Raw genomic sequence first — 60,948 nt, 5'->3', positions numbered from 1 at the left:
GAGCATTCTAATATCTTCTTATTCCTAAATAAACTAACCGACATTGTACACCTATAAATAGAGGTGTTGCACATCATTTGGCCATCCATCCAAAAACTACATAAAAGCCATCCACAAAAGCTATCTACATTCTCATATACACATAATATCCTACTTCACTATTCACTCTAAATTTCGCCTTTGTGAGTTTGTAATTAATAATTGTGAGAGTTGTAAGTTATCTTAACCCTATTAATTTGGGGTACTTGTACTCTCATAATTTTATATAATGGATTTGGTGCTCGTCGTCCGTGGGTTTTTTATCTAATTTTAGAGGGGTTTTCCCACGTTAAAATTTGTGTGTCCCTTATTGCTTATCTTGCATTATTTTTCTTATTTATTTCTCAATCTTATTACGTTTCCCCTACGCTCTTATACCTAACAAGTGGTGTCCGAGCTAATGGTTCAATATGTCGACTGTCACTAAGTTCGACATCAAGAAATTTGATGGCAAGATAAGCTTTAGTATCTGGAGGATCCAGATGAAGGATGTTCTTTCCCAGAATGGATTAAGAAAGGCTTTAGAAGGAAAATCTAAAAAGCCGACAACGATGAGTGACGAACAATGGAAAGAGATGGATGAGAAAATAGTGTCGGCGATCCAATTATGTCTAGCCAAGGAGGTGTTACGCGACCATCTATGAAGACCACAACCGGGTTATGGTCAAAGTTGGAGTCTCTCTATATGACTAAGAGCCTCGCAAATAAACTCCGTCTCAAAGAAAGGCTATACGCAATTTGTATGGCGGAAGGTACTTCCATTCAATCTCATCTAAATAAATTTAATTCTATTCTTATTGATCTTCAAAATTTGGAAATCAAGATTGATGATGAGGATAAAGCTGTTTTATTAATTGTGTCCTTAGCTCCCTAGCTCTTACAAACACTTTAAAGAAATTATGTTATATGGTAATACTAATACTTTATCTTTTCATTATGTTAAATCTAATTTACTCTCAAAAGAAAATTTGACCTTGAAGTGCATACTAATGATAAAGCTGGAGGTTTAAATGTAAGAGGGAGATCACAAGAAAGAGGAAGCACCCATAAAAAGAAATTTAGATCTAAATCAAGGGACATAAATCAAACATAACCTGTCGTTATTGTGAGAAGTCGGGGCATGAAATTTCTGAGTGTTATAAGTTGAAAAATAAAAAAGAGAAAGAAGAAAAATCTAAACAACCTCAAAAATCCGCCGAAGCTAGTTTCATTGAAACTAACTCTGAAGGTGACTCTACATTATTAGTAACTTCTGAAAAGAAGGGTCTTCATGGATGGATTCTTGATTCTGGTTGCACCTATCATATGTGTCCTCATAGGAACTCGTTTACCACTTATGGTACAGTCTTAATGGGAAATGATACTCCCTACAAGGCTATTGTAATAGGTTCAATCAGAATCAAGACTCGTGATGGCGTTGTCAAGCTTTTGTCTAAAGTTCGTCATATTTCTGAGTTAAAACGCAACTTAATTTCATTGGGTCCTCTTGAGTCTCTTGGTTATAAATTCTTAGCTCTAGGTGGAGATTTAAAGGTTATTAAACGTGCCCTGATTGTCATGAAAGCATGTAGATATGGAAGTCTGTATGTCTTGCAGGGACATACAGTAGCAGGTTCAACAACTGTTTCATCCTCACTTTCTGATTCTGACCTCACTCAGTTGTGACATATGCGCCTTGACCACATGAGTGAGAAATGTATGGACATCCTAAGGAATCGTGGTCTTCTTACACCTGGTACTGGTAAGCTGGAATTTTGTGAGCATTGTGTTTGTGGGAAACAGAAGAAAATAAGTTTCTCTACAGCTACTCATACTACGAAAGCTATTTCTTGATTATATTCATTCTGATTTATGGGGACCTTCAAGGGTCATATCTCATTCTGGCAAACGTTATATGATGACCATTATTGATGACTTTTCTCGTAAGTCTGGACCTATTTCTTAAGACAGAAAAATGATGCTTTCCCTACTTTCAAAAATTAGAAGGCTCTTGTTGAGAACCAGACTGGCAGAAAAGTCAAGAAGCTCAGGACTGATCGAGGCTTGGAGTTCTGTGATGGTGAATTTGAAGAGTTCTGCTCACAAGCCGGCATCGCTAGACACAAAACATTACCCGACAAGCCTCAACAAAATGGTATAGCAGAACGTATGAACATAATTCTTCTCGAGAGAGCTCGATGTATGTTCTCTAATGCTGGATTGTGGCATCGCCGTGACCTGTGGACGGAAGCTGTCTCCACGGCTGCTCAAATTGTCAACTGTTCTCCACACTCTTTTATTGACTTCAAAATTCCAGAGGAAGTATGGTCAGGTACAACCGTTGACTATTCTTCTCTTAAAGTATTTGGTTGTACCGCTTATGCTCATATCAATGATGGGAAATTAGCTCCCAGAGCTGTGAAATGCATTTTCATTGGTTATTCATCTGAATCTAAAGGTTATAGATTATGGTGTCTTCAGTCTAAGAAAGTCATCCTTAGTCGACACGTTACTTTCAATGAAAATGCTATGTTAAAATCCCTGGGTTGGAGTCCTCTATTTATTCTAACACAGGTGACCAAGATGGTGAGAAGGTGGAGTTGGAGACAAGTAGTCACTCTCATATGGTTGATGTTGGCTCTTCCCCAGGCTCACAATCCATTGATGAAGCACATGATAATGATCATGTTCCAGTCGCCAATGATACTAGCCAGAACCAACCACCAGATTACAATGTCGCAAGAGATCGTCCAAGAAGGTAACAAAAGAGATCCACGAGATATCCAGAAGAGGAGTATATATGTGGTTGCCTATTCTCTCATAGTAGGTGAAGAAACTCCAGTTGGGGTCGTGCCATCTACTTATTTTGAAGCCATCTCGGATCCAAATTCATCTAATTGGCTCGTGGCTATGAATGAGAAGATTGAAAGTCTCTACAAGAATGGCACTTGGGATCTTGTATAGCTACCTAAAGGCCGAAGGGCGCTTACATGTAGATGGATTTACAAGCAAAAGGAAGGAATTCCCGAGGTCGAACTTGCAAGATGGAAGGCACGCCTTGTTGTCAAAGGCTGCAATCAAAGAGAAGGTGTTGACTTTCATGAAATGTTCTCTCTTGTTGTACGTCATACCTCTATTAGAGTCCTTCTTGCATTAGTTGCTTTGTTTGACATGGAGTTAGAGCAACTCGTTGTCACAACCGCTTTGAGATATACATGAAGCAACTCGAGGGATTTGTTGTTCCTGGAAAGAAAACCTTGTTTGTCGCTTGAAGAAATCCTTATATGGCCTTCAACAAGCTCCCAGACAGTGGTACAAGAAATTTAACTCTTTCATAATTGTACATGGCTACACACATTGTCAATATGATCACTGTGTATTTCCAGCAGTTTGATGGAGTATATGTCTATTTGTTGTTGTACGTGGATGACATGCTGATAGCATCTTATGATAAGTATCTAATCAACAACTTAAAGTCTCAACTCAGTAAGGAGTTCGAGATGAAGGATGTTGGCGCAGCAAAGAAAGTTCTTGGCATGGAGATACATCGAGATCGACAAGACGGGAAATTATACTTATAACAGAAGAATTATATCAAGAAAATTCTTGATAATTTTGGCATGAATAAATGTAAGTTTGTCTATACTCCTCTTGCTGATCATTTTAAATTGTCATCTACTTCTTGTCCACAATCAGAGGAAGAAAAAAAAAATGTCTAGTATTTCTTATGCTAGTGCAGTTGGTAGTCTCACATATGCCATGGTCTGCACTAGACTTGATCTTGCATATGTCGTTAGTATGGTGAGCCGGTATATGCACAACCCCAAAAAAGATCATTGGAATGCCGTTAAATGGATATTCCGTTACCTAAAAGGTACCATAGATCTGGGGCTGATCTTTGATAGGACCCTAACATCTTTAAGTGATGTTGTTGGGTTCGTTGACTCTAACTATGGTGGTGATCTTGACCGTCGAAAGTCACTTTCAAGCTATATCTTCACTCTATGTTCTAGTGCAATAAGTTGGAAGGCTTCTTTGCAGTCTAAGGCTACTCTCTCTACAACAGAATCAGAATATGTTGCAGCTACTAAAGGTATAAAGGAGGCTACATGGCTGAGAGGCCTTGTTATAGATCTTGAAGTTCCACAAGGTGTTACTAAAATGTTCTCCGATAGCCAAAGTGCTATCTTTCTCACCAAGAATGATGCATATCACTCCAAGACTAAACACATATCAGTCAAATACCACTATGTTAGAGATACAATTGCTGAAGGTGAAATTATTGTAAAAAAAGTTCACACTTCAGATAATCCAGCAGATATGCTTACAAAGTCATTTCCTACCACAAAGTTCGATAATTGCTTAGACTAAGTGGGAATTCATGCTTGATAGGCCCGCTGGGGTTCAGACGAGTGACCTACGTAATTTGTTCCAAGGTGGAGATTGTTGATTTGGGTAGCCCAAATTCCTCTTTGGCCCAAACCGTATACTTCCCACATATCTCTAAAGCTTATTACCTATATGTCACTAAGTCTCACTTGTTCAAGAATTATCTAGTAAAATCATGATATGAAGAAAATTAGGAGGTGATGCTAGCTAGCATGCTACTTGGCTTTTTTGCTAGATGAATTCTATAGCATTCTAATAGCCTCTTTTTCCTAAACTAACCGACATTGTACACCTATAAATAGAGGTGTTGTACATCATTTGGCCATCCATCCAAAAACTACATAAAATCCATCCACAAAAGCTATCTTAATCCTCATATACACAAAATATCCTACTCCATTATTCACTCTAATTTTCTCCTTTGTGAGTTTGTAATTAACAATTATAAGAGTTGTAATTTATCTTTACCCTATTAATTTGGGGTACTTGTACTCTCATAATTTTATATGGTGGATTTTGGTGCTCGTCGTCCGTGGGTTTTTTACCTCATTTTAGAGGGTTTTTCTCACGTTAAAATTTGTGTGTCCCTTATTGCTTTTCTTGCATTATTTTTCTTATTAATTTCTCGATCTTATTACGTTTTCCCTACGCTCTTATACCTAACATGAACATTTTCAAGGACAAAGTGATAGTCTAACCCAAGATGTTTCATCTTCGAATGAACACGGGATTTGCAGTAATGTACGTGGCTTCGACGTTGATTAGACCCAACGCCAAACTCTTAGGAAAGGTTACGTAACCAGGGTACTTCAGCTATGGCGCTTGCTACAGCTCGATATTATTTTGCCTCCATGGAAGCTAGACTGAGCTCTTGTTGTTGTTTTCCGTGTATCTACGAGATTGGATTTTTTTTTTTCAAGATACACAATATAGGCAGAATTTAATATGTAATTGATCTTTATCTCATGCCCAATCGGCAGCTGAATAAGCATCTAATGTAAGAAGAGAGTTTTTGTGCATAATCAACCCCGTATGTAATGTAGCACTTAAATAGCGAAGAAACCTTTTATTTTAGAGCCACACAATGATTCTCTGTTGGACGTTGCATATATTGAGCAAGTTTGTTGACGGAACATGCAATATCAAGTCAAGTAAGACCGCCAAGATATCGAAGGCTTCTAATTAGAGTACAATACGTTGTAGGGTCTTGAAGTTGCTTGCTGTCTAATGTTATATTTAATGGAGGATGAGTTGTAACTGATTTTGCTTCATCCATATTAGTCTTGCATAAGCTTTTGACTTAAAATAAGCCGTAAGGATGATGAAGAACTTCTACTATACAGTAAGAAAATATGATAGTTCACTCAAGTCCATAGAGAGAAAATTAACTCGATATATTTTTAACGACGGAATTCTTCAAGGAAAACCTGGTACATTACTTGTAACAATTATGTCATCAGTGTTGAACTATGTATTGAATATTGCAATAAGGTGTTGTGTGTGTGGTGTGGTGTGATGAGCAAAGAAGTAATACAGTAGCCCACAACAATTGAGGCTCGACACATCCGCGCCCGTGGCTAAAGAAGGTCGAAAAGTGATTAGAAACTGCTAGCCTGCAGGCTGGTGCCTGCACTCATGAGATTAGAGGAGAAGGTCGCAGCTAAACTGCGACTCCCGTCACAATTCCCACACAGCTTTCTTCACAGTGTGTGTCTAGTGTTTGTTTCATTATTCAGTTTAGTAGTTTAGTCAGGAAAGCCAATTTGATAACCCTAACATATAAATACGTGCTATGGTTATTGCAGCTTGAAAAATCAAATTTTGGAATCTGTAGTCTCTCCTAAACCTAATAAAACATTTTCTCCTTTGCATGTGGACGTAACTAACACATTGTTGTTGAACCACGTTAATTTTCTTTGTCAATTGTTCATTAATCTTTGCTTCGATTATTGCATGTATCAGAACAAACTAGTATCAAGAGCTAAGGTTAATAAGGTTTGATATTCTATTGGCTTGCTCAATTGTCATCCTATCATTGTTGATTTGACATTCTGTAGCAGCATGTCCTTGTACCCCGCACATCTGACATGAGACCATCATAGATGAACCAGCTTGGAGTCGATCAAACTTGTGAGATAGTGCCTGCACAGTATTAGTCAAATTGGTTAATGCATCAACATCATATTTACCTCCCTTCTTAGCACGGTTTCGACCACTTGGATGGTAATTGTCGTTCGCCGCATCTTATTCTCAATCAACTCCATTGCTTCCGTTGGATTCTTAGTCATGAGGGAACCGCCTGAAGCAGCATCAATGTAGATACGAAACTCATGTGTCAAACCATTGTAGAAAGTCTGTATCAACATCCATGCAGGAATCCCGTGATGAGGACATTGTCTTTGCAAACGTAGAAATCTTCTCCATGCTTCATACAATGATTCGTCGTCATGTTGCTCAAAGGTTGCTAACTCATTCCTCAGCTTCGCGGTCTTTTCTTACCCCAAAAACTTCACCAAGAATGCTTTGGCAAGTTTCCCCCGTGTATCAAAAGTTCCGACACCTTCATCTCTCAACCACTCCCTTGCCCTATCTCGAAGAGAGAAAGGAAAAAGGTAGTCGAATAGCATCCTCACTCACATTGTTGATTTTCACTGTGTCGCATTTCTCCAAGAAACTAGCAATGTGACTCACAAGGCATTCATTGGGTAACCCTGCAAATAAATTGTTGGAGATGAACTGGATGAATGGAGGCTTAAGTTCAAAATTTGCAGCATTGACAGCTGGTCGAACAATGCTCGATAATGCACCAGTTGCAGTATCTGGTACACCATACTCCCAAAGAGTTTTAGTTGCTTCTTCACCCATTACTTTCTTCTTATTCTTAATTCGTCTCTTTGTACTTCCTTGCTTGCGTGCAGTGGCTTCGATTTCAAGATCTTTTGCATGCAACAAAGAATGAACTAAAAACAAAAGATCAAATAAACAAGAAATGATAGCCGAAGCAGCAAACTAAAAGGAAAAAAAAAACTTAGCAAAAATAAAATCAAAAATAACTAATTTAAATATCATTAGTCCCCGGCAACGGCGCCAAAATTTGAAAGGCGTGTCGCGTACCTAACAAAATAACCTAACTATTCCTCCTCACTAATGTAGTCGGGAAAGTAAGGGTCGAATCCCAAGAGACTAACTGATTCAAAGTAGTTAAATTGACTCTAATTAATACTAAGCAAGTAATCAATATACGTGCACGTGATGATGAACTAATCTAAGTAACTAAAGCAAATGAAATTATCAAGAGTGAATCAAAGACTAAAGACATCTAGGTTTAAGTATCCCCACTAACACGAATTAATGCCACAAATAATCCCTTTTTCCTTAATTAACTAATAAATAACTCATAGGATAGACGCGCCCTAATAGTACTAAGGATTTCTTTCGATCAATCAATAGCTTCCCTAACAATGCAATCATCCTATTTTCATGGAGTCATGCAAATTAAGGACTTTAGACATAGCATCCTAACATCCTAATAAATTCCATCAACTACTTTCGTCATGATTTCCTTTATCTTAAATTAGGGTTCTTGATTCGATTAAGATTCAACTTTCGTTGCAAAAATAATCACACTCAAAATATACTATTTTTAGTCATAAATTGATAATCAAAACCAACCCTAAAATAAATGAATCATAAATTAATCAAAGTTTGGGAATTGGGAATTAAACAAGCATCAATTCATGTTAGGGTTCAACCTAACCCTAAAATAAGAAACTACTCACACATGATGATTGAACAAACAAAATAAAGATTAAAAGAAAGCATGATTAACAATAATAATAGAATAGAGAAGAGAAAATAATACTTGAATTAATTTATGAAATTGCAAACTTGAATGTCGAAAACAAAGACTTGAGGAAAGTATGGAGAAAACGTGATGAAAACGTGAAGAAGCCAAGAGGAAAAACAAAACTCACATTCTGTCTCTCCAAAAATCTCCCCCTTCAATTTCTATCCAAAACCTATTTATATCTATCCAAATACAAGGAGTTTGACTAGGATTTGGACTCCTAAAACACTCTAAAACTAAGATTACGTAATATTAAAATTGGAGACCGCCATGGCCTTGCGGTAAGCTTGAAAGAATCGCCAAAGGGTGGCGGTTTATGCTGTTTTTTTGTTCTCTTGCTATCAAAAGTCTATTTGTAGCTTCTTATGCACGGTAATTAATGGTTACAAAGCCATATCGCAATATATCTTCAAAATCATCGCAAGATAAAGCTATCAATCCATCTGAATGCTCCGCAATCATCCAAGCTTTCGTGCAAATTCCAATCAACTCCAATAAACGTTGTAATCCTACAAAAACAAAACAAATACACCCAAGAAGAGCAATAGCGAAAAGTAAAGAATAATAGCTCTAAGAGATTAATTATATGGGAAAAATATGATGAAAACACACAAATATATCACATAAAAATGAGTATATAAACGTGTTATCAATACCTCTCGTGGATCATTTAGATCAACTGAATATTATCTCACTTTATCTTTGTTAGTATCTTTGCCATGATCATACAAGAATTTTGTGGATTCCTTTATTGTTGGAAAAGATAGTCATCAGTCTCTAGAAGAAGTAAAATCCGCTCTTCATACTAAAGAGGTGGCATCTGGTTCTAGTATAGAAAATTAGGCATTGAGATTAGTTGTTACAAGGGTAAGACACATGGAAAATCCGGTAAAAAGAAATAGAATCATTAAAATTGAAAATTTTAGGGTCCTTAAACTAATTATGTCTGCAATTACTGTAAGGACAAAGGGAATTAAAAATGAATGTCCTAAGAGAAAGTAGCAGCAGGAAAAGAATGAAGGTTATGCTGCGTTGGCAGAAATTGATGGTAACTTCGAGTAAGATTTGGCCCTAATTGTTAATATTTAGTTAGATTATAGAGATGTGTGGGTTCTTGATTATGGGGCATCGAATCATATTATTCTATGCAGGAAATAGTTTTAAACTTATGAGCGGATAGATGGGGGCAGTGTTTCTATGACCAATAGTGCTGCCTACAAAGTAGTTGGAATAGGCGCCATCAGGTTGAGAACTCATGATGGTACACTCTACACCTTAAACAAAGTTTTCCATTTATGATAAAGAATCTGATGTCTTTCAGTCTTCTTGACAGTAAGGGTTTTAGTTTCTAAGGTGAAGATGGAGTTATGAATGTATGCAAGGGTTTAAAGGTGGTTCTGAAAGGTATTAAAAATTGTACCTTGTATCTTCTACAAGGTTCTACTATCAGAGGTTCCGCTGATATTGCATCATCTGAGGTTCATAAGGAGGATATGTACAAGCTCGGGCATATGAGGCTTGGACATAGGGTGAAAGGGGGGATGCAAATTCTATCAAAAAGGGATCTTCTTTGCAGGTACAAGGTGTAGGATCTAGAGTTCTGCGAGCATTGTGTGTTTGGGAAGCTTCATCGTAGCATGTTCCAAAAGTTGTTCATAGGATAAAGGGACACTTGATTATATTCATTCTGATTGTTAGGGTCATTCCCGAGTTGAATTTATTGGAGGTCACATGTATTTTGTGTCTATGATTGATGATTATTCAAGAATAACTTGGGTAATTATGATGAAGCATAAAAGTAAGGCTTTCAAGAATCTCAAGTCAATGGAAGGTTTTGGTTGAAAATCAAGCTAGAAATAAGATCAAAAAGTTGTGAACTGATAATGATCTGAAGTTTTGTTGGTCCGAGATTAATGAGTATTGTAAGAATGAATGGATTGCTCGCCATCATACTATTAAGGATACTGCACAACGTAATAGGGTAGCAGACGCATGAATTAGGAATTGTTGGAGAGCGAGATGCATGTTCTCTAATGTTGTGTTAGCTAGAAGAATTTGGGCAGAAGCTGAATACAACTTGCTATCTGATCAACCGTGGACCTCACACAAGAATTGATTGTAAAACATCTTATGCTCTGATAAGCCTGCATATTATTCTTTGTTAAGAGTTTTAGGTTCTATGGGTTATTATCATGTATATGAGGGTAAGTTAGAACCTACAGTTAAGAGAGGTGTATTTGTGGGTTTTGGGAGTGGAGCGACTTAAGCGCTATGAAATAGTCACCTTGTGAGAGTCCAATTATACTTAGTAGAAGTGTAATTTTTTATGAAAATTTTATGTGTAACCCCGCTGGGAAGTCTGTTATGGTGCCAACTAATAGTGATATTGATAAACAGGTGGAGCTGCAAGTCACTCAAGATGAGAGTGAATCACATCACCAAGATGGAGAAAATCAACATGATGCTACTGCAACCGATTTGGCATAATCTTCTAGTCACCCATCAGCCTTGTCAAAAGCACATTGACCTAGCAAAGCCCTTGATAGAGCTATAAGAGTTGGTGTTGGACCTCTAAGAAGGTATAATTTTGAGAACATGGTTGCTTATGCACCGCATGTTACTGAAGAGGTGGATACTTATGAGTCATCCACCTATAAAGAATTTATTTCAGGCTGTGAGTTTGCTCAATGGCTCGCTGCAATGGGAGATGAAATGGAGTATGTGGATAGAAATCATACTTGGGAGCTAGTCAAAAGTCCTATGGAGAAAAAGATTATCACTTACGAATGGGTCTTTAAGGAGAAAGAAGGAATCCACTTGCTGAGGGGTCAAGTATAAAGTTCGGGTTGTTTCAAGAGGGTTCACGCTGAGGGAAAGGATTGATTATGTTGAACCCTAGTTTTGATGATGACAAAGGAACAAAGATACAAACTAAGTAATGAACTAACATGATAGTTATTGTTATAAGAAAACTCAATCAGGTCTGATTGGTCCTCCTAACTACCTTGAAAGTCAATAGCATATGCTCTCAACATATCCTTCATGGTTTGGTTAGTCCTCTTAGTCTGACCATGAGTCGTAGGGTGAAAGGTTGTACTCATCTTCAATGTTGTCGCAAGATTTAATTGGACCTTTTTTCAAAATTTCGAAAGAAACCTAAAATCACGGTCAGAAATTATATCCTTTGGAACTCCATGTAGTCTCACCACATGCCTAATGTATGTCTTAGCATGTTTCTTCTTTTTCCATGTCTTCTTAATGGGTATAAACATAGCGGATTTGGTCAATCTATTCACAATAACCCAAATAGTGTCATTACCACTCCTATTCTGGGCAAAGCAGTCACTAAGTCCATAGAAATAGAATCCTACTTTCATCCAGGAGCCTCTAAAGATTGAACCTTCTCCATGGGTCTCTTAGGATCTATCTTCACCTTCTGACAGGTTAGGCACTTAGACACATATTCAGCTACCTCTCGCTTCATATTTGGCCACCAATGGATACCCTTAAGGTCTTTGTACAATTGGTCACCCCCAGGGTGCACAGAATATGGCGTGTTATGCCCCTTATCCATAAGACACCTCTTAAGGTTATTGCATTTTTGTGGTACACACCACCTCCCCTCAAACCTTAAACTCCCATCATCATGAATTTTAGAGTCAGCTTCCTTACCTTGCTTCATTTTCTCCTTAATCTTATCTAGATGCTCATTCCCAACTTCACCCTCTTTGATCTCGTCGAAAACTAACAACCTCAAAGATAAAGCACTCAATCTTGCCTCACTTTCCCCACTAAGGTTTCTAGGCTCAGCATTTTCATATCTTGACACAACTCCTCATGGACTATCAAGGCACTCACGCTATGACTCGACTTTCTACTCAAGGCATCGGCAACCACATTTGCCTTCCGGTCATGATACTGGATGTCTAGGTCATAATCCTTAATCAACTCCAGCCATCTTATTTGCCTCATATTCAAATCTTTTTGGGTGAAAATGTACTTCAAGCTCTTATGGTCTGTGAATATCTTAAAAGTTGCTCCATAGAGGTAATGTCTCCAAATTTTCAATGCAAACACTATGGCAGCTAACTCTAGATCATGGGTAGTGTAATTATCCTCATAAGGTTTCAATTGACGCGACGCATACGCAATTACCTTCCCATTCTGCTGTGACACACATCCCAACCCATTCTTCAAAGCATCACTATATACCTTAAATCCCTCATTCCCATCAGGTAGGGTCAGAACAGGTGCAGAGGTTAAACCTTCTTTCAAAATCTGAAAGCCTTCTTCACACTTTTAACTCCACTCAAATTTCGACTCTTTCTTCATCAAGTTGGTCATAGGTCTCGCTATCTTTGAGAAATCTATCACAAATCTCCTATAATAGCCAGCTAGACCTAGGAAATTTCTGATATCTGACACGTTTTTTGGAGTTGGACACTCACTCATAGCTTAAATCTTAGCAGGATCTACTGAGACTCCTTCCTTAGACACATAGTGACCTAAAAACGCTACTTTCTCCAAATGAAACTCACACTTAGAGAACTTGGCATACAATTGGTTCTTCCTAAGCGTCTCCAAAATGATCCTCAAGTGCTCATCATGCTCAGCCTCATTCCTCGAATATATTAGTATGTCATCAATGAAAACCACCACAAACTTATCTAGAAACTCATGAAAGATCCTATTCATTAAGTCCATAAATATAGCTAGCAGGAGCATTGGTTAACCTAAATGGCATTATAGTGAACTCATAGTGACCATAACGCATTCTAAAGGCAGTCTTAGGTACATCCTTATCAGCTACCTTCAATTGGTGATACCCTGAATGCAAATCAATATTTGAGAAAACACTCACTCCATTCAACTGATCACATAGGTCATCTATTCTAGACAAAGGATATTTGTTTTTGATGGTTACATTGTTCAGTTCCCTATAGTCAATACACAACCTTATGCTTCCATCCTTTTTCTTCACAAATAACACAGGATCTCCCCAAGGTGATGCACTAGGCCTAATATAACCTTTATCCAGGAGTTCTTGCAATTGCATTTTTAGTTCACTCATCTCAAGAGGTGCCATTCTATAGGGTGCTATAGATATAGCTGGCCAAGGTAGGGTTCCAGGAACTAAGTCTATGGTGAACTCAACAGCTCTAGTAGGTGGAATACCTAATATCTCAATTGAAAACACGTCCATAAACTCGTTCACAATTGGAACATCCTCAAATTTCATCCCAACTTCCTTATACACATCCTGCACACTACAGAAGAATAATTCACACCCCTTTTTCATCAACTTCCTCACTTGCATTGTAGAGATAACTCCAAATTTCTTAGGCTTCTTAAAACGTATATAGGGGGTCAATTTTCCCAAAGGGTTCCTCGACACTACATTCTGAACCTCACAGTTGATGTTAGTCTTGTAAAGACTTAACCAGTTCATCCCAAGCATCACATCTAGTTACTCATGGCGAAGTATATGGAGTGCGAAGAGCTTACTGAAGGAAGGTGTCATTTGGAGGGTGGGGGATGGGAAAGATATCGACTTATGGGGTGAGCCGTGGGTTGGTGATGAGGAGGGGAGGTTTATCAAAAGTGATGTTGTGGAGGGGTTGAATGTAGTGGGAGACTTGATTAATGATGATAGAAAGGAGTGGAAAGTGGATGTGGTAAAGAGGTTTTAGAACAAGAGAGATCAACATTGCATTCTTTTCATTACATTGAGTTCGAGGAAGATAAATGATGAGTTGACATGGGCTTATTCAAAAGATGGGTTGTATTCAGTGAAAACTGCATATATGTTAAGAAAAGGGGGGAACATGGATGATTTTCTTAGAGTTTGGAGTTTGTTGTGGATCTTGGATGTCTCACCAAAGGTTAGAAATTTTCATTGGCGGGCTTGTACAAAGTCTTTACCGGTAAGGGAGGTGCTTAAGAGCCGTCACTTGGTAGAGGATTATTGTTGTCCATGGTGTGAGGGTGGGGACGAAACTTTCCAACATGCTTTTTTCTTTTGCCCGAAAGTAACTAGGTACTGGGATGATATGAATTGTCAAGAATTGGTAAGGGGTACAATGGGAGAGGAGATGGGTGATACGCTGGTGCATTGGTGTGGCTTAGAGAAACAAATGGTGCAACGTGATTGTTATATCTTGTGGAATATGTGGGCAGAGAGAAACAAGAAGGTATTTGAGAATGAATACACTCCATCATTTATAGTGTGTCAAAGAATTGGAAGGCAAGTGGAGGAGTATAACCAATATTCCTCATGCATTTATGGATGTGCTGCGAAGTCTTCCTACCATCAGCTCTTGTCGATGGCTCGCTCCTCCAAGTGGTTTAATCAAACTCAACACTAATGCATGTGTAGGCGATGATAGCTGGATTGGGTTTGGTGTAACTGCTCGTGACTCTACTGGTCGTGTTTGTTTTATTGCAGTGAGACGCATTAGAGATTATTGGCCACCGGAAGTATTGGAGTGTAAAGCAATCCATATTGCTGTGCGGCTAGCCAAGGGCCATGGTATGGAAGATAAGATTATCGAGTCTGATGCTCAAGTGGTTACTAAAAGATTCACAAAAATACCACTCTTTTTCTCGAATTTGGACTCTATTCTTGGTGATGTTCAGTTTATGTTTGAGACTTTTCATCCTATTATTTTTAATCATGTCAAGAGAAATGGGGATACTATTGCCCATATTTTTTCTAGAGTTGTGTCTTTTGGAGTTGAACAATGTTGGGACAATAACAATAACAAAATAACTTAAAAGTATCACTAAAGAGTAAAGAGGAAGCATGGAAAAAAAAGAAGAGACAACATTTGACGCAGTCGGAAACTATGGAGATTAGCAAACAGTAATCTCGAATTAAGAATGATCAGATTCACAAGCGATGAATCTGTAAAACTCCGGAATCCACCAGAAAGAGTATAAACTCTGTGATATTATTAAAAGTCAAAAACTGACTCCAAACATTGACCTAATAATGTTTAAATACGTTAAACAAAACCCTAAAACAAAAATAAGAAAATAATTAAATTCGGAAATTGTTAGAAAGCTGATTTCGGGTCTTAAATGGACCTGGATGGCCTAAAAAGCCTATACATCACAGCAAAGCGGTGAGTTTGACTCGTTAGGTCGTTCCGCTTCCGAAAAGGTATTACAATAGTCAATCGGACTCCGTCGGCCCATTTTCCGCAAAACAGTTCAGGCTTTTTGTCGCAAATCCTTTTCGAACTTTTCCGCCAATCTGCCTACGTCAGTCTCCTCCACCTCTAAAGAACTTGACCCTGAGTTCGTATTATCATAAAGAGCCTGATCTGCATGGTACTCATAAATGTCAGCTACATTGAATGTGCTGGAAATGTTCATATCATCCGGCAAAGCGATCACATATGCATTGTCATTAATTTTGCGCGTCACCTTGAACGGCCCATACTTGCGTGGCTTCAGTTTATTATAGGTACCAACAGGGAACCTCTCCTTCCGCAAAAAACACCATCACCTCATCACCCACACTAAAAACCTTTACTCGCCTGTGTTTATCAGCAGCAGCTTTATTCTTCTGCCCAGTAGCATACATTTTAGCCTTCACAGACTCCTTCACAGCAACAATCTCCTCTGCCATGTTCCCAGCTGCCACACTAACTCCCGGACCCTTACGAAGCTTAATCAGATCAACCACATGCCTAGGAACAGAATTGTAGACCACATAAAATGGTGATCTTCCTATGGCGGAATGCACATCACTGTTGTAAGCAAACTCTACCTGGGGCAAAGCCAAATCCCACTGCTTTGGTTTATCTCCACAGACACTACGAATCATATCCCCAACGTCTTGTTAGTGACTTCAGTCTGCCCATCTGTTTGTGGATGAGCTGTTGAACTCCTTTTCAGTGTCGTCCCAAACATTCTCCATAGAGTTATCCAAAAATGGCTAAGAAACTTAGTGTCCCTATCCGAAGTGATAGAGGTAGGAACACCATGAAGCCTCACCACCTCCCTAAAGAAAAGCTTAGCCACATTCGAAGCATCAGCTGTCTTCTTACATGCAATGAAATGAGACATCTTCGAAAATCAATCAACCACCACAAAAACAGAATCCACCCCTCGTTGGGTACGAGGCAACCCCAACACAAAATCCATGGCCACATCTTGCCAAATATCACCAGGAACAGGCAAAGGCATATAAAGACCCATATTTTGAGACTGGCCTTTGGAGACTTGACACACATAACAGTGATGAACTATAGTACCCGCATCTCTCCTCAAGTGAGGCCAATAAAACCTCTCTTCTTAACCAGCAATAGTTTTGTCCCGCCCCAAATGTCTTCCAAGACCACCGGATGAAGATCTCTGATCAATTTCTCGTCTAGGGACGAACAAGGAATACACAACTGGTCACCCCTAAAAAGGTACCCATCTCGAATGTGGAAGTTTGCACTAGGCTGCCCCTTGCTACACTTTACCCATAACACCTTAAACTCCGCATCATCCTCATACAACTCCTTTAAACATTCAAAACCCACAATCTCCTGAGCTAGTGTGATGAGTAAGGAAGCTCTCCTACTTAATGCATCTGCCACCTTATTCTGCACACCAGATTTATGTTGTATGATAAAAGGGAATTTCTGCAGAAAACTCACCCAACGAGCATGCATCTTATTGATCACCTTTTGGCTGTGGAGGAACTTAAGTGCTTGGTGATCAGTGAATAGAATGAACTCCCTCTGCACGAGATAGTGCTCCCACTGCCGCAATGCCCTAAACACTGCATAGAACTCCTAGTCATACGTACTCCACTTCTGCCTAGCATCACTCAACTTTTCACTGAAGTAAGCCACAAGCCTCTTCTCTTGAGACATAACTGCTCTAATACCGACCCCACTGGCATCACATTCAACTTGAAACACCTTGTCAAAATCAGGTAGTGCTAGAACCGGGGCACGACAAAGTTTGGCTTTAATCAAAGAAAAACTCTTTTCCTGCTCATCTCCCCACTGAAACTTCCCTTTCTTCAAACATTCTGTGATTGGTGCGGTTATGGTACTGAAATCCCGAATAAATCTCCTGTAGAAAGTTGCTAGGCCATGAAAGCTACGAACTTCTGTCACTGATGTAGGTGTAGGCCGATCCCGGATTGCGCTCACCTTCTCCTCATCCACCTGAATTCCCTTGGCACCAACAACAAAACCCAAGAAGAGTAATTTGCTGGTACAAAACGTGCATTTCTTCAGATTAATGTACAACTTATTCTCCTGCAACACCTGCAGCACCTGAGCTACATGCTCCAGGTGATCTTTCTTGTCCTTGCTGTAAATCAGAATATCATCAATAAACAACAACAAAAGAACCAGTAAAAGGACGAAGAACTTGGTTCATCAAGCGCATGAAAGTACTCGGTGCGTTAGATAAACCAAATTTGGTCTTGAAAGTTGTCTTCCACTCATCTCCAGGTCGAATACGAATCTGATGATATCCACTACGCAGATCTATCTTCGAAAACACCTTAGATCCTGCCAATTCGTCAAGCATATCTTCCAATCGAGGGATAGGGAAGCGATACTTGATAATTATCTTATTGATGGCCCTGCTGTCAACACACATCCGCCATTGATTTCCCTTCTTAGGTACTAAAAGAACAGGAACTGCACATGGACTCATACTCTCCCGAATGAACCCCTTTTGTAACAAATCCTCAATCTGCTCTCTCAAGATCTCATTCTCCTTGGGACTCATACGATAGTGGGGAAGGTTTGGTAGGCTACAACCAGAAATCAGATCAATGTGGTGTTGTATGTCACGCATGGGGGGTAGCTCTTTCGGTAACTCATCAGCAGTCAACTCCTTAAAGCCCTCTTATATCTCCGAAACTTCAGCAGGAATAGGGTTCTCTTCTTTTACAGCCCCTAACAACCCTTTAACTACTATTGGACAGAAAAGTTCAGTTTCTTTCACAGCATCATCAAGTTCCTTATCATTATAAGTCATAACTAAGAAACTGGTTTTCTTTCCCACAGCCTTATCATCAAAATTCAAAACAAGAGCCATTGCAATTTTATGGGAACCCCAAGTAAACATCATCACATTATCCCTTCCCCGATAAGTAATATCATTATCAAACTGCCAAGGCCTACCAAGTAAAATATGACACACATCCATATCAAGAACATCACACATTACCTCGTCTTTATAGTGTTTCCCTATGGAGATGGGAACTCTGCAAGTCATTGTCACGCGAACTTGAGAACCCTTGCTGACCCAACCCAAAGTGTAGGGTTTCTCATGTGGTGTTGTGGACAGCTTCAAATACTCCACTAGCTTCTGGGACACCAGATTCTCCGTACTACCATTATCCACAATCAGGTTACAGACTTTGTTCTGAATAGAACAATGAGCTTTGAACAGGTTCTTACGCTGGCCCTCCTCTTTTGAAGCTAACAGGACCCTTTGTAACACAAAGTTAACTCGATCCTCAGACTCTTCCTCAGCAAACTCCGCACCTGCATACTCATCATTTTCTCCTTCAAACTCCTCTCCATCTTCTCCTCCTTCTAAAACAGCAGCTACTCTCTGAGTTGGACAGTCATTGGATCTATGACCCTTGCCGTTACAACGATAGCAAGTGTCCCCACTAGGCCTGGTATAAGGATTATTTTGCTTTTGGGCAGGGGTTTTTCTTGTGATACACTACTAGAGCCGACTTTTGGTGCAGACCCAGACTCCTCGTTTACGGCACTCTTCTCCTTCTCACTATTAAATTCAAAGCTACTCTGGGCTGAGTACCTTTTGAATGATGAAAAATTTCTAGGGGATTTCTCTATTTGCTCCGCCTTTAACGCCATATTGGATGCCTCAGCCACAGTACACACAGTTTGCAAACCCATCTTCTCTTACAGAGAATTCTTCAATCCACTAATATACCGAGCCACCTTCTGATTTTCGGATTCCCCTAAGTCATTGCGCTCAGAAAATCGCAGGAAGTCCGCTGTATAGTCCGTCACGCTCCTCTTCCCCTGGACGCATTCTATATATATCTTATACAGAATCTGCTCATAATCCTCCGGTAAAAACCGCTCCAACATCAATTATTTCATGCGTCGCCAGGTTTTAACTGGCCCTTCCTTTGCCTCTGCCTCTGCATAACCAACTTAACCCACCAAATAGCAGCAATACTCTTCAATCTAACCGCCACCATCTTAACATGTTTATTTTCAGGAACCTCCATAACTTCGAAAAATCTATCCACATCAATCTGCCAATCCAGAAACTCCTCTACTCCCATATTCCCATAAAACAATGGAATATCTGCTTTTACTCGGTAATCATGCTTAAAAGAATTGTTACCTTCCTCGCTTTGTTCTTCTTCAAAAACCTCCTCTTCCTCAGAACTCGAACTATCTGCCACAACAGTTCGTTTGCCTCTCCCCCGTGGAGTTCGATTTTATTCTGCCCTCCTGTCTCCTCCTCGATTGTTATTAGTCTGCATATTATTCACCTGCGCAGTCAACGCAGTCATCTGCTCGGTCAGTGCAGTAAGAGCCGTGGTAAAAGCCGCGGTTACCCCTTCAAGATCTGCCCTAGTCATTGGTTCCCCCATGGTCTTCAAGCTACGAAAAGAGACAGGAGAATGCCTGCTCTGATACCACTTGACGCAGTCGGAAACTATGGAGATTAGCAAACACTAATCTCGAATTAAGAACGATCAGATTCACAAGCGATGAATCTGTAAAACTTCGGAATCCACCAGAAAGAGTATAAACTCTGTGATATTATTGAAAGTCAAAAACTGCCTCCAAACATTAACCTAATAATGTTTAAATACGTTAAACAAAACCCTAAAACGAAAATAAGGAAATAATTAAATTCGGAAATAATTAAAAAGCTGATTTCGGGCCTTAAACGGACCCGGATGGCCTAAAAAGCCTATACGTCACAGCATAGCGATGCGTTTGACTCGTTGGGCCGTTCCGCTTCCGAAAAGGTATTACAATAGTAAATCGAACTTCGTCGGCCCATTTTCCGCAAAACAGTTCAGGCTTTTTGTCGCAAATCCTTTTCGAACTTTTCCGCCAATTAATCTGCCTACGTCAACATTGTCCGACGACGTATGACGCGAAAGCCCAAAGCTATCCTCTACCGCCATAACTAACTACCTCGTAGTCCGCCGACTACTGCTATGCCTCGAGATATCTGTCCGCTGCCGACTTCCAACAAGTTATCTACTTCAGCTTTTCCTTTTTTTTGGAAAGAAAACTATAAATTTTTAATAATTTACAAGTTAATTGTTAATTGTTGAATGTTGATTCTTGAACTTGAATAGTTAAATTAGTTAAATAACTAATTTAATTCACTTAAAATTTAAAGATTAGATCTTTGTTAATGTTTAGTTGTCAAATTGATACTCCCTCCGTTTTCTAAAGATCTTCCTTGTTATTGTTCCTACAGATACCAAGGAGGATCCTTTTGTGTGGGGTGTGGGGTGGGTAAAGTATGAGAGAGAAAGGGGTTAAGATAAATAAATAAATAAAAAGGGGTTAAAGTAAGAGAGAAAAGAGAGTAAAATTGAATTAATAATGTAATGGTGGATCATATGATAAGGACATAAGAGGGTAAAAAGGGAAATAAATTCCAAATAAGGAATAAAATAAAAGAGGGAAGTTCTTTTGGAAATGCACTTAAACGGAAAGAGGGAAGATCTTTAGGAAACGGATGTAGTAATACAAATTAACAATAATTATAAATGAAAAAACAAATTCGTCTGAATTGATAGATTTGTATGATAAATTGATTATTGGTTATTGGTTATTGATTTCATTTCATATGGAGTACTCCCTCCGTATTTTTTTTTATCTTTCCTACTTTGACTTTGCACGTTTGTCAATGCACTTATTCTGCATTAAATATCTTTCCTTACATATTAGTAAAAATTATATTAATTGAATATTAATAAAGTACTCATTGAAACGAATCAAACAAGACCCCACATGACTATGTTTTTTCTTATATATTGAGAAAAATCTAAAAGATTCTCTCTTATTGTGAATAGTGTCGAGATTCTAAGTGAGAAAGATAAAAAAAGAAATACAAAGGGAGTATTTAGTAGATAGTAGTTATTTTATTTTTGTGTATTGGCTATAGGAAATGACACCTATATCAAGAAATCAAAGGGAAAATAAACCAAATCTTCAACAATTTTTTATTTGATTTCACGGTACCTTCGATTTCAAAATCCTAAATCCGCCACTAACTTCTTTATAAAAAGTATTTTGAAAACTAAAACTTTTACCATAAGGTAGTCAAGTTTACGCTCACACCAACTGTACTAAAAATCTGCCTACAGTTTTCTCTCATATTTGAGATTCATATATAAGCATATATACTACTAGCTAAAATCCAAGCTATATACGCGCGGTGTTACATATTAATGTATACACTGAAATGTATACATTATTGAAATGTTTGAACAATCTCTTTCAATGTAACTATTCAACTAATTGACATCGATTAAACTTTAATCAAATTCTTAATTAGTGTTCAATAAAAAATTTAATTAGAATTCAAATGCAATGACTTGTTAATTATTAATATATGTATGTTTATGAGAGAATCATAGGAGAAAAATATATCTTAGTGGCTTGTTTTTTAGTATATACTTGAGAGATAGAGAAAAAAATTATGAGAGTAGTATAGAAGTATAGATAGGGAAAGCATTCATATTGGAGAAGACACTGATCAGGATATAACTTTTTCAAATAACATGACATGACTTCTATTCTTATTACCAACTAATAATATGAAACCAAGACATAGTGCACCTAACTTTTCCCTTCAAAAATAGAAGAAATAACTACGAGTTACGACCAACGAATACTTTCCCTAATATTCTAATTACAGGTAAGAACCTCTCTAACATTATCGTTTGGTAGTTGGTCATAAATGGTGGTAATTAACGTGCTTCGAGAGCCTGTTGATAATTTAGGTCCCGTAAATACTCACACAACATCTCCTATTCATAGATATGCGCCTGCATTTACACAGTTAGATACAAAATTATCTATTTTTGAATCAGGAATTAAAGTGGTAGATCTTTTAGCTCCTTATCGCCGTGGAGGAAAAATCGGACTATTTGGGGCGCGGGAGTGGGTATAATGGGAATGAATTTGTGTTGTAAATTTGTGAAAAAAATCATTGTTCATTCCCATGATAATGCTAATTTATCCTAGAGTGTCCACTTTCCTTCTTGAATTTTCATTCCCATCCAATATCACCTTATAGGTAGTAATGAGTAGTAATGAAAATTGCTTTCCCTTGGAGACAAAAACACAAGTTTAGGGGTGGGATTGCTTGCCCATAGAGAAAAAATGTCTTTGCATGAAAATCTTAAGGGTGTTTCCCTAATAAAATTACACTAAAAATTCATTCCCATTATCGCAATTTATTAACGACTATCAAATGGACGGTAAATACTTAATGACTCGAAAATGCGTCAGTTATGACTTCTTCATCACTAACATACTTTAATGCTTAATGACAGCATAAACTTTTAAGAAACTTCTCTTTCTCTTTTTGATTCTTTTTCAAATGTATTTTAGGCATAAGGAAGCAGTTAGACATTTTCCTTTGTTTCCAGAAGAGTCTTCAGGTTATGTACCAACAAACTTCGTCCAATTTTGAAAAATTTAAGAGCACCTGGACGCATGGGTCAAAGTAGTTGTTGTTTGTAATGGAAAATCGTATCTTCTTGTGCGTTCACTCTTAAGAATCTTATAGGAAGGTTCATTATCTCCATTTCAAAGACCCCTTAAAAGAACGTCCTTTTAGGTGATGTGTAGTCCAATTGTACAACCAATTATGTTACCAATGACGTTTTCGCCGAATGGTCAAGACTAAGGATTTAGATATGCTCCAAAGTTTAAGTTTCTCCTTTTTCATATCAATATTTATATTAGTATTAATATCAAATATAAATATTTAATCAATATAATATCAAAAACAAACATCAATCAATCTACCAATATTAATACTCAATACGTATTATCACAATGTGTGGGCTAGCATATTCAGGGGCGGATCCAGCGTGGGTTCAGTGGGTTCAATTGAACCCACGCGGATCCGGTACAAAAACAGGAAAACTGGGCAGAAAACAATAATAAATATATATATAACACAGCGCATTATATTATTGCAAAACATGGTAGCTCAGTGGTAAAACATGGGGTGCTATATGCATCTTCCGTCCGCCCAAGGTCGCGGTTTCGAAACTCGACAAATGTGTTTTGTCTTCTCTTTTCCTTTTTTTGTCCTCCCTTTATGCTTGTGTTATATTTCTTTTCCTTTTTTTTTATCCTCTCTTTATTTTTTAAACTCTTTCTTTTCCTTTTCTTTATCCTCTTTATTTTTTGAACTCTCTTTTTATTTATAAATCTCTCCCTCCCACCAAATACAAATATATTAAAAGCGAATGAATTTGGTTAATTTCCATTATCTTTTTGTCTACATCATATTTGTGCTAGCTAGTTATTAAAGTTTCATATATTTATTGAAAAATTGATAGTCTTTTTTTACTAAAAGAAATTAATTATCATATTTTTTTTAGTAATGATGTAATAAAGAATGAAAGCCCCGCTAAGTACCATTGTTAAAAGTTTAATTTTTTTTTCTAGTTCTCTAAACAATTGTAGCTCCAAATAGAAAAATTTAATTTGAAATTTATATTAAAATTATTCCGAACCCACGTGGCCTAATTCCTGGATCCGCCACTGAGCATATTGTAGCCATTGTGGTTTTGGCTTATAATTTCAAGGTCATGGGATAATTTTCTCTTTTAGGAGTAAAATTTTCTTTATCATTTCTCTTATCTTCCAAAGAATTTGACCTGCAAATCTGACTGATTAAACCTAAGTGATGTGTTAGCTCAATAGGATTTTCATCTTACCTACCCAAAAATAAAAATTGTAGCCATCACGATGTCATATCATGTATGACATGACAGCTATGTTCACATCATGACACTTTTTTCTTATGCAACAAGCTCTGCTTGCACAATCCGTAGATTATACACCAAGGTGTAGGATGAGCATCCTACACCTTGTCCAAAACTACGTAGTTTTGATGGTTTTAGGGGAGCCAAAAGTTGGCAGGCTTTTGGTAGTATTTATGAAAGTGGGCCAGCTCTTTCTCTCTCATCACTCACTCATTCCCTCCCTTTCTCTCTCATTTATTTTTCAAGAACCATTTCAATTCTCTCTATCTCATTTATTTTGTTCTTCATTTATTTCTCCCTTATTTTCATTCATTTGTATTATAAATTTCCAAATATTGATATTTGATTTTATTTTATGTTTTGCATTTTTAAAACTTTTTTTGATGTACAAATGCATATGGTTTGATGTACAATAATATACGAGTGTACATTTGGGGATTTTCAGTGATCAAAGTAATGACCATCAGTGTACATTGTGATTTATCCTTATTTACGTTGGTTGCGGTACCTTTTTTTTTATTATTAGCTCCACCTACAGTTGCATGTACATGCACGTACCTAGCATGTACACTTTGTTGACATTCATGTACATTAACTGGGTTAACGTTACAATCATGTTGTTATGTGTTGACCTTTTGTTTTAATACTCGTATTGAGTTTTTTTTTTTTGTTTTGGATGTCTATTATTGTTCATTGTGTGTTATTGACGATTTTATGGGGGGATGTCATTGTACATTTTGATTTTGTTAATGAACAACCACGAAGCCAAGAATGTACAAAGAAACATAATAGAATAAAAGTAACCCAATTCCTAAAGCTGATGTCAAGTGAGTAATTTGCAATCTTTGTACACTGGTGTGTTGATGTTTGTTCGCTAATGAAATTCAATATGTACAATTACAGTCATATACCTCATAGTGCTCCAGGTGCCACAAAAAAAAACTCAATATGGGTATTAAAACAAAAGGTCAATACATAACAACATGATTGTAACCCAGTTGATGTACATGAATGTCAACAAAGTGTACATGCAAGGTACGTGCATGTACATGCAACTGTATGTGGAGCTAATAATATAAAAAGGTACCGCAACCAACGTAAATAAGGATAAATCACAATGTACACTGATGGTCATTACTTTGATCAATGAAAATAAGGATACATTATTGTTTGATTGAATGTTCACTGGATATGACTCAATGTACAATTATTCTAGCAAGATTGTTCAATTATTAAGCCTGAATGTACAATGTTGTTATGATTAAATGTTCAAGTTATTTTATTGAGCTGACTTTGTTCTGTGTACATTAAAATTGCGTTAATGATCATTGTGTATGACTAAATATACATTAGCTTCACTAACATGCATGCATAACATATTCTATAGACACAAACAAAACAAAAAAAAAACTCAATATGGGTACTAGATTAAAAGGTCAACACATAACAACATGATTGTAACCCACTTAATGTACATGAATGTCAACAAAGTGTACATGCAATGTACATGCATGTACATGCAACTGTAGGTGGAGCTAATAATAAAAAAAAAGGTTCCGCAACCAACGTAAATAAGGATAAATCACAATGTACACTGATGGTCAATACTTTGATCACTGAAAATCCCCAAATGTACACTCGTATATTATTGTACATCAAACCATATGCATTTGTACATTAAAAAAGTTTTAAAAATGCAAAACAGAATATAAAATCAAATATCAACATTTGGAAATTTAAAATAGAAATGAATGAAAATAAGGGAGAAATAAATGAAGAACAAAATAAATGAGAGAGATAATTGAGATGGTTCTTGAAAAATAAATGAGAGAAAAAAAGAGGGAATGGGTGAGTGATGAGAGAGAAAGAGTTGGCCCACCTAAAAATTCTGCCAAAAGCCTGCCAAATTTTGGCCCTCCTAAAAGCATCTAAATTGCCCTGCTTGCATTCAAAAACGAATTTAATTTGTAACAGGATTAAACACCATGACCTTCTATAGAAAATAAAGAATTTCTAACAATGAGCTAGCATATCAATAATATTTATTTACTCAAAAGACAATTTATTTAAGTATTCATCGCAAAAAGCTTTTACATTACAAAAAAGAAAGAGAAGAGGCCAACTATAAGATTAAACTATACTATGATATTTATAAGTAAAATGATTTAGACTTTTTTTTTTTTGCTAATACAATTAATAGAAAAAGAATTAAGGTAATTATATGACCTCATTCCTTCCAAAATATCTTTGTAAAAAGTATCAAACTCTTAATATTTTAATGTACAACTGTATAAGTAGGGGTGTCATAAACATATATGACCATTAGGTCAACCTGATACTAACCTGACTTGAATCTGATTCGACCTGTGAGGGTTAGTCCCCAAACCTGATCCAAACCTGGTCCGGGATGACCCAGACCTGAGCGATACCCATTAATATTATATTATGACCTGACCACACATAACTACATTCAAATCCGAACCCGACCATATCTCAACCAGATTTTAACCCAAAACCTGATTAGGCCCAGTAAATACCTAGTTCAACTCAATTTGTTTATGACTGATCCAAATTCAGCTATAATTCAATTAACCAGATAATATAAGATTTGTCTTGTTTGATCAATTTTTCTAACCAACCTATTTGGACAACTAAAATCCCACAAAATTATCAAAATTTAATTTATTGTTGTATATTTAGAAAACCATTTAAATAGGTTAGTGTTATCTTTTACTAAATATATACTATGTCACTCCTTTATAACTTTATATAAGTTGGTAGTACCTAAAATATATATTGTTAAATAACATATTGCAATTGATACATTTATAAAAATGCAAATAATAATTGATATACTGTAAAAGCTTTCACTCTTGTATACTATTAACAAACGAACATAAATCTATTAAACTTATCACGAGTTAAGCATAACAGGAGTTCACTCATGGTACACCCGGGTGTACCATGAGCATGGTACCCCCAGGGGTATTTTTGTAATAAATTAGAACTTCAGGTGCTCATTTGACACCAAATTTGCTCATATGGGTATTTTGCTCATTTGCACATTTGCTCATTTTGCTCATTTTGTAATAAAAGTGTGTGCTCATTTTCTTAAACGAGTAGAAATGTTTGCTCATTTGCTCATTTGTTCATTTTGCTCATTCGCTCATTTTGCTCATTTGGAGAAAATAGTCTTGGGTGTACCATGAGCATGGTACACCCAGGTGTACTATAAATATTCTCGCATAACAGAAGGACCTACTTGGACTAGTCATTGTTAAAAATTTAAGTTTAAAAAGTTATCGTCAAGTACCTTATTCCTAACTTCAGTTAGTAAATTTGTTAACTTTCTTTATTTTATTTTTAAAAATTATTTTTTAAAAAACATTATCTTTGTAATGTTATGGATTTATTTTTTCTTTTGTTTTATTCTTCATCCTAATTTTCACTATCTTTCAATTATTCTATCATCACATAGTTTACTATAGCACTTAGAACTAGCACTCGTGCGGTCGTGCCATCTTCTTCCCTACTCAACTAATATTATGCTTCACTGAAATGCAAGGCACCACCATATCATTTGTATCAAGTCGGTTGCAGATGGAATATTTGTGGTCAGATTCATTCAATGAAACTTTAGATCAACAATTTTTATAGTTAAAATTGACCATTTAAAACCTCAATATAAGGTATTAACCTATGTATATATTTTCCCCTCTATTTTTAAAACCTTTTTCTCAACCAAATAGTGTTTTATGGTCTCTTGGTAATTGGTTGATGATTTACAAATAGTATTTTGTTAACCTTTTATAATCATCTCTACTCGCAGATTTACAAATCGATTATCATTCTTGTAATAATAGAGTCATTTATATGAACTATCATATGTTTACTATTATCATTATACTATATATGAACCCTCGTTATAATCACTTAGGCATTTGGGGTATAAAAGTCATTCATGTGACATATGATTGTTGTTTGTTATAAAATTACTCCATCCGTTTCATTTCAATTATTACACTTTAATATTTTACACTATTCACAAATTTCACTTTGACCATCATTTGTGATTTAGACGCGGATGAAAATATAGTCATGTGGCCGGATCTTGTTAGATTCATCATAGCATGTATTTTATTAATATGTACATTTTATAATTTTACAAATACAAAACTAAAGATATATGTCCTCAAAGTTTTGCATTGGCATGCATAAAAAGTGTAAGTGTGTAGATTAAAATGAAACGAAGGGAGTATAACATATCAAAAGTCGTTACACTAATTTGTAATCAATGGAGTATTAAAGTGGTTTTACAATTATTTTGATACCAATGTAGTACTGAAATGTTTAAGCATACTGATAAAATAGTTTATTTACAGTCACATATATGTACAAAGTTAAAAGAAGACCATAAACACTATACTAAACTATAGTATAACATAAAGACAATTAACTTAAATAATCTTATAACTTACAATGACAAGGGATCATGGAGTAACCGACTAAATGTTAAGCTATTATATGGTTGTTAACAAGTTACTATCTAGTAATTAGTAAGTGTTTGTTAACTAATTTACTTACGGTTGTTACTTGTTAATAGTTAACTTATTGATTTTACTTTTTAATGAGTTATGGTTAGCTTTTATAGGGGAGAATGATTTGGAGGTATAATTTATTATAATAATAATTATTACTATTATTATTAGGATTTTTTAATTGGTATAATACAAACTTTGGCCCGTTCTCTCGCAATAATACAAACTTTTGATTATTTTTTAATAATACAAACTTTAGGCCAAAATTCCTCCAGTAGGTCATGACCGGTTCCTAACTTGTTGGTGCAGGTAAAATGCATACGTGGCACTCCCACTGGAGGAATGTTAGCCTAAAATTTGTATTATTAAAAAATAATCAAAAGTTTGTATTATTGCGAGAGAACGGGCAAAAGTTTGTATTATTGTAGTTAAAAAATCCTTATTATTATTATTATTATTATTATTATTATTGTGCAACATATGAACCCTCTTTATAATCACTTAGGCCTCATATGAACTGTCGTTGTAAACATATGAATGTATGATTGACATTTGCTATAATATTATAACATATGAAGAGTCGTTATACTAATTTATAATCAATATAGTATTAGATTGTTTTTACAATTATCTTGATACCAATTTTTTTACGAAAATGATTAAACATATTGATAAGACAGTTGGTTTATACTTTATCATATATAGTCACAACATAATACATATATACTGCATTATTTTTGTTATTATTAGCATTGTTGTTACTATTACTATTAGTATTTATATTGTTATTATTATTGTTATTGTTATTGTTATTGTTAGTATTCATGTTCTTATTTGTATCACTATTGCTATTGTTAGCATTGTTACTATTACTGTTATTATTTGTATTATTATTATTATCATCATTGCTTTATTTATTTATTTATTTATTTATTATTATTATTATTATTATTATTCTCATCATTATCATAGCTATTTACAAAATTCATATATCAGTCATAATGCTTATAATAATAAATCATTTATATAAATAAACCTTGAAATTGATCATCTACTCGTTACGATTGTCGTTGGTTCTAATATATAATATTAGAATATATAAAGAGTCGTTCTACTCCTTTAATCATTAGAGTAGATTTACGCAGTTGATTAGTCGAAATAAGAGTCAACTAAAAGAATATACTAAACATCACGGTAAACAATATAGTATTTTTATTAGTTTTTCGTTATCATTCATATATCTATCGCACACACGTACGCATATGTATATATATGTCGATCTTAATACTACTTTTAATAATACAATACAAACTCAAAATGGCCCGACCAAGAGTTAAACCGAAGTTGAATTGACGTTTAATAATGAATGGACCCGATGCTTCACAATGATCGAACTAAGACCATTAGTGATTCAACCCGAGTAAACTTGACCCTACCAAAGCATACATGAAACCCAAATACGACCTGCGTAAAGCCTCCTCCCTTTTCCTCCTTCTCTCTCCTCTCTCACGTCCCTCCTCCCTTTTCCTCCTTCTCTCTCCTCTCTCACGTCCCTCCTCCCTTTCCTCCTTCTCTCTCATCCTCTCTTCTCTCTCAAAAACTCCTAGAAACGCGACAAAAAGCCTGAAATGATTTGCACTAATCATGCCGATGGAGTCTGATTGTCTATTGTGATACCTTTTCGGAAGCGGAACGGGCCAACGAGTCAAACTCACCACTATGCTGTGATGTATAGGCTTTTTAAACCATCCGAGTTCGTTTAAGGCTCGAAATAGGCATTTTAAGTATTTTCGAATTTTATTATTTCATTAAGTATGTATTAGGTTTTGTTTTACGTATTTAAACATTATTAGGTCAATGTTTGGAGGCAGTTTTTTATTAGTGTTGTATTTTCAGATCTATAATTTCTTAATCTTTGTTTTGATTAATGTTCTCGTATTTTCAGATCTATAATTTCTTCTCTTCTGTATATTAGTTTTTGTTCCTTTTTTTTTTATTTTTGTTTCGTTCTTTTTTTTTGTTTTGGGTTTAGTTGCATTGTATAATTCTCTATGTGATAACATTTTTTGATTTCCTATTTTAGTTTTAGTTTTCCTGACCATATTTCCTATTCCCTTTTGGATTTGGATGGTTTACTTTAAAGTTTAATGCAAATGTTAAAATTTAGAAAATGTGAGATTAATATATGAGTAAAAAAATGTTAAAAAAAATTTAATTTTTTTATTTTTTTTTGGTAGGAAGGGATGCGCTTTTTAGGTAAAAGTAGTGCAGCCCTTCTAGCTAGGAAGGGTTGCGCTTTTACCTAAAAAGTGCAGCCCTTCTAAGCTTGAAGGGCTGCGCTTTTACCTAAAAAGCGCAGCCCTTCTAAGCTTGAAGGGCTGCGCTTTTACCTAAAAAGCGCAGCCCTACTTAAAAAGTGAAGGGCTGCTGTCAAAAAGCGCAGCCCTATGGGTCCTTTTTCGCGCAACCTTTCCTTCTTTTTCTACTAGTGATACTACTTTTAATAATAAAATTCGTTTACAAAATACATAACAAACTCAAAATGGCCCGACCAAGAGTTGACCGAAGTTGAATCGACGTTTAATAACGAATGGACCCGATGCTTCACAATGATCGAACTAAGATCATTAGTGATTCAACCCGAGTACACTTGACCCTACCAAAGCATACATGACACCCAAATACGACCTGCGTAAAGCCGTACACCAAGTTAAAAATGCATATGCGATCATACCCACGAATGGATCGACTTGTAAATGGAACGCTCGGACCTATCCGGCACCCGACAATCCCGTGATTCAAATATGATCGACCTAGATGAACAAAACCTGACCAATCATGACCTGGGGAACTAACTGTCAGAATTCTAACTAGTTCGGGTCTGACCTAGTTCGCTGTCGGTATACCCATTATCCACAAACTCTTTGAAAACCTGTTTTGATACTACTACGTATAAGTTATCATCCAACGATCGAGCTACAACTTCTATTACTGTGACAAAATTGCAACTTTGGAAAGCCACTTTAAGCAAGTGGTACGAATGAGCGTTTAACGACTGTGACTAAACTATTCCCTTATTTATATTATTCTATTATTAATGTGCAAGGACGCCGCGTAAAATCTCAAAAAATTCAATTTTAGTAAGCTTACCAACCATGTCCTTTTAATTATTTTTTCAAAGATTACTCTCCTCATTTTGAATATAATTATTGAATATATCATACTACCTCTATTTCTTTTTAATCTACAAACTTTTCTTTACGTATTATTTTCATTTAATAGTTGTATTGTTATTTTATCTATATAAGGAAAATGCTAAATCATTATTTTCCACTTATATCCCCCATGTGATCCCTCGCCATATAAATTAGTCTACTTAAAACCTCCCGCCTACCCCATTTTTCTCTCTCCTTTGTTTATTTATTTATTCGAAAAAATAAAAGATACCTGTTATTTTTCTATTGATTACATGTTTGGATTTAACTAACAACATGTTTTTTTGTTATATCAATAAAATTGTTCTTTTATTATAAATAAACCTATAAATATATATAATCATATGATCTTAAACGAAATTGTTAAATATTCTTCTTATATCGATGTCTTATTCTATTTAAATTTGGTTTTTAAAAATAAGTTGAAATCCCTTGTAATTTTTTTTTAACGTGATGTCTAGCACTATTTGTTTATCCCATGGCCCATGCTACTCATGTTTTATATAAACTAGTAGCATATACTTTATATTATTCCGCCAAAATTATTTTAAACATCCTATACTATTGTCATATCATTTCATGTACAACACCAAATATAAAAAGTAATATTATGAAAATATATACTGTCATTAACCTAGCAACAATAAAAATAACAATATATATCTTTATAAATCTATAATAGCTAATATATTTAAAGACGTTCCTGAATAAGCAACTATGCCATATATCGCTATCCTTTAAGGTGTTTTACTCCATTTAATGGAATCCAATAAAAAAAATTGAAATTGCGTTATTATATACTAAAGTCTTAATAAGGCCACTAAACGGCTAAGCGACTTTCAGAGTTATTTTTTCAAAGTAAAATATTAATGAATAAAAAAATTTCATACTCAAGGCATAACCTGGAGCTAAAAACTAGTTAGTAATTAATATGGCTAAAGTTGATAACTAAATCGTATAAAAAGTAAATATGGTGTATTTCGATCCCTTGACACTATTCATATTTAGAGAGAATTTTCTCAACTCATAAGGAAAAATATAATCATTTGGGGTCTTATTTGACGCGTCTAAATTATTATTTTATTAATATTCAATTATTATATTTTTTACTAATATATTATCAAAGATATCTAAGTTTAAATATGTACATTATGAGACACCCACTGGAAGACGTGAAGGATAAAAAAACAGAGTGAGCATCTATATATTAAGAAATGGATGAAGTACTCCCTCAGTTTTTATCATTTTCACTTTCTTGAGCACATCTTCCAATACATGTCTTTGAACATAATTATCTTATATCATATATTAATAAAAAATTTAATGATTGAATATTAATAAAGTACTATTGAGATGAATCAAATAAAGGGCCACATAATTATATTTTTTCTTATAAATTGAGAAAAATTGATAAGATTCTCTCTAAGCATGAATAGTGTCAAAAATACAAATATAAGAAAGATAAAAAATAGAAGAGTACATAGTAACTATACTTTACTACTATTTACTCTTAATATGTGTGTTTGAAACTATTAGGACAATCAACTTATTGTAGTTTATTTCTAAAAAACAAGTGAAAATGAGTTTTAAAAAGTTAAGATAAGTTCAAATAAGTTAAGAAAAATTATAATGAATTATGATAAATTTAGATAAGTGTCAATAAATTCTATTAAGTTCAGATAAATTATAAGAAGTCCTAACATCTTATAAAATAGATTTCAATAAGTTTGAATATAAATACAACTTATTTCATATAAGTTCTAATAAATTCAGGTAAGTTCATGTAATTTAAGATTAATTCAATTAAATTTACATAAGTTCAAATTAGGTAGTTGTGAAATGGTAAATGCATCATAGTCGTATGGTAGAGATTTTGTTCTTTTTTTGAAGGGTTCAACTATATACAGTAAAACTACTTTCAAATAAATTAATGCTTATATTCTAGTCTTTGAGGACTTCGCACGAAAGGGAGATTACTATAAATACATATATCTTCTCACATTATATCGAATCAATCACACCAAGAAAACAAAGATCAAAGATGGAGACCAACAAACGACCAATGCTCTATACGTCTCTCCTTCTTTCAGTGCTCTTTTTATCATTTACAACATCCGTTTTATGTCAAGAAGTTGGTAAGAGCAAAACTCCACAATTTTTATCACTTGTTGTTTTCTTTTCTGTAGGCCAATTGCGTATTATTTAGAGTCTAATAGACTTTGTTTAACCCGTGTTTGTTTGTGCCCATTTGTGCTTCAAACACGGGAAAAATCTCTTTACTAATGCTACTGTATCCATATGGCTCGAACTCGAGACTTTTGGTTAAGCTAGATCGATCGTCTAATATTATATTGGCGAAGTTTTATAAATATGATGATGTATGTGATATTGATAATTTTATTTTCATTTATGATGGCAGATGATGAGAGAGAATTTGATTACATAAGAGGGAGTGAAATGGGGCCAGAGCGGTGGGGGGAAATTAGGCCCGAATGGGCAACATGTAGTACAGGAGAAATGCAATCGCCCATTGATTTGTTGGATGCCAGAGTGAAAGTTACCCCCAGATCAGCGGAAATTAACAGGTTATATAGACCCACTAGGGCAATGCTTAGGAACAGAGGCCACGATATTGAGGTAGTTTATCTTGAATTTTGTTATTATTTCATTTGCTTCACAAGACATCATATCCTTTCTATTTTCTATTATACATCCATGAGTATACATTTACATAATATGTATAAAACTATTAGCACATTTGAAAAAATCTAAAAGTAAATAAAACGGTTGTAATGAGAAAGTTCGGATATACAAAAAAATAGTTTTGAATGTATCATTCAGAATTCAAAGATTAATATAATGACGAGGTTATGTTAAGGTCTAAGAAGGTTATGGCCGGCCACTATATAACGGCAAGCCTCAATATAACTTTAAAGGAAGACTCATCGTTTAAGAACAGGTTTATATCTTGTTTTATAACGTGCTCATTATATAATAACGGATTATATCTTGTTTTATTGATAATAAATTTCTACCTCCACACCTATGTTCAAAATTATTTGTTAAACTAAGTGTTACAAACCATGTTTAAAATCTATACTAATATATTAAAAGGCGTGCCAAAGCCAGAAACGGTGTCACGTGGCGCTCTCCCTAAGGGAGTTTTACTCCATGTAATCCACAACAATAAAAAAATTAGAAATTGCATAGTGTAGGGTTTGATCCCAGAACCTCAGGAACATTCACTAAAGTCCCACTAGACCAAATAATATTTGGTGTTATCATCTTAAATTATAATATTAATAAATGAAATTTTTCCTTATCCAAGGCGTAGCCTGAACCTAATAACTAGTTTATTATTAAACCAATCCCTCCACAATCACGCAAGACTTCCCTCATATAAGCAGTGGATTTCAGACAAGTTTAAAGTTTCTTTTGAATTAATTAATCCCTATATGGACAAAGTCCACTGCCGCTGATGCGGTCACTTGAAAATCTAACGTTGCATGTCGGAAAAAAGCTTAGATTCCTATGAGGAATATATTCTTTAATAATTTTTGCAGATGTACTAAATTACAAAAACAAATATATCTTCACTGTGTAGTACTGTTTCCTAAGAGCTAAGTATTCGCTTTAAGTTTCACATCTTTTCAGCTAAATATTTTTGACCGTTTTTTATGAGGTATGTAGGACATCATCAAAGGTTGAACTGGAAACAACGTTTCATTTACCTTTTTCTAAAACTAAGTTGTGTATGATATTATGTTTTGTTTTACTACATGAAACGTCTAAATTTTTCAGGTACCTAATTAATTATTTAAACGGTTATGGTATTAAATTTAAGGATTTACTATTTATCATTTATATTTACTAAATAACGTCAGTATTTTCATATATATATATATATATATATATATTACCTCAAAAATATTCAAATTTTATAATATTTTTATAATGAACCGTAACTATTTTTGAGTTCCATCATAGTGGAAACGACTATTTCTTTCGATCCCACCCCGGCCCGATAATAACTCGAGGATGAATAAAGATAGAAGGTGGTATTGGTCTTTGTCTAAGACATCATTCTTTTGGTAATACATAGAATATCTTGAAAAGAGTAATAAAAGAGGGTAGAGACATTGAATTATCAATCTTTCAGAAAAAATTTACACGAGATATGTACGCGAGTTATTAGTCCTTTTGCTAAAACGTGAATTTTTTTTAAAAAAAAAACAAAGAAGTTACATTAATTTATTGATTAGGAACTAGGAGTACCCAATAAATTTTAGTATTTAGTTAAAAATGAATATTGCATTATTGTATCTTGTAAGAGTGTTACTTGAAATCGAATCACATCTACATTATTACGCTTAATCACTTACGTAAATTAGGTTTTAAATTATTCCTCCAAATTTAGCTCTCTCACCTCCCATAATTTAATGGTGAAAACGTAAACCTTAATTAATTTTCATGATTAATTTGTTTTTTTTTTGCTATATCAGCTGGAGTGGGAAGATGACAGCAGTCGAATTCAAATTAATGGGACTGAATATATCCTACGGCAATCTCATTGGCACTCTCCATCAGAGCATACAATCAACGGAAAAAGGTCTGTCATCTTTACGATAATTACGGCACAAACATTCATTTTTTCGTCAAATTTATTACATAGATCAAAGATAATAATCATCTTGTTTACAACAAACAAAAATTAGGTATGATATGGAGCTGCACATGGTTCACCAGAGCAGAGACAATCAGACTGCTGTTATTGGACTTCTATATAAAATTGGCAAGCCTAATCATTTCCTTTCAAAGGTAAGTATAAATTCATTATTCATCATATTATAAAATTTATGGTTAAAAATAGGAACATGCATAATTCATTTCTAATGAGCCAATTTTGACCCCTTTAATATGGTTAATTAAGCAATTATTTCTATTGGGATTGCAGTTGATGAACAAAATAAGATTAATATCGGAGACAACATTGGAGCTAGATGTTGGTATAATAAACCCATCAAGGATCAAGATGGGAGGGAGGAAGTATTACAGATACTTGGGCTCACTCACCACCCCTCCTTGTACTGAAGGTGTCATTTGGACTCTCAACACCCAGGTAACAACTAAAAAAAATCATATGTATTATGTACTACAAAAGTAATACTTGGGCTCACTCACCACCCCTCCTTGTACTGAAGTATTTTCTTGTCACGTGGCATGTAACCTTGTTTAAAAACGCTTTTTAATATATTTGGATGATGTTACATATTCCATGAGTAAAAGAAAGGTTATTTATTGAGTATCTATTTATTTACCTCATCCAATTATCATTCTTAGATATATACTATTCAGAACATAGACATCCTAGTTACTCCATATGTGAAAAATGTAAAAAGAGGGATAATATAACCAATTTTTTCAAACAAATTAAAGGAACAAAAAGTTCTTGACCAATGGAGGACTTTCTTTGCCTTTTTTTTCAACCCACTTTAACTTTCACACTTTATATATACTGCACCCTCTTAACGATTATATCTTCAATTTGTTTATATATGAAAATTGTACGAATAATTGCTTTTTCAAAAATATTTATTGAGAAAAATCTAACAATATCTTTTGATATTGTATCTGTGCACAGATTGGAACAGTGTCGGAAGAACAAGTATCTTTGTTGCGGGAGGCCGTTCACGATGTAAGTTACATATCCTTTCTTGCAGACTATTCTATGGCTATACCAAATCTAAAAATTATTCTAATTCTCCAAAGGATTAGTGCTGCTCAAATTTTGAAGAAAACTACTAGACACTTGGTTAGTTTCAGCGAATATAATCAGTTTGTTTCTTGTCATTCATTGCAGCACGCAGAGGAAAATGCGAGACCATTGCAGCGAACTAACGGAAGGAATATGCGCCTCTATGCCCATATGATCAAGAATCGTCAAGAATAAATCACACCTATAACAATTAACAGGAACTATCACATAATAAAGACGAGTAAATATAACTAGACGTACCCAATTCTTGATTTCTTTCACACATGTTATTCGAATAGTCCGAGTATTCATTATACACATTGCTGTTTTTTTATTATTTAAGACCAATACAGATTTTGCATTGTACTTTCAGATACTTTTTTTTACCAGAGCAGATTTATACGAATTTACAATTCACACTACTTTGTGTATGTGTTTATTATTCATTAATTGGTTTTATACCCAACTGCGAAATATCTACTACATGCATGTGAATATGATCCAAGTGCAGACGACAACTAAAAGTAAAAAACAGACCCATATGAAGAATATAAACCAAGTCATACTTTGTTAATACAAACACTACAAATAGCAATTAAATCCCTATTGCTTGGGGATCAGAGTGTCCTAGGCATCTGGACTTGGCGGTTACCTATCCTCTAGAAGAGAACTTTGGCTCCCCCTAAAAAAAAAACAAAAATGAAATTTCGCAATCTTATGGTTTAATTATTACCAACACCAGATTTATGACTTAGGCTATATTTAGTTCGCCTTATTTTACTTATTTCATATCAGAAAAAATAATTCAAATCAAATAAATTCAGATGAGATCAAATAAGATCGGATAAGATAAGTTTAGATCAAATCATATAAGTTCAAATCAAATCAGATAAGTACTGATCATGCTTATATTTTAAAACTTATTATTATTGTTGCCATCACGATTATTGTGATTATTATTATTATTAATGCTATTATTAGCATTATTGTTATTGTTATTATCATCATCATCTTGATTATTATTATCGTTATCATTATTATTATTATTATTATTATTATTATTATTATTATTATTATTATTATTATTATTATTAACTATTTCCTCCGTCCTAAAATATAGTTTTCATTTCCATTTTGGGTGTCCCAAAATATAGTTCCCATTTTCATATATCATTTATTTGCTTCTTGAAATTTGTTTTTTCCTTGTTTATTCAACCAAAATGTTACAATTAATGCTCTTTCACCAATTATTCTCCATTCTTACTCCTAAAATCATCTTTTCTCATACAAAATTTATTTAAATAAACAAAAAATATTTATTATCCCTCTTAGATTCTACTTGCATAAATTAACGTGAAAAAAAGGAAATAAAAACTATATTTTGGGACGGAAGAGTATTATTATTAGTATTTTTAATATTAATACTACTATTTACTAGTACATATATTCAAAAGATTATTGTTATTGTCGTTGATGTACTTATTATTTTTTTATTTTGCTAAAATGTAAGATTTATTATTAAAAAAGTAAGACAAAACCACCTTGCAACCATTACAAACTACTCCCTCTGTTTTTTTTTATCTTTCTCACTTGGAATCTTGACACTATTCATGCATAGAGAGAATCTTCTCAAATGTTCTCAATTTATAAGAAAAAACATAGTCATGTGGGGTCTTGTTTGATTCATCTCAATTAGTACTTTATTAATATTCAATCGTTATAATTTTTACTAATATATAATGAAAGATATTTAAGTTTTAAAACGTGCATTGGAAGACGCGCACAGAAAAGTAGGAATGATACAAAAAAAACAGAAGGAGTACATTGCAAGGTAGCCACAACAAACACTTCCAGACTACAAACCAAAAAAAAAAAAAAAGACAGCCCCAACTTAATTACTCCCAATAGCAAGTTGATCTATCCAATCTAATGTACTTATTAATTATTAGTATTAGTAATTATTATTAATGTCGTTGCTATTACCTGTAAACGTCATTGATATCAGCACTATTTCAAGTTATTTTTGTTCAAGAAGAAGAAAGTTCTTTTGACATTTGTACATGTTCTGGAGAGTTTGGTGAACCAGATGAAAATTAAAATAGTGGCGGCTAATCAGCTATCATCTTGTATTACTTCAAGGATGATACTACACATCAATATATACAAAATAGTGTGGATCCCTAGGTTTACACAATTTGACAAAATACTCCTAGGATCCACTAGAAATGTGACAACACATAATGAGCTAAAAGACAAAGATATTACTAGTTGGTATAGAAACTAAATAGCTGAAATAAGACTAAGTAAAGACTACTAAGGAATACTCCTTTCTTCACTCTCCCTCAAGCTGGTAGTGGGTTGAACTGCCAGCTTGGAGAAAATGTAGTCTTGTTGAGCAATAGAGACAGGTTTAGTGAAAATATTTGCTAGTTGATCCTTAGAAGAAATATACAGAGGATCAATGCAACCATCTGAGACCTTGTCTCTAACGTAGTGACAGTCAATCTCTACATGAGTCGTTTCTTCATAATGTATTTGGTTGAGTGCAACAAATAGTGCTGCCTTGTTGTTACAATTAACTACCTCATGATAAGTACCTTTAACACCAAGATCCTTAAACAATTATGGGAGCCATGATATTTCACATGTCGTAAGAGTAAGAGCCCTATATTCTGCATCAGCAGTTGATCTTGCAACAACTTGCTGCTTCTTTGACTTCCATGACACAGGTGAATCTCCCAAGAATACACAATATATAAAATGTACTGGAGTTCCTTGTCATTGGACACCCAACCCAATCACTATCACAATAGGTTGTTGATACAACAACATATTTTGCAGCCAACAAAATGCCTTGCTCTAGTAACGTCATAAGAGACATGATCACTCTTTTAGCAGCCTATAGATGAGTAGTTGTGGGGCATTGCAAAAACTGACTTAGGATGTGCACATAGTAGCTAATATTACGCCTTGTGAGTGTCAAATACAACAACTTGCCAACTAGCCTCTGGAAGATAGCAGGTTCAGGTAGAGGACCACCTAAGCCAGGTGTAAGTAAGTCAAAGGATTCATAGGAATTTTGAGCTTCCTAGTATTACTTACTCCAAACTCCTTAATCATATCCAGGGTGTATTTTTTCTGAGATAAAAATATCCCTTGAGCTTATCTGTTGACTTCAATACCCAAGAAATATCTTAGGGCACGCAGATCTTTCATGTGAAAGGGTGATACAAGGAACTTCTTAGTTTGATCAATGAGAGGACTAGAAATTCCTGCTAATATCAAGTCTATGCCATGTGCCTTAGTAAAGGGTGTATGATCAGTTTTGTATTGTTCATATCCAAATTGTTGAAGAGCTGTTAAGAGTACAAAACCATTGTTTAGGGCCTGTTTTAGCCCATATAAGTGACTTTTTCAACTTGCAAACCTTATTGTGAGGCATAGGCTCCCCCTGTCCAAGACTCATTCTACACCCATGACCTGCATATCCTGACAGTAGTTTCATGTACACATCTTCATGTAAATCACCATGAAGAAATGCATTCTTAACATCCATTTGGTTCACAATTCACCCTTCAATCGAAACAATAACCAATAAAGATCTTACAGCTGTCAATTTGGCAATTGGAGCAAAAGTTTCTCCATTATTTACTCCATATTATTGCATGCAGCCTTGAATGACAAGCCTTGCTTTATGTCTTTCAATATTGCCATCTAGCTTCAATTTTGTTTTGTAAATCCACTTTGACACAATGGCTTTCTTTCCACTAGGAACCTCTGTAATTTCTCAAGTATCATTGAGCTCCAAGGCACTCAATTCATCATTCATTACATCCATCCACACTTGCTGTTAAACAACTTGTTTATAAGTTACAAGATCAACATCTTTGATCAGTTGAGTCATGGATGCATAAAACACATTCTCAAATAGACACAAGCCACATTAGCAATTGAGCTTGGTTCAGTCCTTCTGATGTCTGGAACATAACTGCTCATCCAAGAAGTTGGTATGTAAACTCTTGTTGAACTTCTTAGGGGAGGCAACTTCTTCATGTTTCTCTACAGTAGGTGAACTAACAACATCTTCTTCATTAATTCTGGGAACTACATGATCAACATCTTGAGTCGAGCCAGTTGTTTCTTCTAAATGTTGATCTGAACAACCACATTGAGTGGTTTTTTCCTCAAAATTATCCCATATTGAATTAAAGGTGCCACCTGTACCAAGTTGAGGAAGAGACACAGGTTGGGGATGATTATATTTCCTCTGCTTACTTGTATGATTATGAGGGAAAATATCTTCATGAAACTTTACATCCCTAGACATAAAAACTTGGTTAGTAAGCAATTTAAGTAATTTGTATCCCTTATTCTGATTTTGTGGATATCCCAAGAAGGTGCAAGAAACACCTCTTTCTGAAAATTTACCTTTGTTCTAGATTTTAAACCAAAGCCATGCACCCAAATGATTTGAGGTGACTGTAACTAGGCTTCTTTTTGAACAATTTTTCATAGGGGGATACATTGTTCAATATTGGTGAGGGAAGCCTATTATTATCCACAATGTTGTTAAAATCGAGATTCTAGTTTGAATCGAAATCAACCTTTAGAATCGAATTGTAAAATCGAATCGTAGAATCGTAAGATTCTACAAACATGTATAATCAAGATATTGCACTCAATCTTCATTGAATATGCTAAAATTATAAGTTAAAAGACCTGAAAATGGGAAAAAGTAGTTGTTTACCCACTACATTGGCAATAACTAACAATATTTTGTTAGCATGATTTAAACTTGTGAGGTTTTCGCTAGTCAACAGAAATGTATAGAATCGTCTAGAATCGCGAATCGAATTGCCTACCATATTTTGAATCGTAAAATCATAAGATTTTAAGATTTGAATCACGATTTTAATAACTTCGATTATCCATGCTTGTTATATTATTATTTATCCATGTTTGTTATTTATTAGTATTATGTTAGGCATGTTTATTTGTTATAATTATTATGAAGTACTCAGCTTTGCTGATTACGTGCTTTCTTTGTGTATGTTGATCATGGTTTTGTCTTATTAATCCTATGAGGACCCATTTTGGTGAGCAGCTTTAGTGCATTGACATCTACAGGTTTGCAGATATTGCATCATGGGGATCTGAGAAAGGAGAGCTTGTGTAGCAGATTGTTTTATCTATTGTTTTAGTAGATAAATTATATTAAGTTTATTTTGAAGTTGACATTAATAATGTGTGTTTGGTTTTAAAGTTACTTTGATTATTTATTATATTTCAATTACAAAGTTTAGTTATATGTTTTTCGCTGCAAAATTCTGAATAATCCGATACATTATCACATGAGAGATAATGCTTTGATGATTCTCTAAGTTTTATATTAAAAAGGTATTTTGTAAAGGAGAGAATTATCGGGGTTACCAAGTGGTATAAGAGATTTAGGTTATTTTCAAAACTATTAGGCGCCTAACTTGCTAAGTAGTTAAATAAAATTCTTAGAATTGAGCTCCTACTTATTCGTTTTAAAACACGTTATTATTTTAAACTAACAATAGGAATATATATTTCAGAAATTAAAATAGGGGTCCGAAATATTTTTTATGTTCGAATTTTTGTTTGAAATATTTTATGTAGTTTAAAATTTTTTAGCTTGTTCGAAATATTATTTTTAGGCTCGATTTTTTTATTATTTTGTTCGAAATTTGTTTATTAGGTTCGAGTTTTTTTTCTTTTTCGGAATTGTATTCTGAAAAAATTTCGGATCAATTTTTTTTATGTCCGGAATTCTTTTTTTATTATTCGGTGTTGTTGGTCGAAATTCCCTTTTAGTTCAACACTTAGTTATTATTTTTTTTATCTTATTCAAAAATTATAGTTAGTGTATGTATCCATTATTTTATTACCTTTAAGTTTTACTCGTTGTATTGTGAGAATAGGTAGTATAGGAAGGGCATATAGGATAGAAATATTATATGTCTGCATTAAATAGTTAGTTCAGCATGTTTACATTTTTCTTCTCTGCTAACTGTTTATTTTTTTTCTTCCCTGGTAATTGTTTATACTTTTCTTCCCCGCTAACTGTTATATATTCTTGTGCCATTATTGTTGGTAGTAACTCTTAATTGTTTATTGTTGGGTATTGTATTTAGGGAGAGTACTAAATATTTTTTTTTGAATATGTTTATTTGTTATAGATACCTAACCATGTCTGTCAGGCAAGGTAGTAGAGTAGGAAGTTACCAAAATCCTATTATAATAAGTGATGATGAAGGTGATGGTCAAAATATACCTGTCAATGATGATAATTATATCAGGCTAGATTAGAGTATGCATTCTATATTAAGATCAGGTGTGGCCAGTGATGATAAGCTCATTGTGGAGTTTTACCGTGCTAGGGGTCATCAGACCAGACTAGATATTTACCATGCTGTCTTCAGGTTTGAAACTGATTCAGAATCAAAGGATGAAGAGCAGCAACCTACAAGAAGATCTAAAAGACCAAAGATATACGTCGACTACTACATTGAGGACATAGATGATTTTGAAAATGAGATCTTCACGCCTGAACGATACAAGGAATCTAAGGACAAGAATGATAATGTGGTATCTTAGATCACTACTTATGTATTTATGATTAAAGAAAATAATATAGTATACTAATATAATAATGTTGGATAGTTGGCCAACAATGATTAGAGTTGCTTTATAGTACTTTTGTTTTAGAAAAAATACAATTTTATAGTTACAATAATTTAATAATACCCTTTTGGAGGAATAAAAGTTAATCATTTATTCAAGTGAGCAAGAATTTATTCTAGACACGTGTTGGAAATATTTTTATTATTTAAATTTTTTATTATGTGATTAAATTCTTGTTTGTTTCCACGTGTATGTTTTGAAGTGAATATTTTCTCATGGATGATTATGTGGTTGCTAGAGAACATTTCATGTTGTGCTTGGAACTATTTAAGAAACGGTTATTTCACCAAATACCCCCGACAAATCAAAAAATTCACAATATACCCTCAATGTTTTAGAAATGCACCGTATACCCTTGAGTTTTCGAAAACGTGCACCAGATACCCTTTTGCCTAACTGCCGTTAACCCACAGTTAGCTTTATTTACAATTTTGCCATCATTAACCCTAATCCTAATTAAACCTAACCTAATCTAACCCTAATCCTACCCCTAAACCCCAGCAGCTCCCCCTCCCCCACCCCGCAGCCGCCATCCCCCATGCACCCCGCCACTACCCGCACAACAGTAATCCCTCGCCACCCACGCGCATCTCTCTCTCCTGATCAAATTGCGCGAAAATTAACAAGGGTGGGCAGAAAGAGTATGAAAACCGGCAGGGGTGGGGGGAAGGGGTGCGAAAATCGACAAGAGCAGGGGGAAAGGGTTCGAAAACTGACGGGGGTGGGGGGAAAGGGTGGGAAACCGACGGGAGTAGGGGGAATGGGTTCGAAAACCGACGGGAGCAGGTGGAATGGGTTCGAAAACCGACGGGGGTGGGGGGAAAGGGTGCGAAAACTGACGATGTTGGGGGGAAGGGGTGCGAAATCCTACAGGGGTGGGGGGAAAGGGTGCGAAAGCTGCGTGGGGGTGGGGGAGGGGGTGGGTGGTTGCGGGGATGGGGTGAGGGGGCAGCTGTGGGGTTACGGGGTGGGGGTGGGGTGGGAGAGGGGGTGGCGGCTGCAGGAGAGGGGGTGGCGGCTGCAGGGGTGGTGGGGTGGTGGGCTGGGTAGGTTAGGGTTTGGGGTGAGGGTTTAGGTTTAAGGGTTCGATTAGGGTTAGGGTTAGATTAGAATTAGGATTTAGGATTAATAATGGCAAAATCGTAAATAAAGCTAACGGAGAAATAACGGACGTTAAAAAAGGGTATTTGGTGCGCAAAAATGAAATGTCAGGGGTATATGGTGAATTGTTGAAACATTGAGGGTATATTGTGAATTTTTTGATTTGTCAGGGGTATTTGGTGAAATAACCGTTTAAGAAATTATTTGTAGATGGCGATCGTGTTTGATCAAATCAAATGTTGCCTTCTTATATTGACATATAAGTTATATTGAAACCTAAAGTAGAGATATATTACTTTCAGATCACGAAGTAGGATGGCTAATAACAACGACCTAGCTGCTGCTATTCGCCTCTTGGCGGAGAAATTAACTCAAGAGAGAGTTGAGCGTCCTGATACTAAGGGGACATGTTTGAGAGGCTAGCTAAGGTTAAGCCACCAGACTATAAGGGACAAGCTGATCCTACCTTCCTAGAAAATTGGATTAGGGAGTTTTAGAAAATTTTTGGGGTTGTGAACTGTCCTGAGAGTATGAGAGTGGGTTAGGCTATGATGTACCTTAAGGATGAGGCTGATTTATGGTGGAAGGAGAATGGAGCTAGATTGAGTGCCGTGGAAGGATTCAATTGGGATGCTTTTACGATTGCCTTGAGAGGGAAGTTTTACACTGCGTTTATGAGGAAGCAAAAGGCTCAGGAATTCATTAACCTTAGGATGGGAGTATGACCATATTTGAGTATTATAGTAAATTCATTGCATTGTCGAGGTTCGCACCTGAGGTTGTAGCTACTGAGGAGTTGAAGGCTCAGAGGTTTGAGCAAGGGTTGACTGATGAGATACAACTAGGGTTAGGAAGTGAGACCTTTACATCCCTAAATATTGTGTATGGGAGAGCCGCCCACATTTATGGACTCCAGTAGAGGCGGGATAAGAAGAATGTTGTGGACCTGTGGTAGGTGAGAAAAGGAAGGACTTTAATGCTAGAGGAAACCAAGGGAATTTTAAGAAAAAAAGGAATGGTAATAGGAGTTTCAAAGGGAGAAACAACCAGGATAACCGCAATAGGGGGTCGAGTTGAGTGTATCACTGCAAGAAGTGTAACAACAACCACCCTGGTAGAGACTGCAAGGGAGATCAATGACTTGTAACTACAGCCATAAGAAGGGACATAGGGAGTATGAGTGTAATACTAAGCAGAGCAAAGATCCGAAAGGCAATGGGAGTGGTAACCAGGTCAGATCGGGGTTCAACCAGTCAGAAAACCAAGGTTCTAAGCAGAACACCAAAGGAACTATAGTAAGCCTGCCAGTGAGAACCTCAACCAGAATAAGACTGCATGTAAACTGTACGTGATGAGTCGAAAGGAAGCTGAGAAATCTGCCGACGTAGTTTCTGGTAATTGTTCTATTAACTTCGTCCTTGTTAAAACATTGTTTGATTCGGGGGCAACTTATTCTTTTGTGTCATCATCTGTCCTAAAGAGTCTGGGGTTATTAGATTATGAAGAAATTGACTTGCCTATCAGTATATCATCAAAGAATACTAGTATAAATTTTCTCAAGTAAGGCTCAAACACATAGTTCATTAAAGACTGAAAGTAGATGGTGCTTTTGTCAGGCCAAATGGCATGACCAATTACTCAAAATGACCAAAGTGTGTCTTAAATGCAGTTTTATGTATGTCATCATCATGCATCCTAATCTGATGGTACCCAGATTTAAGATCAATTTTTGAGAAATAAGAGGTACCTTGCAACTCATCCAACAGTTCCTCAATGACAGGTATGGGAAACTTGTCCTTCACAGTGGCTTTATTGAGAGCCCTGTAGTCTACACACATTCTCCACTCTCCATCTTTCTTCTTGAGTAAGACCATAGGGGCAACAAAAGGACTGGTGCTATCCCTGATTAGGCCTTGATCTAACAGCTCTTGTACCAATTCTTCAATGATATTTTTCTGGGTGGCAGGGTATTTATAGGGTCGAATATTATGGCTTGGGTGTTGTCTTTGAGAGGGATTTTATGGTCAAATTTTTCTCTAATAGGTGGTAATTCAAAGATTTTTTTAAAAGGTTAGAAAATTCTTGTAATAGGTGAATGATGTCGGGGTGTATGTTGTCTTCAAGTTGTAAGGTATTTGGCTGTGGGTTAATTTGAGTGTGTACTGGGATTAATTGCATCATAGAGAGCTCACATGTATCTTGCATTAGTTTCATGAGCTGTTTAGGTTGTATGCTCTTCAACCTCCTTACAGTGGCTCCCCTCAGTTTCACCTTCTTGCCATCCTGCTTAAATTCCATGGTTAGGTTCTTGAAATCCAATAGGATTACTCCTAGGGTAGTGAACCATTGTATACCCATTACTGCACCACTCCCACTCAGTGGAAGGAGTAACAAATCTGCAGTGAAGGTGTATCCTTGCATTTTTCATTCAAAGTTTCTAGTGATGGAGTCACATTTGATTTGACCCCCATCAGCCACTTTCACCCACATTGGAGATACTTTCTCTACCTTACATTTCAACCTTGTTGTAGTAGTAGAGTCTAGAATGTTATGGGTGCTTCCACTATTTAACAAGACATGTATAGGCTTTTTGTTGTGTTGGCCTACCGTCCTCATGGGTGTGGAAATTACAATTTCCATCTAATGCTTGCAAAGATATCTGGGCACACATCAGCTATGTAGGGTCTTCTCCTCCCTCCCCTACTTCTTGCTCTTCCTCATCATCTTCTACATCAATGTGAAATAACTGAGGTTTCTTCCCCTTACGTTTGTGCCCATATTCATACTTTTTATCACACCAAAAACAAAGACTCTTGACCTTTTTTTCACTCATTTCAGCAGTAGTAAGAGTCTTCCTATTTTGGTTGTTTGTGGAGCTATTTTTTGTGGAGTTGAGCTGTTGGTCCCCTTCTGTGAAGAGTTGAACCCCGGGGTGATCTTCGGCGTGGGTAAAAGAGGAGGTAAGGCTTTTGTGGTGGTGGTGGTTTGGTTTTTCTATTCATATGTACTGCTTCCTGAAGTTTTGCTAAACAATGGGCTTGTTGGATGGTGGTGGGTGTAAACATCCTTACTGCTAGCTGGATTTCATCTTCCACTCCCCCTTAATTGCAACTCAACAAGTGCTCAGGTGATAAGGTTAACCTACTAGCTAGGCTGTCAAATGAATCATGGTATTCCTGGATGGTGCCAGTTTGTTTAAGGGCTTTTAGATCGGCCATTGGATCATCATAAACCTCTCCAAAACGATCAGTTATATCCAGAACATACTGACTCCAGCTAACCACTCCTTTACTCTTCGTGTAACTCTGGTACCATAGCAGAGCGCTCCTTTCTAAATGGATGGCTGCTAATTTCATGACCTTTTGCAAATCATTCACATTATCCAGTTCAAAGAATTGATTACACTTACATAACCAAAATTTCAACCCTTCCCCTTCAAATTTAGGAAATTCAATCTTGGTAAGTCTAGTGGACTACTGATAAGGTTGATTTCCATTTGTGTGGGTAACTAATACATTATTAACCTGACTTTCATTATCTTTTTCAAACACTACTTTGGTGATTTGAACAGACAACCCCATCATTAAATCAATCAATTCAGAAATTGATTTTGCATTTTTATCAATATTCAAGGTGTTCAAATTAAAGTATGGGTTTCATCAAGTTTCTTTGCAATATCTGTAATAGTTTGGGTGTTTTTATCAATGTTCAGGCTACTATTGATCTGCATCTGTTCTAACAGATTTTTGATGGTTACCTCAAGTTTCTGGAGATCTGATGATGAAACAGTCTCTCCTTCTTCGTTACCTCTGCATGTAGGTTTAGGTGGCATGATTGATCCAAGGAATCAGTTGGCTCTGATACCAATGATACAACTGACGTATTGTTGTATTGGGTGAGCTAATTCAACCTCAATTAAGAGATAAGAATTAATATTAACAAATCCAGAAAGTTAGGATAGAGAATAACTTTCAAGGATAGAATCAATAGTGAGGAAAATAGAACTTAGAGAGAGAAAGAAATTCAGAAAATGGAAGATTGTTTTCATTATATCATAATGATTGCACAGCAGTAGTTAGCTTTTATATAGCCTTACATTTCAACAGAAATAAAAAGGAAAAAGTGAGGTTATTTCTCTTAACAAAATTACTGGAATTACTGCAGAAATAACAGGAAGGAAAAGGACAAATCTAACTTTTATTCTCCACGTGTTGTGTCATTAGTTCCCCCTTTTAGATTTTCTATTGCCAGCTCATCAATCATGTCATCAATCCCCATTTTGATCCATTTGTACCATTTCCTCCCTCCTCTCATTGTAATAGTGTTGATGCTTGCATCAAAATTTAGCAAATTTAAGAGGAAACAGAACAAAAATAGAGCAAAGTAGATGCCAGAATTGAAGAGATAAATGTGAAAAATCAAGAATTATTCGCATGGTGTTGTGGCGACGGATGGCAGAGGAGGCTATCGATGGTTGGCCGAGGCGAAAGAGGTTGTTGATGGGTACAATGGTCGCAATGGAGATTGAAAGTGTGAGAGAGGGGAGAGTGTTATTTTCTTGGGGATGTTGGATGTGTAAAGAGTAAGAGACAGAAAGTAGATTTGGTTCATCAACAAATCGCTAGTCCATTAGCGGTCTTCATAAACGAACCGCTACTGGTGTTAGCGATTTCACTTTGAGTTTTTTTTTAAAAAAAGTTGTTTTCTACATATATCCTATGTGGACTGTATTTCCAAAATTATTTTTAGACTTGGTGTAAATTGAGAATTATTTTTTAAACTAGCATTATTTGGAGGAAAAATATTTCTACTTACCTAGTTCCTCCATTTTGTGGGAATTCAAAATTACTCGGAATTTCTAATTCATCCATTTTGCTATTTTGTTGTCAACCAAACAACTTACCAAATTTTCAATTATTAGAAATTTTTATTTCCTATATTTTCTCATATCAATCAATAATCACCAAATTAATTTTTGGATGATTTAGCACAAACTCAAATGGGTTTAGAAGTCTTCATGAGAAATTAGCATAATTTATTCTTGGGTATTACGCAATTATCATCAATCTTTACTTTTTGTAAATTTGTGTTGCTGCACGCAATTCGACTATATCGATTTCAATGTCAATTAATATCTGAACAATCTTGATGTCATGTCTTACTCTTCACATAACTTGTATCTAAGAAATGGAATTACCGTGTCAAAGTCACCTATAGACATGGTATAAGTCAAATAAAAATTATCACTATCAATATCAATTTTACTTTTGGAGCATCTTTTCACATTAATCTCAAATTTAACTTATTGTTGACTAATTTTATGTATGGTCTTCTCATAATGGTACTTGATGACATATTATATGTTTTACTTTCACACATTAAATTTTGCTCTTTTTGGATGAAATCTTTTCCTCTTCTAACTCTTGTTAGAATAAAGACAATCAATTAATATATATCCATGTTAATTTGATCAAATTAGAATCGTAACAAATGTGAAAATAGTATATTAAACTTGGAATAAACTCATACATTTATCAGATTTAAGATCAATAAAGAAATGCACCCGAAAATTGAAATTTATAGTGACATATTTTTACAAGTCAAATATGAGGTAGTTTGAATATTAAACTCAGGACTAGTCGTTAGCTGTATCCTGGAAGTTGACAACGGTTGTTAAACCCAACAAGACTATGCGAAAGTGTGCAGAAATTGTTAATTTTTTTTTCCCTTCGTTACATTATTTGTATTTAATAATACCGAAATGAGAAAAGTGCAATTATTCTATAAATACAACTAAACAACATCTCAAAATTCAAAGATTATTAGTACATACTACTAATTCTTTGAAGAAGAAAAATGAAGAAACCTTCAATGCTAATGTCCTCTCTCTTTATCTCTATTCTTCTCCTCTTGCTCTTCATAGAATCAAATACCGCTCAAGAAGTTGGTAAGAATTTACATTTATTAGCTTTCATTTTGTTTAATACCATGAACTTGATTTATATAGTATCACAATGTTTATGAATAATGAGTTTCAAAACCAATATTAGCAAAAAATTTATTAACTAAGCTAAGATTATATCCTCAATTAATCGACATGTAAAATATTTTGACATTTTGTATTTTGTGGCAGATGATGAGACTGAATTTGATTATTTAAGAGGGAGTGAAAGGGGGCCAGATCGGTGGGGACATATTAGGGAAGAATGGGCAACATGTAGGACAGGTAGATATCAATCTCCCATTGATTTATTACATCGAAGAGTACAAGTAATACCCAAATCAGCGGAAATCGTCAAGTTTTACAATGCCGGCAATGCTACTGTCAGAAACAGAGGACATGATATAATGGTAATGCAATAATACTCTCTCTACTTTTTTTTTTGGAATTTTTTAACAAGTTTTAGATTAAAAAAGTTAGGTTTTTTTTTCTGAATCACGAATGTTGTACAAAGTACAAAAAAGATATGAGGATATGATCTTGTAATTTATCATTCTTTATACCTCAATTTTAACTATCGGGCCAAAACATCGTTGATAATTCAAAAAAGTTTATCAACAACATGCATTAGATTGTTCCGTGTCATAAACTCTTTGAAATGATGAATAATTGATGTTACTAATTCTTATGTGGGTGTCAATTTGATAGTGAGATAGTCCATCCTCAAATCATGTTCAAGGGAGGAAATAAGTCTTTTACTCAGACGCCCTTCGTTCGCTATAGGCTATAGGTCCATCTACTTTTGCTTTATATAGTTGAGTTTTTGAATATTTTTTACTTTTTTTTCGATTTGGTAAAGGTTTGTTTTGACACTAGTTCACCTCTAACCTCACTTCAGGAGCGATTCTTGGCCCATGCAATCAAATCGATGGTATAAGGCTCCAAAAATATAAGAGCCTCAAAATATAATTATTTTAAATTATTTGAAGATTAGACAAAAGAAAACATTTGGATCCGTATTAAAAGTATAAGGGAAGGAATAACGAGAATATGAAATTCATTAAAGTTTTGTTGTTTGAACTTTTGAAGATAGTAGCCATTAGCCAATTGTAAATACAAATCTTATACTTTTATCTTTTTTGAACTACAAATGAAGAGTTCAGTTAAGAAAATAGTACAATTACCCATTAATTTTGCTCATATTTGCCCCGCCTCTGCCTCACTTGTTGAACCTCCATGATTCTATACCTCTCACTAGGAGTGTGCACCGGCCCAAGACCGGATCGGAACCGGCTGACCGGTGGACCGGAATCCGACATTTCCTTGGACCGGGAACGGACCAGAAAAATTCGGCTTTTCGGTCGGATTCGATCTGACCAGAATTTTTCCGATCCGACCCTTGACCAAATTCCGATCCGAACATGTTTGTGTACACCCCTACCTCTCACACTCACATTCTCTATCATTTAAATAAACAAAAAGGACTTTGACACAACCACTCGTCTTTGTCATGTTTCTGTTATTTCAATAAATAGGTGAATTTTAAAGAACATACAGAGTAATATATAGCCATATTCTTTGTTACTTGAATAGATAATAATCATTATTAATTTTAGAAAAGAAGCATGCAAATTATAATGAGTTGGTGGACGGGTGTGTATAGTAACTTCGCCTGTATGAACAATTATTTTTGTTGTTTTTTTAGGAGACGGAACAAAGTTCCAAATTAGAAAAAGAAGCTCTCACTTTCTCCATTCAAACTTTTAGAAAATTTCTGATCTTATTATTGATATGTGGATGGTTGCGTACTTGTGTCCTACCACAATACTATCTAAGGATAACTATTTACAAAATGACACCAAGTTAGAATCCAAAACAATGAAACACAAGCGACGGATCTTATCAAGTGGAGACTAGGATTTCTATAATATACATATACATATATATGACATCGAAGGAATTGTGCATTAATGAAAAACGAAAGTACATTCTAATGCTAAAAACAACCAAATGAACATAAAAAACTAATTTGAGCTGAACGCGCTTTTACACAACAACTGCAAAAAACATAAATAACATAAAATAAAATATAGCTGCTTGATCTGGTGGAGAATGCTTCTTCTGGTGGATGACAAGCGCCAGAATTCGGATAAAAGGTGTAGGAGGAGAGAGCTAATTTCACGAGCGGGGTAACTAGGCACCAGCGAGATTATGAACTCGCAACAAGACCAATGCCAGTGACCTTCTGTCACCTGGAACTCGATGGTCGAGTTTGTGAAAAGAGTCACATGCTTGTGTGACTTAATACCCATTTGAAGGGGTATTGCAGGCTTCTCCTTTGAGGAGAAGCTCAAATAAGTTGACGCGTTGTAACCCCAATTGATAAATTGGGGGGCCGCCTCCACATTTTGTTTTGTCAAGGCAATGATAAATGAAATCATTACCAAGCGAGAATGAAATCTAACCAAGGTTAGATTTCGAAGAACCGTCCGATTTTTAAAATCGGATAAAACAAACCTCAAACATGAAATCGCTTGCCACGCAAACCCTATCCAACTACAGAGACAAATTGATGTAACAAATACCACCAGCATAGTAAGCAACAACACCATACTAAGCCAACCAAAAAACCTCGACAACGGAAGCAGGTAGCTAAAACTTAACGTGGGTAAAGAGGATGCACTTCTAAGAGCCAGAGAAACACCAGGGGAAGGTGGCTAAAGGCACCACCACCGTGAGAAACAACCAACACAACACTAAGGTGGGAGGGGAAGCCAACCACCGTGAGAAACACTAAGGGGGAGAGGGGGAGGGGAAGCCCTGCAACTAGACTCACTGCCTACACAATACTAAGGGGGAAAGGGGGAGGGGAAGCCCTACAACGAAACTGATTTTACCTGACACACCACTTGGGGGGAGGGGAAGGGGAAGCCCAAATTGTAACGGTGGGGCGGCGGAGATGGTGGTACGACAACTGGAACAAGGAAACCTGAAGTGAAGAACGCCCAAGACGAAACACTACGACCAGAAAACGAGGGGGAGCAGCGACGACTGAAAGAGCCAAAAATCGAGGACAAGCGAAGGGAAACGACGAAGGGGGCGACGAAAAGGGCCTAAAACTCGAAAGCTCGATGAAAGAAAGACTGAAAAGGCGCCGAAAACGAAAAAAAAACACATAACGAACACAAAACGAACTCGCCGAAGACCCGCCGGAGACCAGCGCCGCGCCGGATCTCCATCTCATCATTTTATCTTTTTTCAAAAAAAATATGCTTAAAAAGAGAAATTTTTTATTGAAAATAACTGATATATAACTAAAGCAGTTTCAAATAATTACAAAGTAAGAATTTAAGAAGTTTCTTTCTACCGAAACTTCTAATTGCAAGTAGTATAATTTCAAAGAACATATATCAACCATCCATAAACATACCAACAAAAATAAGAGGATAGTTTTTTTTTTTTTTTTACTTTTTTGGCTTTTATAATTGTTGTAAGCGTCAAATAGTATAATTTATTATTTTATTTATTTAAAGGTTCGTAGTAGTTTTTTTTTGTGTCAGTTGCAATAATCCATCTCATCATTTTATCTTTCTGTAGAAATATATCATGATTATTACATATATTATCTAAAATTATATTCGTAATTCAAATATAATAAAGAAATATACCATCCAATTTCTCAGTCCAATGTTACGCAATAAATTACACATATGTTAAAGAGATTAGCATATATCATCCAATGATATCAACCTATATTACATTCTGATACATGTTCGTTTATTACATTGAAAAAAAGTTGTGAAGGATCAAATTAAACTACAATAAAATAATATTAGTGCATCTAAAGCTTTTTCCATGTTGGTAACTCAGTACTGATATGTTAAAATTTTTTTGGGCCCCTTTCGGGAACCCTGTGATAAAAATAATTCTAGAACGTATGTGAATATGAAATGAGGCAAACACAGGAAAACATAGGGAGAAAACAAAAAGGAGTAAATATATAAATATATAGAGAGAGACATATTATATGGAAATATGGGATTATCTAGAATATAACGAGATAAGAAATTAAGAGATCAATGATAATTTGAGACATATTGTTAGATAACCATACAAATAAGAGTTCACTCATGGTACACTCGAGTGTACCAGGAGCATGGTACACCCAGGGGTATTTTTGTAATAAATTAGAACTTTAGGTGCTCATTTGACACCAAATTTGCTCATATGACCATTTTGCTCATTTACTCATTTGCTCATTTTGTAATAAAAGTGTTTGCTCAATCTTTTAAATGAGTAGATATGTTTGCTCATTTGCTCATTTGTCTTTTTGCTCATTTGCTCATTTGCTCATTCGGTCATTTTGCTCATTTGCTCATTCGATCATTTTGCTCATTTGGAGAAAATAGTCTTGGACCTACCATGAGCATGGTACACCCAGGTGTATTATAAATATTCTCCACAAATAAGGGGCATTTAAGGTTGACTTTCTCATATATATGTCCTATGTTTATTTGACATGTTTTGACTTTAGTATAATTTATATGCTCTATTTTAACTATCTTTTTTAATTAAAATTAAGAGAAAACATTCATGTGAAATTTTGATAGATTTATCAATTACAAAAGCTACCCATAACAAACATGATAAAATAACCATGCCAACAAAACAGAAATGGGTGAAATATATAAGTGGTGGAGTTTTTGGATTGAATGTTCAATGTAGTTGATTATGTGTCAACTATATGTTTTTGTAAAATTTGGTCTCCAGGAGTTCATACTTTAGTCCTTACACTTCTCTCCCAGCAATCCACCATCATATAATTCACCAACCTATAATTTAATGCTTGTTCTTTTTTGATGACTTAAAAAATTGTTCATGTTTTAAATGTTTAGGCTAGAATCCGTGAAATCTTAAGGTTGTAATATTATTGGTTGTTAGAAATATTTGATATAATCCTATTGATTAATTTTAGTTAGTTTGTACTTATGCAAACTTTTTTCCTCTCCATGTTTAATGTTTAGTAAATATTTAATGCTCCTGATCAGTTTCAACTCGTTTTTAGTTCCTGATAATGCATTGTATATTAACATTTTCATGTTAAAAAATATCATGTAATGTTTCATAACTTATTGATTAGAACTTGAGTATATTAACTTGAGGTCACGTGGATGAATTTTACATGGAACATGTTTTTAAATTTTTTTAATGTGTATAATGATGATATAAAACAACTAAAGGATAGTGAGACGTGACGCATAACCTTGCTTAGGAATGCTTTTTAATATATTAGCTAGTATAAAAGTGGTTTTTGTTATTTTTTAAATATATTTTTTTAGAGGAAGTATTATAAAAAACATATAAGGTCCTCACTATTGAATAAATTAAAGTTCATTGAGGTAACGGTTCGAGGAAAGAACACATGAAAACATGGGATCGATTTTGGGGGTTGGTAGGAATGGCTGACGGATTGGATTGGGTCGTATTTTACAAACTCCATATTCGACCCACCTTTATTCAGCTCAAATCAGATCCACGCTTGAATTTCATTTATCGGATTTATGTCCAAGTTATTTTGCTTTAGATCGGGTCGAATTTAAGTTGGATTCAAACTATTTTGTCACTTAATAAGATCACAAAAATCAAACTATTAGAGTATAACTATATTGTATATTACTTGTTTCGTGATAAGCTGACATTAGTAATCGGATTCGGGTCAGATTTGCGGTATTATATTCAGCCTTCACCTCGTATCTTTTCGTTCTTTCTGGTCCTTTAAACATTTGTTTTTTTTTTTTTGGCCGCAGATTGAGTGGGAAGGTGAAGACAGCAAAATACAGATTAATGGCACTACTTACATCCTAAGACAATGCCATTGGCATTCCCCATCAGAGCATACAATCAACGGATCACGGTATCTGCTGTTACTCTTTTCTTCAACTAATTCTACTTTTTGAAATGTTTGTTAACTATGCATGCAAGATAATATAAACAAATGTTTAACTGATTACTTATATGTGGAATGACATAGGTTTGCTGCAGAGTTGCACTTGGTTCATCAAACCCCAGACAATAATAGCATAGCTGTTATTGGACTTCTTTACAAGCTTGGCAAGCCTAACCGTTTCCTAACAACGGTACAAATTTAACTCGATTTATTTTGTATTTGGGCTCCGTTTATACTTTTGTTAAAACTTAACTTTTTTAGGTTTCGTTTTATACCTATCAACTTATTGAAGTGGATTATATCTAATTTAGTTGGTAAACTCTTATTAGAATGATACCAAAGACCTGTTATTAAATTCTGCCTACATTATTGTGATTTGTCGCTGTCTTAACACCCAAAAACTAGTATGAAAAACTCTTTATTTGTCCTTTTCTTTACTTATCTTTGTCAAAACTTGTTTAAATTACTTGCACGAATGGACTCTTTATTTGTATTAAAGGCAATGTACAATACATAATGAGAAATTAAAGTGTGATTGCTTGACTTGGTGCGATCCTTTTATTTACAGTTGATGGAGAAATTGGAACTAGTTCCTAATGCTCTAGACCGAACAAACGCCGGTGAAATTAATCCCGGAGAAATAAAGTTGAGAGGGAGAAAGTATTACAGATACATGGGCTCACTTACCACTCCACCTTGTACCGAAGGTGTCCTTTGGACTCTCGATAGACGGGTATGTCTTACATGTTTTTTATTTTCTGATCAACGCATAGTCCATAGACTATAAACTCTTAAATCTCGCCTAAGACTATTTCCCGTAGTTTCTAAATGACAAAATTTGTATATGTTCAGAAATTTTTGGTCCATGTTCAAAATTTATATGTTATTAGATTCGTCTTTTTAGTGAAAAAAAGGGAAGACTGCCCAATAATTTTGTACCTATATTCTATATATTAATCTGAACTTATGGTTTTGAGACCCTATAAAACTTATGGTCTACTCTCACTTATGATCCTACCCAAAAAGAGAATGTGCAAAATATCAGTGTTATATCTCCAAAATTTATACTCATCTGTTTCTCAAAGTTTTTCTCATTTATTATATTCATTCTTATTTTTTCAAAATCTTTTCACTCACTCTCTAATTTTCTATATGGACAACGTGTTGGATTATGCTCCAAAATTAGTCAAATAGTTTTCCTAATAGTCACTACAACAAATAGCTTCAAAGAGGGCAATTAAAATTGCCCTCTTTGATACAAAATTTGCCTTCATAGGTTACGAGGTCAATTTTAAAATTGCCCTTCCGTTGCCCTTGTAGCCCCGTTGTATTAGGTTTAAAGGGCAAATCTCATATTTTTGCCCTCTTTGATACAATAATAAAAGGGCAAAAAATTTTGCCCTCTTTAATTCATCAACTAAGGCAAATAAAATTGCCCTCTATGATCATCAGAAAGGGCAATACTTTTGCCCTCTTTGCTCAAAAACAAGGAAGACAAACACAATTGTCTTATTTGGTCTATAACAAACAGGGCAAAAATAAGATATTGCCCTGTTTGTACTTCATCAAGCGGGGCAAAGATTAGATATTGCCTTCTTTGTACTTTATCAAGCAGGGCAAAAATAAGAATTGCCCTCTTTTTACTTTGTCAAGCCCTGCTAGTCATCCATTAACATGATAGAAGTTGGGAAAATTTGCAATTGCTAAAAGTGTAAGGAAGCGCGTAACGTTAACACCAGATATCACATAATGCACCTTGCAATTTCTGAAATACCACATGTCTCAATAATAAGAACACAGTATGATGTATCTACACTACCATATCACTATTTGACATTTTCTGCACCAACTAAGCTCTGCAGCGGCTAAATCTTTACACTCTCAACTAAAATGTTCAATGTACAAATTAGATACCACATAAAAACAAGATCTCTTCATCTGCTCTATAAAACTGTAGCAACTTCAACTCTGCCACCTGATCCTGACAATAAACAATTTCATACAGCATATCAATATATATGTAGTTCTCAATAGTCCATAATACAACAAGTTCAAGTTCAAGTTCAAGTCCAAGTCCATATTCGGTACAGCTAAAGCCTAAAAGCTCTTATTACAATCTTGTTGCATCTGCTATTACTGTACATTTCGAGTTATGATGGATTGTACATTTCGAGTCTGAGCTGTTTCCACTCTCCCTGTTTAGGATGCCTTACTGTAGAAGTTAGCAAGATTTAATAATAATAATGATTATATGACTGTTACTAGTACTATTACTATGCAACTACTACTACTATTACTATAGTTGTTTTTGCTCCACTTCTGTTACCTTCTTTCCTATTCTTCTGTCCTTTCTCTTAGAACATCCTTCCACCATCTGTACTCCTTCAGGAATAGAATTGGTTTCGTTAATGTTGATTTGATGATCTCCATTTACTCTCCCTAGATTTATTAATAGAGCCTGCATGCATGGGAAGTTTTTTTTTTTTTTTAGGACAATTTGCATGGGAAGTTGGAACTAGTTGAGTGTCAGAAAAAGAAAAGAGTTGAAGAGGCTGGATTGTTTAAGGAGCTGGTGATTGAGACGGATAGCCTGAAGGTTCAATTGAAGTCTGAATAGAAAGAGTTGGGTTTTACACATGAGACCATCACATATCAGTATATCACAATCACATAAGATCATATCAAGGAGTACTTAAGTTACGTTATTACATACTAGTAAATCAACGCTTTTAATGTAAGAAACTTTTGCTACTACTCACCAGTCACTAGTTCTCTTGAAGTAAACCAGTACTTCAGCTCCAGTAGTAGGAGACATATAATATAATATGAAATGACGAGTCTAGTTGATTTTAATTGAACTTTCATTTATTCAAACCCACCGCATTACTTATATGCTTCTTTCGTAATTGAATCAGACTCAATAAATGCAGTGGAATGGAGTAATGCTGACTGGAAAGGTCCATGAAATCTTAACTTATTTCTTCTAAAACATTTTTCTTCTAAAACATTTTTTATTTTCAACAGACGAAAGCGTTGTTTTAAGATGTGTATTCGGCGTTCTCCGCCAAAGAAAATCTTTTTCCTGGTTACCGTTGCTTGTCATATTTGCCCCTTGTAGTGTTGAATGTAAGCCTTAGAATACTTGCAACCTAATTCCCTAAACCAGCCATTTGTATAATTGTACCTAAGCAATAAGAAGAATTACCAACTCTTTTCCTTGTTGCTAGTTTGGAACACAACAAGAGCATAGGTCCACGGGAAGGGCCACAATGGTGAAAGAAACCATTGTAACAACAAAGACAAAGAATGAGTAGCAACTCAAAATACCAATTAGACATTTCTTCTCTAATTTGAATAAATAAAGATATAACATCAAATTTCTTTGTAAATTCCAACTCATCAAGCCTCTTGATCTGTAATTACTTTCTGATAAGAATAAGGAATAAGGATCCTCTTCAGTCATTCCACCCCAAACTTCTAAGAATAATTTTAATTGTA

General features: G+C 35.1%; 4 protein-coding genes, 1 long non-coding RNA gene and 1 other non-coding gene across 8 annotated transcripts in view; 3 read left to right on the top strand and 3 right to left on the bottom strand.

Moving 5' to 3' along the window:
• Positions 1–6,381: 6,381 nt before the first annotated feature.
• LOC125491710 (uncharacterized) lies at positions 6,382–7,272 on the bottom strand. Its single transcript, XM_048633803.1, has 3 exons — positions 7,045–7,272; positions 6,597–6,896; positions 6,382–6,549 (listed from the first exon to the last, which is right to left on the bottom strand). The coding sequence occupies exons 1-3, from the start codon at positions 7,270–7,272 to the stop codon at positions 6,382–6,384; spliced, it is 696 nt and encodes a 231-aa protein (XP_048489760.1).
• LOC125492093 (small nucleolar RNA R71) lies at positions 6,784–6,890 on the top strand. Its single transcript, XR_007268540.1, has one exon. It is a non-coding gene; the product is annotated as a small nucleolar RNA R71 (small nucleolar RNA).
• A 9,255-nt stretch (positions 7,273–16,527) lies between the features above and the next one.
• Positions 16,528–16,920, bottom strand: LOC125491711 (uncharacterized). The gene has a single exon (XM_048633804.1). It carries the CDS (start codon positions 16,918–16,920, stop codon positions 16,528–16,530), a length of 393 nt encoding a protein of 130 aa, XP_048489761.1.
• A 17,060-nt stretch (positions 16,921–33,980) lies between these two features.
• Positions 33,981–38,175, top strand: LOC104908840 (alpha carbonic anhydrase 7). The gene is made up of 7 exons (XM_010698003.3): positions 33,981–34,133; positions 34,418–34,635; positions 36,501–36,607; positions 36,714–36,816; positions 36,953–37,117; positions 37,640–37,693; positions 37,859–38,175. The coding sequence occupies exons 1-7, from the start codon at positions 34,040–34,042 to the stop codon at positions 37,946–37,948; spliced, it is 831 nt and encodes a 276-aa protein (XP_010696305.2). The 5' UTR covers positions 33,981–34,039; the 3' UTR covers positions 37,949–38,175.
• A 13,121-nt stretch (positions 38,176–51,296) lies between these two features.
• The window catches only part of LOC104908841 (alpha carbonic anhydrase 4), a 14,277-nt gene continuing 4,625 nt past the window's right edge, over positions 51,297–60,948 (top strand). Inside the window, exons 1-6 of one of the 3 annotated variants that reach the window (XM_048648471.2) lie at positions 51,297–51,509; positions 51,696–51,913; positions 57,311–57,417; positions 57,535–57,640; positions 58,019–58,183; positions 59,942–60,303. In XM_048648471.2, the coding sequence (XP_048504428.1) occupies positions 51,419–51,509; positions 51,696–51,913; positions 57,311–57,417; positions 57,535–57,640; positions 58,019–58,183; positions 59,942–60,067 (813 nt within the window). In that variant the 5' untranslated portion in view covers positions 51,297–51,418 and the 3' untranslated portion in view covers positions 60,068–60,303. Of the gene's footprint in view, positions 51,510–51,695; positions 51,914–57,310; positions 57,418–57,534; positions 57,641–58,018; positions 58,184–59,941; positions 60,304–60,365 lie in introns of those variants that run through there. The other 2 variants (XM_048648472.2, XM_010698005.4) reach the window with 2 other exon arrangements.
• Positions 59,198–60,948, bottom strand: part of LOC125499549 (uncharacterized) — a 2,535-nt gene continuing 784 nt past the window's right edge. Inside the window, exon 3 of the long non-coding RNA XR_007276449.2 lies at positions 59,198–59,431. This is a non-coding gene — a long non-coding RNA (uncharacterized LOC125499549). The remainder of the gene's footprint in view (positions 59,432–60,948) is intronic.

The sequence above is a fragment of the Beta vulgaris genome, chromosome 7, assembly GCF_026745355.1.
Source record: "Beta vulgaris subsp. vulgaris cultivar EL10 chromosome 7, EL10.2, whole genome shotgun sequence".
Lineage (NCBI taxonomy): Eukaryota > Viridiplantae > Streptophyta > Magnoliopsida > Caryophyllales > Amaranthaceae > Beta > Beta vulgaris.
The sequence above is the reverse complement of the archived record's forward strand: the minus strand, read 5'-3'. Positions and strand labels throughout refer to the sequence as shown.

Coding starts and splice junctions, on each gene's coding strand:
- LOC104908840 (XM_010698003.3), top strand. CDS start 34,040: ATGGAGACCAACAAACGACCAATGCTCTATACGTCTCTCCTTCTTTCA. Junction 36,608..36,713: donor CATACAATCAACGGAAAAAG/GTCTGTCATCTT, acceptor AACAAAAATTAG/GTATGATATGGAGCTGCACA. Junction 37,118..37,639: donor TTTGGACTCTCAACACCCAG/GTAACAACTAAA, acceptor ATCTGTGCACAG/ATTGGAACAGTGTCGGAAGA.
- LOC125491710 (XM_048633803.1), bottom strand. CDS start 7,272: ATGGGTGAAGAAGCAACTAAAACTCTTTGGGAGTATGGTGTACCAGAT. Junction 6,897..7,044: donor ACACAGTGAAAATCAACAAT/GTGAGTGAGGAT, acceptor GGGTAAGAAAAG/ACCGCGAAGCTGAGGAATGA. Junction 6,550..6,596: donor AAACCGTGCTAAGAAGGGAG/GTAAATATGATG, acceptor AATACTGTGCAG/GCACTATCTCACAAGTTTGA.
- LOC125491711 (XM_048633804.1), bottom strand. CDS start 16,920: ATGCATGCTCGTTGGGTGAGTTTTCTGCAGAAATTCCCTTTTATCATA.